General features: G+C 40.3%; 3 protein-coding genes across 3 annotated transcripts; all 3 read left to right on the top strand.

Annotated features, from left to right (window-relative positions):
- Nucleotides 1-28,262: 28,262 nt before the first annotated feature.
- On the top strand, nucleotides 28,263-35,189 carry slc25a33 (solute carrier family 25 member 33). Its single transcript, XM_048998535.1, has 7 exons — nucleotides 28,263-28,450; nucleotides 30,332-30,505; nucleotides 31,305-31,382; nucleotides 32,295-32,395; nucleotides 32,687-32,753; nucleotides 34,271-34,551; nucleotides 34,647-35,189. Exons 1-7 carry the CDS (start codon nucleotides 28,410-28,412, stop codon nucleotides 34,847-34,849), a joined length of 945 nt encoding a protein of 314 aa, XP_048854492.1. The 5' UTR covers nucleotides 28,263-28,409; the 3' UTR covers nucleotides 34,850-35,189.
- Nucleotides 35,190-40,524: 5,335 nt separating this feature from the next.
- On the top strand, nucleotides 40,525-66,241 carry tmem201 (transmembrane protein 201). The gene is made up of 11 exons (XM_048998524.1): nucleotides 40,525-40,699; nucleotides 43,753-43,873; nucleotides 45,130-45,324; nucleotides 46,785-46,964; nucleotides 51,615-51,979; nucleotides 53,414-53,617; nucleotides 57,618-57,850; nucleotides 61,209-61,271; nucleotides 61,457-61,735; nucleotides 63,662-63,799; nucleotides 64,867-66,241. The coding sequence occupies exons 1-11, from the start codon at nucleotides 40,593-40,595 to the stop codon at nucleotides 64,962-64,964; spliced, it is 1,983 nt and encodes a 660-aa protein (XP_048854481.1). The 5' UTR covers nucleotides 40,525-40,592; the 3' UTR covers nucleotides 64,965-66,241.
- A 3,057-nt stretch (nucleotides 66,242-69,298) lies between these two features.
- foxl2l (forkhead box L2-like) lies at nucleotides 69,299-71,249 on the top strand. Its single transcript, XM_048998536.1, has one exon. It carries the CDS (start codon nucleotides 69,569-69,571, stop codon nucleotides 70,463-70,465), a length of 897 nt encoding a protein of 298 aa, XP_048854493.1. The 5' UTR covers nucleotides 69,299-69,568; the 3' UTR covers nucleotides 70,466-71,249.
- Nucleotides 71,250-72,089: the final 840 nt, after the last annotated feature.

Genomic DNA, 72,089 nt, shown 5'->3' with positions numbered 1-72,089 from the left:
TAGGATGCCTCCTGGACGCCTCCCTGGTGAGGTGTTCCAGGCATGTCCCACTAGGAGGAGGCCCCGGGGAAGACCCAGGACACGCTGGAGGGACTATGTCCCTCGGCTGGCCTGAGAACGTCTCGGGATCCCCCCAGAGGAGCTGGATGAAGTGGCTGGGGAGAGGGAAGTCTGGGCCTCCCTGCTGAGACTACTGGCCCCGCGACCCGACCTCGGATTAAGCGGGAGACGATGGATAGATGGATGGATGGATGGATGGATGGATGGATGGATGGATGGATGAGCTTGTCCATGGTTCGGATATGGGAGCTAACTAGTTCCCTATCCTCACCTATGGTGTGGGGAATGCCTAAAAGAACAAGCTGAAATGAAGTGTCTCAAAGGGGCTGCCAGGTTCAGTCTCTGTGACAGAGTGAGGGGCTGTCAAAGATGTAGAGGGAACTTGAAACTGAGTTGCTTTTCCATTATAAAGTGGTGTTAGCTCACAAGGAGCTATTCCAACCATGTGCCACTGGCTGGACACCCTGCGGAAGACTCAGTCTTCAATATGCTGCTGGGATTCTACTTCCCAGCTGGCTTGGGAACATCTAGAGATGTCCCAGAAGGAGCTGGAGGCTGTAGACATGGAAAATGAAATCTGGTCTGACCTATTTCCCCACTGCCAGCACAGCCTTCACCTGGAGAAATGGTGTGAAGATGAAATGAAAAGATGAGCTACCTAAGTGGGGAAAGTCTGGCCCTTGGTGTGTAGCTCAGTAGGTCTGGTTGGCATGCATGTGATCAGAACATTGCTGGTTTGAATCCCAAGGCCAGCAGACTGATGCTGCTGCTAGACCTTTAAGCCAGGTATGCTTTGAACCCCAAGCTGTGTGTCTTGTGGCGCGTAAGACGGGTTAGACTCAAAGACCCCTGTAGTGATAGTGACTGAAGTACAGTATCATCATTTTATATATAAATTAATCAGTAGTGTAGATGTGTTTATCTGACCCACTATAAGACTGTGTTTGCGTTGATCCGTACAGTAGACCATGTTGTATTTGGTGCAAATCAAAAGCTTTCCAGAAAACTGAAATCAGCTGAAATGTTTTTGCTACGTACATTCCTACTGCTTTTTTTAAGGATGCAACACTAGATCAAAGGACACAAAAAGAACTTTGATAAACACAAATCAGCAGAAGTGCAGCTAAAATTCATAGGACAGAAATATGTAAACTAGTTTCCTGAAAGGCAATTGCCAGCACATTCCAATCGCAGCAGACACAAGGCTCAAAGTGCTGAAAACTGACTTGGCTCAGAAAGGCCATGTCCTCCTCAGGGTCAGCACAGAAAGTTCTGTTAAAGCCTGAAAGATTTTATTTATTTACTAAAAATATTCCAAAATCATATTATTCCAATAGCTAGAGGGTGAAATAACATGTTCTTTTTCCAAAAATGTTGTTGTGGTGACAATACACACATCTGTTTCCATGAATCTGAAATGTTTTCCTGTTCAAATCCCTAAGGCCAAACACCAACATGGCATCAACACAATGGATGAATAGCATCCCTGGTATATTTAGGTTTATAGATTGCATCCTCTTATCTGATTGTCTCCACTATGCAGTAGAAATTTAAGTTAAAAGATTTGCTGTGATTCAGATTAATACACAACCTGGCCAAAGGTATGTGCATACACTTTATAGTTATTGAGTTCAGCTGTTTCAACCACACCCATTGGTAAAAGTGCTTAAAGTCAAACACAGTCATGTAGTTCAAAAAGCTCAGTGACTTAGAATGCGGCACCGTCACAAGACGCCACCGTTGCAATAAATTATTTTGTCAGATTTCTGCCCTGTTAGAGCTGCCCAGGTCAACTATTAGTTATGTTATTGTAAGGTGGACGTGCCTATGAACAACCACAACTCAGCCACAAAGAGGTAGGTCACGCTACCTGACAGAGCAGGACACAGAATGCTGAAGCGTGTAATGCGTAAAAATCACCTTTTCTTGGTTGAGACACTGACTGCTCTGGGAAGCACTGACTGCATAAGAGATGTCTGGCGGGAGTGTTATGGGCTGAGTTTACAAGGCCAGGTTAATATACACGACACCATGTGTCAGCTCAGCTGTTGTAAAGCATGTCCCCAGTGGACTGTAGAGCAATGGAATCACATTCACTGGAGTGATGAATCATGCTTCACTATCTGGCAGTATCTCCACAAGTTTGATGAAGGGGGCATAATGAGTTTGGGGGTTTCTCATGGTTTCACTAGGCCTCGTAACGCCACTGAAAGGTAAATTTAACTCATCAGCATACAAAGATATTTCAGATGATTGCATACTTCCATCTTTGTGGGAACAGTTTGGGGAATGTGCCTCCGGATCCAGCATGACTGTGCCTTATTTCACAAAGCGAGATTCATAAATGCATGGTTTGGCAAAGCTGTTGTGGGAGAACTTGACTGGCCTCCACAGAGCCCTGACCTCAATCCTTCTGAACACCTTTTGGAGGAATCAGAATGCTGACTGCAAGCCAGACCTTCTTGACCAACCTCACAAAAAATTTTGGGAGTACATGGGCTCAGATTTTTACATCCACTCTCTAAAGTCTAGTGGAAAGCCTTGAAAAAAGAGTGGAGTGTGTTATAACAGCAAAAGGGGGATTAAACTCCATATTAGTGCTTATGGTTTTGGACCACGATGTTCAACAAGCACATACAATATAGGTGTTTTGGCTAGGGAGCATATATCCAGTCTTATGTTTTGTTCTTAATTACTGTGATGGCTGGCCCCCCGTCCTGGGTTGTTCCCTGCCTCGTGCCCATAGGATAGGTTCTGAACACCCCACGACCATGAAAGATAAGCGGTTTGGAAACTGGATGGATGGATGTTCTTAATTATTGTTGTATGGGCATAAACATCCATTCATCCATCTATCCACTTACTATCCAAAAGCTTATCTAGTCAATGCAAGTTTTATTTGTCACACGTACATTAGGTATTCCATGCAGTAAAATCATGGAATTCCACAAATTCATCATATAACAATTAAAAGTTAAGTTCACTTAGCATCTACAAAATCTGTATGTAAGCTGGTGATGTTGTGTTGGTGTGGTGGATGTTGGACCAGCAATGTACTTTGTGTCTGTGTCCTCAGCAGCCTTTACTAAGATGTTAGCAGGGTTTCTGTGTGAACGGCCTTTAGCAGGCTTGCTAATCACATTAAGCCAATGTCCCTTTGGCAGAGATTTCCTGCTTTGGCATATAGTCTGCCCATAACACAAAAGCTGTGGTGCTGAAACTAGTCATCAGCAGGAGTATGGCTATGGTTTTCACATCGACAATTACTGGAATTATAGTGATGCATGAAGGCCCAGCTTACCTAGTGTCTTGCATAAGCACTTCTCATTTTCTGATTGCTGCTGATTACTATGGGATGGTAAAATGAGCTCTAGTCAGAATTTTGCACAAGGCTTTATTCACCTCTGTCACTAGTGTTTGTCATGGAAATAAAAACGAAAAGAAAAGCACTCATTTGGGTTCAATAAATCATGTGTCTGTCTGTCAGAATTATAAATCCTGAAAGCACATTTCCTATTTGGAAATGTGTTTTGTTTGTATATCTGCTGTGATCTGTATTTCTGTGCATGTTGTAAGAGTGAAATTTCCATCCAGGCATTTTCTTATTGTTTATCCACTACAAGTCACAAGGCGGGGAGCAGTCCAGAACACACACACAGACCTGTACTCATATCTTGTAGTGCAAAACTAGGCATGTGGCTCACTGCAACTACAGTGCAAAACAAGTCATGTGGCTCACTGTGGCTGCAGTGTAAAACAAGAAATGTTTTCATGAATTCATGTTGCAATGACATCAGTGTGACCCAGGACATCACATAAATACTTTGCCATTGCTTAGTTGCTCTAGTGTAGTGGTACTAAAGAGGCGGCCTCCAAACCCAAATACAAGCTAATTCGGACCAACACGTCTGTAAAGAGCCACATTTTAATTGATTACCCACGCTACCTTTCTGAAGATCATTTATTTAGTTTTACCATCTACTTTCTCACTGCAATTGCACAGAGTACAGACATCTCATATGGGCCAATCACTGTGCAGCTCCCACTACTTTAGCACTAAAAATAATTGTTCATGTATCAATAGCTATAAGATGTTAGCAGGCTAACTGGTGGAAGATGTATGTATAATTGCATGTTCCTGAAAAGAAAGGTTGACACTGAAGACTAAAATATACATTAATTTCACCTGAGAAAAGCATAAAGCTGATGCGTTTTATTTGTAGTGAGACGGTGGGAAAAACTGAACAATTTTTTGGATGCCATGCAGAATGATGCATGCAGAAAAATGGAAGGCATTGCATTTTTGGCAGATATATCCTCCAATCTCAGTGACCTAAACAAGCCATATATAATACTGTGTGTGATCTATTCTCAGTGGTGTGTGCTTTCCAGAGGAAGCCAGATATATTCAGATGTGACAGCCTCCTCAAATTGTTTTGGTGACTGCAGTTTAGGAAAATAAAAAAGTCAAAGCAAAACCAGTTTCTAGTCAGAAATGTGAAAAGTTCGCAATGGATATTTCCCTGGATCAGTGTTGCTTCTTTGTAGACTGAATTGATTGAGATCCACAAAAACCTTGCTCTCTAGTAAGATAACCGTAAGTCAGGAAAATTCGGAATAAAAATGCAGCAAAAGATCTTTTACAGGAAATGGGGCAACACTTTATTTTAGGGGCTACAAAAAATGTACTTGTACACTCTAACCTAGTGTCTTAATTACCCAGAAGCTATGTGTTAGTTACATACCGATTCCATGTTCGTTTATCTTTAATCAATCATACTGCAAGTAGCTCACAGCAATGACATCACCCACTGCCTAAATGCACCCTTTTGCTGAGACCCCAAGATTCGTTGCACAAACTTTCAAAGAATACAGCCTTCAAAGGCTACATAGACTTCATCCTTCACAGCCCCCGAATTTGGACACAACCATTGTCTCACTACTACCAGAATCTGTAGCTGTACTGCTCATATGCCTAATAAACCTTGAATAAATCACCTGATTACACAGCTAATAAAGCGCTAACATTAGCTTTAGCTAGCTTTTTGACTGTTTTATCAGCAGAAAAATACCTTGACATTATGAATGATGCATTATAGGTGACATCTCTAATTGAAGTGTTACTATGATTTGTTTATGATCATTTCCCCTTTTAATCATTTACAAATGTTTTTTAAAGTTTTTCAAGTAATTAGCTAACCCTTAACTACATGATTATTGCTTATAAATGTCTAAGAATTTGTGAATGATTTGTTCATCATTAACTACATGCTTAGTTATCATTTAGTAATGATTTATGATCATTTATCCTTTTAATCATTTGTAAATGTTTGAGGTTTTGCAAATGATTAGTAAGAACTCACACCACAGTAGACTAACTAATGAACACTAACATCAGTGTCTTTGATTGCCTGTGACACCTTTGGCACCAGTGTGGAAGGAAAATTGGACATTGGTAACCCGGGAGGGGAAGTATATTGGGTCTGTTATGTCTTAGGCCTTAGGCAAGAAGAGATTGTTTTGAATACTGTGTGACCTCGCTCCGTAATAGCTGCCTGCGGTTCTTATAGTTCTGCAGACCCTGAAGAGAAATCGGACCTTGGAGAGAGACAGTGGAGCAAGGGGGGGGGGGATTCGTTGCTGCCCCAACTTGGTGCACAAATAGTTGTAGTTATAAAATAGCTGCAGTAGACAATATACAATATGTCATGTGGTAGGGCAAATGTATAAGTTATTGTTACATTAATCATACTAATCATATGTTAATCATGATTTTATTTATTCATTTCTTATGGAACTTTGAATGGAAAATTAAATGCTGTGTCCCATTTTAAATCAAGATAGCAACAGACACTGCTGTTTCTTTAATTTCTTTAGATAAAATTAAGTTTTTATCTCACTAGTTAAAAATACTGAACACCGAAACCTCAGCAGTTGTTAACTGTGTATCAGGTAAATGATGATGACCAAAAGAAACTATTACTTCCATATATTATCTCTATGCTTTTTGTTCACTTAAATGCATGATTTTATGTTGAAATTATGTAGATAACTTACATTTACATAATTGAAAGTTCCCAGCAGATATTGTGTATTCACACATAGCAATAACTTTCTTGCCAATCAATCCCAGCCCATCTGTCACTCTGGCACCTGAACTGCAGAGCAAGGTGCTGGAATCTGCAGCCATATTGCTGACTGTTGCTGAATGCTGATCTGAAGCATGATCTGAGCAGCATGTCCCGATTTTGCCGAGTTCAACATGTCCATGGGTCAACAAAAGAGGGGCATTTGTTTCACTTCATTATCATAGTCCTTATGACATCACCACATTAGTTAAAACCAGTGTTTTCTGTTAAGCGGCACTGTTAAGTGTGGAATGCCCATTTTATTGTGTATGCCTTTTATTAAGGGACATGTAATAAAGCCACACAGCAGCCCAAGACAAGTGACAGGTGAGTTTGAAAATGAGAAAAAAAACACCGAATGTGATGATGTCATATGATGAAGACTGTGATTGGTTAAAGAAGTGAAATGCAAGCAGCTTCCTTATTGACCTACTGTAGGCACACGTCAAACTTAGCAAAATCAGGATGTCCAATCAAGTCATTTTGCCTGAAGCAGAACATTCAGAATCCCACTGGTTCCCCTGATGCCCTCCTAAAATTCTGAATAACAATGCTTGTTGTACAGTTATGTGGGGGGGGGGGGGGGAATATTTTAAGGATGGTGGGGGTCCTCTGGTTACCTGCAAAGACAGGCAGATGGCTGTGCACATGCAGCATCCGCGCTTCCCATCATTATCCACGTGGTGAGCCTGCGCTACATGCTCTCAGCAGCGAATCCTGCAGGTGCCATCTGAGGAAAAAGTGCTTCAGCCCCATTTTTGGGTGGGTGTTGGGGTCTGTATGTGTGTGAACAGGTGTTTTCTTGTGCTTGCGGAGACACATTCGGTCAAAATATCCTCACAGACATGATGACTCTTGAAAAAAGATGTTCATGCAAAAGAAATTCAATTTCAGAAAACCTAGTAATTCAATTAGTCTATTTCCTGGTTAATTAACAGAACTCTTTTTGTGTATCATGTGGGTTAGAAATAACTATTTGAATTTTAAGTAACAACCACAATCCCTATTATTACTATAAACATTCTGTTTGCTAGCAAATATGTATGTGTAAAATTGTGTGTGTGTGTGTGTGTGTACATTGTTCTTTAAATAAGGCTGTTTAACTTTTTAGCCAATTTAACTGAAGTGAATTTACTGTGTGCAAATAAACTGTGTAGAAATAAATTTACTACAGAGAAAACTGTAAAAATGTGACATCTGTGGGAGGCGTTTTCTTGCCAGGTATCTTTCTGTGGAGACATATGTTGACAATAGAAATTTTCTCAATATAATACAAATTCCCATGTACTGTACCAAAAAGCTCTTGACACTGCAGTTTAAAATGAACTGTAATAGAAATCTGTTCATAGCACCATGGCTGAAAAAAAAAAAATATTCAGCCTATAATACTAGCTAGCTCGAGGTGTTGTTACTAAATCAGTAAGAAGCTGAAGCCAGAATAGTGCAAGTGTAAACCAGCTCAGACTGGAATGTCTGAAATAGAAATAAATTTAGACAGGAATGGTAAAACTTTGGCTGCATAGTGGCAGAGGAGGCTGCGCGGCTGGCTCATACCACTAGGAAGAGGCTTGAATTCTTTCCCCAATTTGTGTGTTGTTACTTGTTACCTCCATGCTGTGTGAGTTTCCTCCTGCTGTCCAAAAACATGCAGTTACAGTAGTTAAACTGGTATTTCTGCGATGGACCGGCATTGTGTGCAGGGTCGCCCTTGCCATGGCCCCTATCATACCTGGAGTAGGCTCCAGGCCTCCCCTGCTACCTGTCGGATATGTTGATAGAAGGCAGATACAGTAAAACTATGATTTAATTTAGAGAGGAATGGGTGAAGTAGAAAGCAGTTTAAACAGACATACAAAGAGAAAAGCGAGAGCAAGGGATGATAGATGAGAGGCTAAACACCTACTACCCACTGTATCCTGCTCAGCACCCTGCCCATGTTAGACACAACAGGAAGACACTAAACCACTGTACTTAGAAACTGTTTCAACACTTTATTAGATGATTTATAGATGTTTTCAAGCTAGAAACTGGAATAATTAATGTAGCAGCAGTAAAATCCTCGTGTATTCTTATTTGATTGTTTGTGGGTACCACTGCTCTCAAAATTTGTTATGTGGTGAAGTAATTCTGTATCTCTTTACAAGTGTGTCTATGTGTTCATGCTATATGGATATTCCCAAAACAATTAATATGACATGGAGTCTCACTCAAGGCTTACTTAGACATCAAAGTCTGTAATTCTGTCTGTGACTCATTTGCTCTGACTCTCTGTGTGAAAATGGTCGTGAGTATCTGTAACACTGACTGTTGCTGTATCATTGACTCTCTGTCTAACATTCAGTGATTATCTTTGTGAATATCTGTGTTTGTGACTCTCCTATAACTGAATTTCTATCACTGTCCTTACATCTTAGAATGTATAATACACGCTGTACTGTATATGCTATGTTTCTGTGTCTGAATTTCTGTCAGTTATTGGTTGTTTCAGGAGGCTTCTCGTTGATTCTGTCAGTGATCATGTCACGAGCTCAGAAGTCACTGGAATGAACACCTGTGTTTTTTCATATCTGTTTACTAAGAGGAGATAGAAGTATGAAAACACATTAGCTTCTGCAGCAGGCCTGTTCACCTCTGTGCACTTCATCAGATCTTCTGTGTCTCAGTTTGGTCCAGTCTTGATTTCTTTATAGGACTCCCACCAACACTGTATCCGAGCCCTGTGTCACTGGGATGTGTTCTAGCCCCCTTACAACACTAACCAGGACAACTGGTTAAAAGTTGAGCATTATTGTATTATTAACTCAAAGATGGCACTTTTTTTCCTTTCTGCTGTGACTATAGACAACAGACATATGTAACTACTAGATCTCTTTAATGGTTGACCCATGTCCCTTGAGCCAAAATTAATACAGACTCAGCAGGGAAATATCTTAAATTTACTGCAAAGCTCTGGGGTTGTGATCCTTGGTGCCTCCTTGGTCTTCCCACGAAATTTTCCACTCCAACAGAAACACTTGTCTTGCTGTACCAGACACTTATACCATATCTGCTATAAGTGTGGTCTCAGTAATGGACACTAGGAACTTTGAAGGTCCATTCCCTGGTCAGTTTTCAGCTGCCAGTCTTGAGTTACCATATCGCTACAGATGTGGATTTTCCCCTGCCTTGGCAAAATCAATGCCCTTTTTTTTGCTGAGTGGCAGTGCTTGTTGTCTTATATCCCCTTGCAGTTGCCCTTTACGTTTAGCACTTTGTCGTGACTTTGGCGTTAGCATCTCTCTCCCCAGGGCCAACAGTTAAGAATGTGCTCCAGGGACCCACTTCTCCAGTACAATGGGGTCTTGGCCTTAACCCTAGAAAAGCGGGTTAACTAATGTAGAATGGGTCACTTTTCCAGAGCTCTGGACATACTGTAAATATTTGCTCTCAGATGGTCTATGCACTCTGCTTTAACTTCCCCATAATGCTGCTGAAACACACACCTCTGCTCACAGCTGCTCCAGATCAATCAGCATCTAGATACTAAAGGGGAGGCATAGCTTATTGTTCTCCTTATACAAAACCGTTTTGCTCAGCTACTTACAAGGGAAGTTGATAGGTGCTATGTGGGTAGGTCTAAGCCGTGAACCTGCCTGACAATACTGTGGGGGTATGGGTGTCTGGGTGGTCCTGGGCACACCCAGATGGAGCTCAGGCCCATCCATTCAGCATTCACAGCGAGCAATAAAACGACAGTATCTGGCAGGCACGTGTGTGCCAGGTTACATCAATCGGATGAAAAGTGGTCTCTACAGGGAAAGAGATTTTTCTTTCTTTTCATTCATTTGGTCTTAGTAATGTCATGGATCACTATGATTTCTGGCTCTGCTATTGGCCTGACAGTCCAGATTTATCCAATGCTGTCAGCCATAACTCCACTTCCTTCCTGGTGACCTGTAGTGCTACCTGAGGGTGCTGTCACAATCTACACCCCTCCTATGCAGAAGTCAAATTTATCTGTCAACTTCTCCCTCTTCAAAACCTAGGACCTGACTTAACACGCATAGCAGCCAGATGACCAGCCCTTCATGTTCTTTCAGCAGTCACTGTCACCCTCAGAACGCTCTCTTGTGTGGCTTGGCATGCTAAGCCTTTGTGCCTGTGATCAAATGGTTGCTGGTTTAAGCCTGGCCTCGGTAGCAATGTCATGTTTGTGGGCCCTTGAGTAAGACCCTTAACCCCCCCCCAGCTCCATGGGTGCTGCTGCAAGTGGCTGCACTGTGCTGAGAAATACCTTGTCTTCAACACGGAGAAGTGGAATAATTTTGAACCGCTCAGTGGTATTACTCAAGCTGGGAAAGCAGACAGCCTCAGCTAATATCCTTTACTTCCTCCTTTTCCAGCTCACGTTAACAGTCTTCCACAACCAAAACAAGTCCTTGGGGCAACTTTAGTGTACCTTATAAAACTCTCCACTAGGGCCAGGGGCCAAGCTTGCTCTAGTACATTTGTCCTCAGTCCTGATCCTGGTGCCCCCCTCCCCCCCATGCCATAATGTTTTCATTCCAACCCTACCTTAATCAGACTTATTTGGCCCTTAATAGGCTAATAATGAATGTGGCAGTTTGAAGGCATTCTGGTAGGGGATATCTGGCTACCTCCTAAGCCTACTTTGGGAAGGGTTTTTCGTTGTTAAATTAAAAGGTTGGTGCTGGTGGCATCACAGGGGCAACAGGTCCCTAGATCTTGCGTCCATAACTATTCTGCCGAAGACAGGACTCAAATCGTCTGTCTTACAATTACTGGGTGGGGGATGGGAGGAAGACTGACACAGTGAGATGCACCTCAAATGTGATATAAAAAAACGAAGTTACAAACATGCAAATTGTTGTTCAATGATGCAGATTGAATAGTCTTCCTGATAACGTAGTGCAAGCTAAATCCTTAGGTTCCTTTAAATCAGAGCTAGATAAGATTTTAACAACTCTGAGCTATTAGTTAAGTTCTCCCCAAGCAAGCTTGATGGGCTGAATGGCCTCCTCTCGTTTGTATAGTTCTTATGTTCTTATGTTCTTATTAGTACATTGCAAATTGCATATGTGTCATGAATGCAGAAGTGAAACTGGGTTATAGCATCAAGTACTGAGCAATATTGGTATTACAGATACATGAATCACTAGACAGTTTTGATTTTCCATGCACCAGCAAATGGCAAAAGTTGATAAAGCATTTTGAAGAAGTGTTTGGAATCACCATGTCATATAGAAGAGGGGCAAATTCATTATGAGAAACTGTGAATGGGGGGAATGTGTTTGAATCCTTTATAACCCTCGTTAACTGAAGGGAAGTTTCTAGCTATTGAAAAGATCAAAGGTCAAGTTTATCTGGGGCTTGACTTCTTTGCTTGTTTGATGGAAGACTGCCATCGGGACTAAAATACTCAGGGCTATGCTTAAAATACTTGGGGCTATAGCCCCAAGTTATCACAGCTAATGACGCCCATGGTTCACACCCTAGCTGAAATTACCGGTTTGGCACATTTTGGGAGAAGGTTATTAGGGACAGAATTGGGCATACTTGATGGTGTAACATTCAAAGTCACTCCAGCTGTAAACCTACCTTAGACAAAGCCATCCAGGTGTGCACGGCATAGGAGGCTACCAAAAACCATCAGAACCTTTCATAAAATGTGATGAATAAACCACATACAATGAAAGCGGTGAAAGACTTTGGTAGATGTGGTGGAGGAAAACTGGACTGCTAGGCTAGGGAAGCAAAATACCAAAATGGTCATTTTACTGTAGCTTGCTGTACAGCAAAAGCACTCTATACACAACAACACATGAGTCAGTCACATGATATGTTCTTCTTTGGTGAAATGAAAAGGAATTCTGCGGCTGAATGGACTGACTCCGCATGCTTCAACAGTTAGTATGCTGAGTTTAAACTTGGGATCAAATGGTTAGAATGGCAGCATAACACATGCACTAAATGGACAAAAATATTTGGACACCTGGCCATTACACCTACAGGAACTTTTAGGAATCCCATTCTAAATTCATAGGTATTGGTCTCCCCGTAAAGAGTAAAGGATCTTGAATCTTTGTACCTATAACAGCTGCCACTCTTCTAGGAATGCTTTCCACAAGATTACCGAGTATGTCTGTGTAAATTTTTGCCCATTCATCCAGAAGAGCATTTGTGAGGTCAGGCACTGATGTTGGTTGTGAAAGCCTGGCTCTCGGCTCCTGTTCTATTTCATTATAAAGGTGTTCGATGGGGTTGAGATTAGGGCTCTGTGTGGGCCAATCAAGTTCTTCCACACCAAACTCACCCAAGCAATGTCTTTATTGACCTTTATGGCACAGTCATGCTGGGACAGAAAAGAACCTTCCCCAAAAAGTCTGAAGCATAGAATTGTCCAAAATGTCTTACATTAACCCTCCTCCATCGAACTTTACAGTTGGCACAATGTTGCCAGGCAGGTAATGTTCTCCTGGCTTCAGTCAAACTCAGATGCATCCATCAGACTGCCAGACAGAGAAGCGTGATTTATTACTCCACAGAACATGTTTCCACTGCTCCAGAGTCCATTGGTGGAATGCTTAACACTTCTCCATCTGACGCATGGCATTGTGCTTTGTGATGTGGGCTTGAATGCAGCTGCTTGGCCATGGAAGTCCATTCCATGAACCTCCCAGTGCACAGTTTTTGTGCTGGAGTTAATGCCAGAGGAAGTTTGGAACTCTGCAGTTACTGAGTCAGCAAAATTTTGGCAACTTTTACACGCTATGTGCCTCAATACTCAGCGACCCCACTCTGTTACTGTATTTGGTCCGTCACTCTGCTGTTCCTAAACACTTTCACTTTGAAATAATACCACTTACAACTGACCATGAAATATCTAGCAGGGAAGAAATTTTACAAACGGACATTGTATGGCTATCCTATGACGGCTTGAATTCACTGAGTTCTTCAGAATGACCTCTTCTTTCACAAATGTCTGTAAACCTGACTGCATGGCTACGTGCTTGATTTTTGATTTGTGGCAATGGGTCTGAATGCATCCATCCATTTTCCAAAAGCGCTTATCTTATTCATTGTCCGGAGCCTATCCTGGGGGCTACAGCCGCAAAGCAGGGAACAACCTAGTATGGGGCGCCAACTCATCACAGGGCACATTCATACACCATTCACACATACATGCATACGTATGTATGCTACCCAGATACTCGTCCAGTCCCTCGTCATCTCACGCCTTGACTACTGTAACTCGCTTCTAGCAGGTTTACCACTGAGCGCCATCCGTCCCCTCCAACTGATTCAGAATGCAGCTGCTCGTCTTGTTTTCAACCTTCCCAAGTTCTCCCACACCACTCCTTTGCTGCGCTCCCTCCACTGGCTTCCTGTAGCTGCACGCATCAGATTCAAAACACTGATGCTCGCATACAAAGCCAAAAATTCTCTGGCACCATCCTACCTAAAGGACCTCATCACACCCCGCTCTGCACCACGATCTCTCCGATCCTCCAGCACTGCTCGACTGGTCCCACCTCCCCTCAAGGCACAAGGAAGACACGCATCTCGGCTCTTCTCTGTCCTGGCACCTAATTGGTGGAATGAACTCCCCCTAGATGTCCGAACAGCTGAATCCTTGACTGTCTTCAAGCGACGACTCAAAACTTTTCTTTTTCAGAAATACCTGACGTAGAACTTCTATATTCTTACTCGACTCTTTTTCTGGTGTGTGTTTAAAAAAAATAATAATAAAAAAAATTCTGCACTACTCAATGGAGTTCTCAGAGATAGTATTCATAGCTTGGGTCCTTATTGAGCTAGCATCGGAAATTCATTGCAGAGTCTCAAAGCACTTATGTAAGTCGCTCTGGCTAAGGGCGTCTGCCAAATCCTGTAAATGTAAATGTAAATGTAAATGTATGTGCAATTTTGCAACTCCAGTTCATCTCAGCATATTTTAATGAGCATTTGTTTCTCACAGGCTAATGGTGAATTGAAATAATTTGTAGGGACAGTGAAAAGCCTGAGGAGTAAAGGAGGAGATCAAAATGAAGCAGTACTTGCTCACTGTACCACTCTCATTGGATCATGGTACTTTGCCCAGTTTCTGTACTACAGCTGTTAGTCACACTTCATCGAAAGCTTAGGAAGTGCAAGAAGGCAGAGAACTTGCATCAGGTAATGTACTATGATCACCTTCATCACGCCCATCCTTTGCCATTACTGTCACTCTGACTAAACTGTTGCTAAGCAGCACTAAACACAGCTCAATGCATGGTGTGTCATGAAACGTTACTCAAAGGATCATCAAAATTACCTGCCATTTATACCTTTCTGTTGGTCTGTACCATATGGGATAGCCTTCATTCACAATCCGTATTGATGAGTCTTGGCCGCCCACCATCCTGTCGGCAGGTCATGGTTTTTTCCTCCTCAGGTCACTCTCACCGTGAGCACCCCACAAGCTAACCATTCCGGAGATGCTCTGACCCAGTTGTCTGACCATCCTTGTCAAAGTCACACAGATCTTTACCCCAGGCCATTTCTTCCCCATTCAATATGTCAACTACAAGTACCAAATGTTAGCATCTAATATATCACAGACTTTGACACACCGTTTTTAGAGATAGTCAGCCTTATTTGCTTTACATGGGGATGGTCATGTTTTGGCTTGTCTGTGATTTTGTACACAGTATCTTTGGTTACCCTATCAAAATATTTGAATTGTTTCTTGAGAAAGAAAGCCCTTTATCAATCTGCCTTAGTAGTCTCTACACCAAAAGCACATAAAATCATCTTCTAATGTGAACTCTCACCTCCTTTCTCATGCCTTCAGCTCATGTACCATTTAACTTTTCCTACACGTTATTTTGAAAACACTGGCTTAAAAACTGAGGAAAGACATGCTGGGAGCAAGTAATTACCATAGAAAGCTGGTCTGCTCACTGCAGACCAAACAGCCAGTTCATTCCGCCACTTAATGTCCCGTCCATGTTTACTCAGCTGTCCAAATACATTGAGGCAGTTAGCGTACAATTAAAGGATACAGCTGCACAGATGCCCAGGACGCTGAGTAATCTGTGTTATTCAGTATGTATCACATCCTTTGGTGGCAGCCCTGAAGATGGAGGTAAGAAGCCCTGCAAGCCTATCAGACGCATCCCTGAATCAGTTTACAACTAACACATAGACATGTACATAGACATTTTTTTTATGTTTTTTTCCTTAAATTTTTGAGCAGAATTACATGAGTCATAGAATATTTCCACTGAGTACAGTACATCATTTTAATATGGTTACTTGACCTTAAACGTCCCCAGCTATTGTCTTTGGAAGGTTTTCAGTTCAGTTATATATAGCAGCTGGGTGTGAGCATAAAATACATGTAAGCAATGGAAAGTTTCACAGGTGACAGGCCGGGGAGGCTGGATTTATTAAAACACCAGAGCATGGGCAATGGAACAGGGAGGAAGCAGGGTTCACTGAGGGTGTCCTCGCTTTTTAGGGGATGCTCATCAATGATTGCAATGATGCTCATCATCTTAGCTGATATATCATTTTGGCACCCTCTTCCATGATTGGCCATTGGCTTTTTGTGTCTGTTGTTCATTTCCTGCTCAGTAGTCACTGGCTGCCAACAGGGGACATGTTTAGGTGGAGGGTGGGGCTGACTGTCCAAAACACTGGGTCTGAATTTTGACAGCTGACCACTATCCCTAGTGCTGCAACTTGTACAGGACCACCTGTCAGATGGCCGGAAAGGGCTACGATAGGGCGAGCTGTTGTCCACCAGACAAAGAGCCATTGGCAATTCAACTACCTGGGAGGTGCTATACCTGGAGTGAGGAACCATCAAAGTGTTGGTAATGAATCACTCAGGCATTGGTGTCCTTTGAGAGGAACACCTGAGTATTGGCGTCCTTCGTGACATACTGCCAGCCCAGGTATTAGTGTCCTTTGAGAGGAACCTCCGAGGCATTGGTGTCCTTCAAGAGTAACCGCCTGGGTGTTGGTGTCCTTAGAGACGAACTGCCTGGGCATTGGTGTCCATTGAGAAGAACCAACTGGGCCCTGGTGTCCTTCAAGAGTAACCACCCTCGCATTGGTGTTTTTCAAGAGTAACCACACAGTTGTTGGTGTTCTTCGAGAGTAACTGACCAGACATTGGTGTCCTTCGATAGTAACCACCCAGGTGTTGGTGTCCTTCAAGAGGAACTGCATGGGTGTTAGTGTCCTTTGAGAGGAACTACTAGGGTGTTGGTGTCCTTCGATAGTAACAGCCCAGGTGTTGGTGTCCTTTGAGAAGAACCACATACGTGTTGGTGTTCTTGAAGAGGAACCACCTTGGCTTTGATGTTCTTCAATAAGAATTGCCTGAGTGTTGGTTTCCTTTGAGAAGAACCGCTCAGGCGTTGGTGTCTTTCAAGAGGAACCGCCTTGCACTTTGGTGTTCTTTGAGAGTAACCGCCCGGGTGTTGATATCCTTTGAAAGGAACTGCTCCAGTGTCGATGTCCTTCGAGAAGAACCACCCAGGTGCTGGTGTCATTTGAGAGGAACCGCCCGGGTGTTGGTGTTCTTCAAAAGGAACTGCCCAAGTGTTGGTGTCCTTCAAGAAGAATCGCCCAGGTGTTGGTGTCTTTTGAGAAGAAGCGCCAGGGGCATTGGTGTCCTTTGCCACAGCCATCCACTGCAGAGGCATGTGCTCAGTGGCAAAACTCTATTACCGCTCACTTGATAGCCAGTGGCATACTTTGTTTCTGCAGGTAGCAGTTTGCAACTTAGGTACAGTATTGGAGCTGTTAGTGTGGAAGATAATAGAGTGGTCTATGTCTGATGCTTATTAACAGGACCGGTGCAGAGCTGAGGGAACCCTTCAGGAGTTGGAATGCTGTCTCTGCCATGGGGGTCCTTTTGACCATCTCTGACCCTTCTTTGTCAAAGGTTAAACTCACTGTCTAGCTAGGCAACAATGAACTAGGACCATGCAGTTTATAAGAACATAAGAACATAAGAACTATACAAACGAGAGGAGGCCATTCGGCCCATCAAGCTCGCTTGGGGAGAACTTAACTAATAGCTCAGAGTTGTTAAAATCTTATCTAGCTCTGATTTAAAGGAACCCAAGGATTCAGCTTGCACTACGTTATCTATTCCATACTCTGACTACGCGCTATGTAAAGAAGTGCTTCCTTAAATCCAGTTTGAAATGTTCTCCCGCTAATTTCCACCTATGGTCACGAGTTCGTGTATTTGAACTAATGCTGAAGTAACTATTTGGTTGAACAGCATCCAAACCTGTTAGAATCTTATATACCTGGATCATGTCCCCCCTCAGTCTCCTTTGCTTGAGACTGAACAGATTTAGCTCAAGTAACCGTTCCTCGTATGACATTCCTCTAAGACCAGGAATCATTTTTGTGGCCCTACGCTGCACCTTTTCTAAGGCCACAATGTCCTTTTTAAGATATGGTGACCAAACCTGCACACAATATTCTAGGTGAGGTCTCACCAAGGAATTGTATAATCTTAGCACTACCTCCCTTGACTTATACTCCACACACCTGGAGATATACCCCAACATCCTATTGGCCTTTTTTATTGCTTCCCCACACTGGCGAGAATGGGACATGGAAGCATCAACATACACACCAAGGTCTTTTTCATGATCAGCTACCTTTATTTCAGTGGGACCCATAAAATACCTGTACTTTATATTTCTGCTCCCTAGATGGAGTACCTTACATTTGTCTACGTTAAATTTCATCTGCCAGGTATCGGCCCAGTCACTAATTAAATCAAGATCCCGCTGTAGCTGCTGAGCCGCTAATCCACCCACCTTGGTGTCATCTGCAAATTTCACCAGTTTACTGTATATATTGGTATCTATATCATTTATGTAAATTAGAAACAATAGTGGTCCTAAAATCGAACCCTTTAGTACCCCACTAACGATGCAGGCCCACTGTGACATTGTGCCTCTTTACAAGTTAGACTGATTGGCCTATAGTTTGACAAATTACTTCTATCCCCTTTTTTGAAAATGGGCATTATGTTGGCATGCTTCCAATCAGAAGGTACCACACCTTCAGATAAGGATTTTTGAAACAGTAAAGTTAACGGTCAGCAAATAATATCCCTCATCTCTTTTAATACTATAGGTAAGATGCCATCAGGGCCCTGTGATTTATTTATTTTGAGCTTAGCTAGGCTTTGCAAAACATCAGCTTCAGTTATATATATATTAGTTATAGACGATGCTGGATCAGTAATAAGAACTGGTAAGTTACTAATGTCCTCAACAGTGAATACCCGTGCAAAACTATCATTGAACTCATTTACTATATCAATGTCGTTTACTATTATAAGACCCTTACTATCCTGCAGATTAGTAATTTCAGGTTTTAGAGCTCTTTTAGAGTTAAAATACTGGAAGAAACTTTTAACATCATCCTTAGCTTCCAATGCAATCATCCTTTCGACATTTCTTTTAGCTCGTCTAATATTTTTTAACTCAGCCTGTAGACTTAGATATTCCTGCTTTATAAAGAGGTTTAGCTAAAAAAAGTCTCTTTACTGCTTGTCCAATCTCCAAGTAATGCTTGCCCTCAGTATTAATCTGTCCATTTTTCCCCAGACAAAGAAACATCATGGTGCATGTACAAGAATGGGGGAGTGAGGACTAGGACTAGCATTTTTATATGAAAACACACATCCTACTTAACTTAGAATAATGAACAGCCAGCAATGGTCCAACTGAAATTTTGGCAGAGACCACATGTATAAGCTTGATTTCCACAGTATTGTAGTGATGTCGGGGAGGGTGTACAGCCAGTAGAATTATGAAATTATCAAAAACTCAACTGACACATTTTCTGTTTACACTCAATTTTTCTATTAATGCTCTCCATCTCTTTCCTGTACTTGTTTGTCCTATTGAGGGTTGCTAGGGAGTCCAAAATGTATCCCCGATGCTCCGGGCACAAGGCAGGGATCAAACCAGGATGGGGCATCAACCCATAACAGGGAACACTCACGCACACACACACTCACACGCACACAGACACGCATGCAGATACATACACACACAGGTTTGTAAGTATATCTCTCCATTCATTTCTATGGGGAAAACTCCAATCCCAACATGACGACCTTAACCCCTACCCAGCCCTAACCTTAACAATATGTAACCAAACAAAATACAAGTCTTTTGGGATTTTTTGCAGTCATAAATTGCAGTCACATATTTTGATAAAATTGAGTTTCCCCTTGTGGGGACTGAAAAAATGATCCCCACAACATTACAATAACAGGTTTTTATCAGCATTGTATATCTGGACCCCAGCCCACACACACACACCAGAAGAAACCCCACAATGATACAGGGAGAACATGGAAACTCCACACACATGGAGCCAGCGTGGAGATTTGAGCCCTGGTCCCAACAATACAGTAACAGTGTTAACCTCTGCGTCACTCTGACACCCATTTTTTCTATAATTGCTAATATTAATATAAATGGATATGATATAACTGAGACATATACAATCCTGTTGCTCCTTGAGAAGAGAGAACCCTTCTTCATCTTCAAACTATTTTCATTCCTGGTCTTTACAGGCCCGGCTGTGGTGGGTACAGGTTTTCTTGGAAAGAGCCAATCTGATTAAATCGGCATCATTCACTGCCTCATGGGAACAGTGATTATGTAAAAAAAATCTGGTGTCACCATGTCTTCTGTGCAGCCGCACAAGAACAGCAACAAAAGAAAACTTTTCTCAGCACTGGCAGGTGATGCAGTTTGTGGAGAGCGCTGTTCATTAGCTCCATCCTCTCGACAATTAGTTTGCTCCAAATCTCTATGAGGCAAAATAAACAGTTGCAAGTATTGTGCAGTGATTAACGGCAAAAGTGTGTGTCAAGGAATGGAGGTTTCGACACCATTTTAATTGGTGGGGAGGAGATTGACTTCACACTACTCCCTGTGCGCTGAATTAGCTACCACCTATTATGTAACATTGTCACATATGGCTTAAGTACAGAGAACACATTTCATTGATGTGCTGTGGTGTGTCAACAATGACAATTAATCGCTAAATTCTAATTCAAAAGCCGTATGGGAGGAGACACTAGTTATGATGCACTGGCACTGCAGAGCTATGCCAGGTGTCCTTCCTGTGAAAATCAAAATTTATTCTTTCACAAAAAGCTTTATACCATTTTTTCTCTCACCAAACATTCAAATTTTTTTGGTAATAGCACAGATGACATCACAGATGCTGGAAGATGTATATTGGAGTACAAAGAAAGTCTCCCCACATAACAGCACCACCTACTGGATTATTAAAATCCATGCAGGTGGCTTGGATCGCTAATGGCTGTATCCCTCATACCATGGAAGTACATAATAAGACTGTGAGTTATAAAATGTTTCAGGGCACAGCATTCTTTTAAAATAAACTCAGCATTTATTCTTTTTTTGAGTGCAGATCAGTGGACTTTTAAGAGCTCACTACATAATAATAATAATAATGATAATCCATTTTCCAAACCGCTTACCCTATTGGGTCGTGGGGAGCCTATCCCGGAAGCAATGGGCACGAGGCAGGGAACAACCCAGGATGGGGGGCCAGCCCATCGCAGGGCACACTCACACACCATTCACTCACACATGCACACCTATGGGCAATTTAGCGACTCCAATTAGCATCAGCATGTTTTTGGACTGTGGGGGGAAACCAGAGTACCCAGAGGAAACCCCACAACGACATGGGGAGAACATGCAAACTCCACACACATGTGACCCAGGCGGAGACTCGAACCCGGGTCCCAGAGGTGTGAGGCAACAGTGCTAACCACTGCACCACCATGCCATGTATAATAATAATACATTTTATGTGTGGGCGTCTTTTTAAAACACAAGGTCACCTTACATAGCCCATGAAATACAAACAATAAAAACAAATAATTAAAAAGAGTTATTTACATAATTAAACAACAAGTGGGGTAACCCAATTTAAACAGGTGGGTTTTGAGTTTTGACCTAAATAATGGAAAACAGCCAATATTTCCGATATCTGGTGGAAGTGAGTTCCAGAGTTGGGGAGCAGAGCGACTGGAAGCTCTGTTTCCCATGGTGACGAGGCGGGCAGGGGGAACAATAAGATGGGCGGCAGATGAAGATCTGAGAGAGCGGGAGGGAGTGGCGATGTGAAGCAGGGACAGGGAAGTATGACATTGTGAATGCATTTGAAAGTGAGAAGCAGAATGTTGAATGCTATTCTAGTTTCTATGGGAAACATGTGCTTTGAATTACACTGAGACCGCAGGCTTAGGTCGGGACCTGAAAAAGATTTTGTATTTTGGCATCACCTTAGATTTAAATGAAATAATTTCAAACAGCTTCTAATTAAACAATCAGCACTGTCCCTAACGCCAAACTAGTTGGTAAAACACTTTATACTCTTTTATTCTTTTAACATATTTTAAGGTTAAACATAGAACGATATGCAAGCAAGGGTATGAAGGCACATGTAAAACACAATAAATCTTTTAAAATAAATCTTTTTAAATCCTGTATAGCCATTTTCTTTACAGGTCATGCTAAGACAAAAAAAATAAAAGTCTGATTTTCATTACTAAGTGAACATATAAAATGATTTGGTTTGGATTCTGCACCAGTTTAAATTTAACCAGTAACTGTGTGTTAATTATAACCAGGATTATGCTACTGGCAAAGCCACAATTTCCAGTCTGCCATTGGTAGGGCTATATACTCTTGCTTCTTTATATTTAGCCTATTGCTAACTTCCTGTGTTACACTGTGATGTCATATGACCAGACAGTTTCTTTTTCTTTTACCATATAGTTTTAAAGTTTCAAGCTTTACTGTCACATGTGTTGCAAAGAACATGGTGAAAGTCTTGTCCTACAGTTACAGGGGAGGGGGCAGGTGCTTGGGGGACAATAGGATCAACAGCAGTGCAAATAAGGGTTTAAACATCAGTGGAATTTTCAAGACATTTTCCTCCTTTCATTTTGCCTGTCTGTGAAGTAATTTGTGTTGAGACACTGTGCTAAGTTATTCTGTGAAGGAGCGTATTCAATTTACCCTCAAAATCACAGAAGGCACAACACTTTTTTTCAGGTTAAGAGGAGAGGGGATGTTGGTAAGATAAAAAGGAAAGTGCCTTAGTGCCATCTTCTGGTTTTCTAGAGGATTTAATCTATTATCAAACTTGTCTGTAGTGAACTATGTTCTAGTCGTTGATCGCCACCTACTGTTTATACATTTGCAAATATGTCAGAAGATTTTTAAAGACATGCTTTTTTGAGGGTGGTATAATTGCTCATTAGAGCAATCAAATAAAAGCCCAATTTTTGTGTGTATGTACTTCAATGTTCTCCCTGTGTCAAATAGCACATGATTATGTGTGTGATCTGAGCTAAACTGGCATCCTACCCCAGGTTAACGTGACCCTGCCTCGCGTTTTGTGCCTCATGGGACAGGCGCCAGGTTCCCTGTCACCCAGGACTGAATAAGCGGGTGCAGGGCATATGGATGTTTGTTTGATCGTTTGTCTGTTTTTAAAACCACAATTAATTTATGAGTATAAGTTGAAAATAATACAGGATCTTAGTTAATTAACATATTAATTCAATTTTCAAGAATAATAAAATAGGCACATAACATGAATTAAAGCGGGAAAACTCACATTTTATTGCATTGTATTTTACCATTATGGAGACTGTTATTATCTGTGATATTTCATCATTGTCTTTATTTTACATATTTCACATCAGTACAAATATCAAACAATTACCACCTCCTCTCCATATCCGGCCCCTAAAAATATTTCTTGATAAGCACCCCCTTCCCTCTAAATCTGCCTTTCACTATCTCCATCCATCCATCCATTTTCCAAACCGCTTATCCTATTGGGTCGCAGGGGGTCTGGAGCCTATCCTGGAAGCAATGGGCACGAGGCGGGGAACAACCCAGGATGGGGGGGCCAGCCCATCGCAGGGCACACTCACACACCATTCACTTACACAGGCACACCTATGGGCAATTTAGCAACTTGATTCATGACAGTTTGCTTGTTTCCTTCTTGTGAGGAACTCACTTGTTTCATTCTTGTGAAATGTAATAAGCTTAACTGGAATCCAATAAATGCAACATGTTTACATTATATCATAGTTACATTTCTAGAATTTCTAGAAAAAACAACCCATCATTTTCTATATTTGTTTTATTTTGAACTGTCTAAATTTTGAGTCATATTCTTTACCTGTAAAGGGTAAAAGTAAGCCTAGATAAAATATAATGGATATGCTATTCACGTTAGTTATATTGGCCTACATATGTACACAGTATAAACACACAAGCTGTAAGTTGAAGTGTCTTTCCTGTCAGGATCGATGATGATTTTTTTCCTTGTAAGTAATGAAATTGTTCCTTGAAACAATGCTGTAATACTTCCATAATTTCCATAATCTGGCTTGCTTGAGGCTAATTAGGTCTCAGGATTTTTTGACTTTCTGCCCTCTGAAAAAGGCCACAGATTCCCCCTGTGACCCTATACTGGATACAAGATTGGAAGATAGATGGGTGTATTGCCAGGTTCAAATAAGAAACTGAAAGGTTGATGAATTCAAATTCACTGCATATACCAGCTATGAATCTGTACTATTGTTTGAGTCTTTCACAAATACATTAATCTGTTGCTAAAAATCATTACAGTATGTGTACCAAGCAAATTAATTGATAACAACCCAATTAACCATTCCTTATAAAGAGATTGATTAGGACACACACCAAAATAGAGGAGTCCCAACCTAACTTTAACATCTCCCAAGATAGAGATACTTTGGAAATGACTGACTAGAAGAATAAAGTATTAGACTGTCTTGCATCATACTGAGTGTTAGGCATAATTTGTATTGGTTGAAAAATGGTTCCGTGTAATCATCACTAGCATATTTTTCTTCGTTTACCTGTAGTGAAAACCACTACCAAGAAACCAATCATGCCACCATTGTTATTGTCACTGTTACCAATATTCATTATTTATCACTGTTTATCTCTGATAGGTTTGAGTCTCGATCATGGCTCTTTGTGTGTGGAGTTCCAGTGTTCTCCCCAATGTGTCAAGGGGTTTCCTCCAGGTACTCCAGTTCCATCCCTCCCCCATCCCAAAAACATGCTAAGGTAAATTATATTTGCCAAATTGTGCATGTGTATGAATTGTGTGTGTTACCTGCAATGAGTTGGCATTGACGTTCATAACCTGCTTTTTGAATTATCACAATCAAATTCCTGAGTAAAACAGAACATTATGCTGAGTCATTCTTCCCAGAGCTGCAGAATGGATGCAGGACAGAATCATAACATAAAAAAAAAATTTCATAAGAATATTGTACTGTAATTATCTTGGTATTCTTTTCTGTTTATAAATAGCCATTCTTTTAACTGATTGCTATAGGTTGTATATTTATGTTAGATACAGTTCAAAATAACTTGAAATAAATCAATGCCCATGACATATCTGGTATTAAATGGTAAATGGACTGCATTTATATAGCGCTTTTCTACTCCTACGAGTACTCAAAGCACTTTTACATTTCATGCCTCACATTCACCAATATATACAGTAAACTGGTGAAATATGCAGATGACACCAAGCTGGGTGGTGTAGCAGATACTGAATTAGCGGCTCAGCAGCTACAGCGGGATCTTGATTTAATTAGTGACTGGGTCGATACCTGGCAGATGAAATTTAATGTTGATAAATGTAAGGTACTCCATCTAGGGAGCAGAAATATAAAGTACAGGTATTTCATGGGTGTCACTGAAATAAAGGTAGCTGATCATGAGAAAGACCTTGGTGTGTATGTTGATGCTTCCATGTCCCATTCTCGCCAGTGTGGGGAAGCAATAAAAAAGGCCAGTAGGATGTTGGGGTATATCTCCAGGTGTGTGGAGTTTAAGTCAAGGGAGGTAATGCTAAGATTATACAATTCCTTGGTGAGACCTCACCTAGAATATTGTGTGCAGGTTTGGTCACCATATCTTAAGAAGGACATTGTGGCCTTAGAAAATGTGCAGCGAAGGGCCACAAAAATGATTCCTGGTCTTAGAGGAATGTCATAAGAGGAACGGTTACTTGAGCTAAATCTGTTCAGTCTCAAGCAAAGGAGACTGAGGGGGGACATGATCCAGGTATATAAGATTCTAACAGGTTTGGATGCTGTTCAACCAAATAGTTACTTCAGCATTAGTTTAAATACACGAACTCGTGGCCATAGGTGGAAATTAGCAGGAGAACATTTCAAGCTGGATTTAAGGAAGCACTTCTTTACACAGCGCGTAGTCAGAGTATGGAATAGCCTTCCTGATAATGTAGTGCAAGCTGAATCCTTGGGTTCCTTTAAATCAGAGCTAGATAAGATTTTAACAACTCTGAGCTATTAGTTTAGTTCTCCCCAAGCGAGCTTGATGGGCCGAATGGCCTCCTCTCGTTTGTATAGTTCTCATGTTCTTATGTTCACCCATCCACACACTCATTCACACACCGGTGGCGGAGGCTGCCATGCAAGGTGCCAACCTGCTCACCGGGAGCAATTTGGGGTTCAGTGACTTGCTCAAGGACACTTTTATGGGGTCAGGAGGAACTAGGGCTTGAACCTGCAACCCTCCAGTTGCCGAACGAAAGCACTACCTCCTGTGCCACCATCTTCCCCAAAGGTATTACACCCCTGCTTTCTAAGCTCACAGTTACCCTTGATTACTGTGTTGAAAATACGAAAATGTAAAGGGATATGAATAAATAAAAATAACTTCTACTTGTGATTTTAAATGCTACAGCATGATATACAGCTCTGGAAAACAATTAAGAGACCACTGTATATTTAAAAAAGTATATATTCATTTTTAAATGACATCAAGTAACCTTCAAAAGGAAAGATGCATGGCTCCTAGAAGCTGGCCTTTGGTCCATTAAGCAAGGAAGAAGCTCTTCATTAACGAGAAACAGAGAAGAACTAGGCTGCAGTTCACAAATAAAAACAAACAAACATATGACCCGCGTCCGGGCGAGGGAAACCGTGGATCCAATTAAAACAATTATCCTATACGATATTTTCTTGAAAATGTGTACAAGCCACTTATAGCATCAGCAGGCATGAGATCAGTTACGAACTATATATAGATATACTTGATCAACTGCAGTGGTGAACATGACTATCATGACTAGCAACTAAAGAACTAAATAACAGAGCATTACTAGTAAACAATTTGAATGATTTGATTTATATATGAAACATAATGTTTTAAAACAGCAAAACTTCATAAAGATCTTCATGTGCAAGACATGCTTTCTGCAAAAAGGAGACTACAGATCACAATATTGTGTGTATTTTGGTGTGTATTTCAGCAGTTTCCCCTGAATAAGTTAAATGAGAGGAACTATTCTATTGCAATATTGCGTCACATAGCTCCACCTCTCATCTCCAGCTTTCAAAACTTCACCACACATTGCCTAATTCTAAAACTCAAATGTTCCATTGTCATAATACAGAAAATGTTTTTTATCATCTGGGAAACATAAATTATAACAATCTATGTGTTTAGCTTTGTCACCTGCAATTCTGTCTGATTTCCCCATTAATTGTCAATTTTTGAGTTAAAATTCATGTTGTAAGTTCAGCAAAAACTTGTAGTGAGATGTTTGAGTTGCTACCAATGGCAGTGTTGTCTTAAAAAAAACTTCAGTGCTGGTAGGTAAATATTTCTTTACGTGACATCCTGAAAGTTTTTTTTTAATTTCTGTGTAAAGTAGTCTGGTTATTGAACCTAATTCTTCACATATTTTTTTTCCACTGGATCTGCCACATGTAGCAATCAATAGTGTTTCTAAGAAAAAGTCTGCATACCATAGTCAGAATTCACAAGATCACTGCATGCACAATTAACAGAGACCATTTAGGTATCTGTCAGCAATAGCAGTGACTAAATAGTATGGTTACTACTGTGTGGGGACAAAAATATTATTTTTATAATTCATTTTTCCTTCTTTCATTTGAAGTACATGGTGTTTTCCATTTGCTTCTTCTAGTGTTAATATCTCCTAAGCTTGAGGATACAGAGCTCATCTATGTTACTGCACGTTATTTTGCAGTGGTACAAGGTTGAACTCCCTGTCTGGCAGCTGTGCAGGGAAAAGGGCAGCAAAATATAACCCTTTTGCACGTGCCTTTGTCATGTCTGGGGCCCACTCTCTGCAGTGAAGTTTTTTCTGTTTTTGATTAGCAGCACTGCATATTCAAATGCTTTTATCTCACAATTCAGTGAATAAGAAGTTAGATGAATTTATTTTAAACACATATTTTCAGTATCTTCTATAAATGTTCAGTTTCACAAAAAATATATTTGTATTAATACTCCCTTTTCAGAGGTTTGTTGAACAAATGATTTACAAATGCTATTGACTGACTCAGGTGGCTTGGTGAATTAGTAACTGAACTTGTACAAGTTGAATCCAGAAAGAGCTCTTACTGTTAATCCTTTACACAATTAACTAAAAAAATGTATAAAAGCATGATAATTGACTGCATTACTTAAATAAACAAGTAACATTTCTCTATCCATTCATTCCCTGGGCTGCGTTAGCTCAGATGAAGGCGGTACAGCATACTTTTAAAAAGTAATTCTTACAAGGTTCATGAACGCGACCATGACAGGAAACCCCCACAAACACAGGGATGAATACCGGGATCAGAACCCCCGCCCTAAAGGCATGAAGGTGCAGTGCTCCCAGCCACGCGACCATTGCACAAATTCAAGTCAGCTTATTCACATGAAACCCTAAACATATGTAGAAGTTATGCATGAACTGCACCTTTAAACATAATGTCATCTTTTCATGAGGTGCTATTTTGATATATGTTCAGTATAGGACGTGGAAACTATTTTTATCGTCCGCAGTGGGTTTTCAGCCTCGTGAAACACCTTCCGCTTCCATATCGACGTCAGGGACAACACCCCCAACCGGCCCCCTGACGTCAGCGCGTGCCGGGGTTCACGAGGCTTCCTGACTAGAATAAACCGGGTTGGCAGCTGACGCATCGGCTGCTTCCTAGTGGCCGGTTAGGTGGCGTTGTGTGAAACGAGTTATTACCCAGTTTCCTTGCTTATTTATAAGATTATATGCTATGATGAGAGCTTGAAAATGATCCAGAAAGACACGTTTGTGCATCTTTTCGCCGGAGGGTAAGTTCTTAGTTTAAAAGTAGCCGAATGTGAGCATGATATCTCTTCGCTGCTTCTGCTTCTTGAGCCGGCCTGCTTGTTAATGCTCCTTTAATGTTAATGACATTCAAATTAAATGGTTGATTTAAGATGTGTTTTTCAAAGGCTTTATATTTTTGGATACTATATTTTTATGGATTCTTTTGATTAATGCGAGCTAGCCAGCTAGCTACAATATTATAAGGTTATGAGCCTTTCACAAGGACACGCTATGGCTGCATGTGACTTTGGAAACGAGTCCCGGTGTGTTTCATATAAGTAGCCAATTAACTGATCGCCATTGCTGTACGTTTCTAGACGCACTTCTTTGTGGTTTTGATCGCTGTAGAAATGACGGATACGCTGGGAATACAATTTTTAAAAACTCCACGTTCTTTATAGTTAGCCTGCCGGTGCTACCAAAGTAGCCACCACAGAACCGGCGACAAGAAAATCAAAACGTGGTCAAAGAATATCTCTGTTCGATTGTCAGGGGCTGGTTGTCAAATAGGACCCTTTGATATGAGTTTACTTTTCAAAAAGGGTGGGGATTAACTAGGTATATTTCGTTCAACGCACTATAGTGTGCACGGTATGTAGTATGTGGGGATATTGCAGCTGTTAAATATTTTTCGCTATGTGTTTATTAATAGTCGTGAAAATGTGTGATTAAATATTGTTTGTGGGCGTGATGAGGGGGGGAAAAATTGGCTTTTAAAGAGCCATTTTCTTAGACCTGCATAATTCATAGTTTAAATTATATAGGTATGGATTCTAATAATAGAGGGGGGTATTTTCTAATGTTGTTTGCATTTTCTACATCTGATTGATTTCTAACTACTTTTTTCTCTCAAGTCTGTTAGAACACCTTACCCAGTATGGTTCTACATATTATGTACTTGTGTTCTTATTCTCGACATGAGATACTCAATTATAAAATATTGTTTGACATTTGTAATATATTACTAAATAAAATGTATATTTGTTCAGATTATACATCTTCCATCCACTTATCAGAACATTCAAGTATGCTAACCCCATAACCTTGTTGGTAAATCCTGTAGTTGTTTTGTTCGCTTCTGGTATGTAATGAATTCTTGGTGAACTTTCAGGTTCATACTTTCTGTTTTGTGAGAAAATAAACTGCCCTCGACAAGCAAAATTAATGTGTGCATTTGAACACTGAGGATATGTTGGTTCACAGTTTAAGAAACTATGAAAAACCTGATGTAGATGGTTTTGTTTGACTGACTGGTGAGATTTTTAAAAAAATATATTATTATTAAGGGCTGATATGACTGCTCCCAGTGGTGGGATATTTATGGCTAGGTGCTCTATTAACTGGAGTGAACTTGTTCAGGTTTGTGTGTGTGTGTGTGTGTGTGGCAGGGGTTACGTAACAGCATGTCTGTACTGACCCGATCATGTTAATACGCAAGGGTGCTAGGAGAGACGTGAGGGGTGGGGTGGGGTGGGGGCAGCTTGGCACAATTCATTGGAACTGCTTGCTCAGTGTGGCTGCAAAACAAGCAAGACTGACATGTTCATCCTGAAAACAGGATGCTTACAAGATGCTGCACCAGAATCTGACCTGAACTGTTTCAGTAAAATGTCCAGCTAAATAGAGGAATTATTGTTACAGATAGGCCAGTTGCACAATTATATTATTAATAATACAGTAATGTGCAGTTTTATTATCATTGGAGAATTCAGCCCCAGATCATTTTTAATCTGTCATTTATATTATTTGATATCTCAAACGTTAATATCTAAGCATACTTCAAATTCAGCCATAAATTTTCCCTCTCTTCAGTCTTGTGAAGCAGATGTGTCCTCTTATTTGGATGTCCTTACCTCCTGAAGGTGCGGTGGAACAGTTGGTGCCATCGTGACCTGTCCCCTGGAGGTGCTGAAGACCCGGTTGCAGTCATCTGGGATCAGTCTCCGGCCTGTGTTTCAGGTTCAGCTAGGCACTCTGAGTGGAGCGGGTGTCCTTCGACCTGGTCCTGTTGCACCAAGTCTTCTCCAGGTGTTGCGGTAAGCCATTCTGAGTTTTGTTTCACAATTTCTTGAAACATTACTTACAGGGTGATCTTTAAAATTAAATTTATTTTGTAGTGAATTGGCCATACAAATCAGTTGCATCCAGGGGTAGACTTAAGGGACACTGTAATGGCTGGGTCAAGGAGCTTCTGCAACCATTAATTTGTGTAAGAAGGGATTAGAACTTTCTGTTCAAAGTCACTGTGGTAAGTGGTCAAGTCTGGGCAGATGGCTGTGGCATACAAATTACAAATGTGAATGACAGCGTAATATGTCTGCCCCTGTAGCACCAAAGGGGTTGTGATCGCAGAGCAGGATAACGTTGAGGGATTAAGAGTCTCCTGGCCACCACTTTTTAAAACTAAGGAGAACAACAGTGGGGTTGTCTGTATCTGCTGAGCCTGGCCCCACATCATTAACCTGATGTCAGTCAAACCTCAGCTTTAGTTTCTTAAGGTTTATGGTCATTTGCTTTCCTGTAGGCATCTTAATGAAGCTTCCTCAGACGTGGTTTTTATTTGATAGTGTTTGATGTTTTTCATGTAACATAATATTCTAAAATTTCTTTCAAAATAAAGCATAGTAATGGATTAGTCTTAGGTAAGCTTTCTGAACATTCAGAAATGAAAATGTTAGTTTAAGGATATCACCAAATCTAGAGAAGGGCTTTGATTCACAGATTTGTGGACTTCAGTTTGATGTGCTGTCTTCATACTCACTAAGAGAGCTGCAGTATTGATTAGGGGATGGATTTGCTTCTTTTCTTGAGGTTTTTTTCTTTTCCCCTCCCCAGATCTATTCTGGAGAAAGAAGGACCCAGGTCTTTATTCAGAGGACTTGGGCCGAATTTGGTTGGTGTAGCCCCCTCAAGGTAACTTAATTTTTGTCGCTGCATTTAAAAAAAAATAAAAAATAAAAAAAAATTATATATATATATATAACACACACAAACTGTATTGAAAATATCACTAAAACCTTGTCACAAGATATAATTCATTGCTATCCAATGGAATGTGACTAGACAAGATGGTGATACACAGCAAAGTGGCATTCATTGTATAACACCATAATTAGAAGGTTTTCATACGGTGGGTAAATAAAGCCACATAGTCAGGGATTGACACATCTGGTATGGCAGTATACGTTCACCTTTTAAAAACAATACGTGCGGCAATTAATTTTTGTGACAGCGCAAATACATTCATATTTTATTTGCATTTGCGCTGATAAATTCTTGTGCATTTTAACTTTTATATGCTAATTCGTACTTCATTTGCGGTATAGAGGTTAAAATGCACAGGAGTTTCATGTCATGCACATAAAATATGTACGTATTTTCGCTGTTGCATTAAACGACTGCCGCACATATCGCTTTTAAAGGTGAATGCGAACTTGGGTAGCAATTATGTCAGTCCATGCACATAGTCCTACAGCACTTAAAAAAAATATAATATTTGCCTGTAAGGGATGGGACAGGACGGTAACTTGCCTGTTGTGTCTGGGGGTGCTGTTTTTTGGTGTGCTGTCCCGCTGCAGAGCTCTTGTTCAGAAGTGGGCCTCTCTCTGGCTCTGATCTCACCCTGCTTACTGAAGCCTTTCAGCAGGCTGGCACAGGCTGTTCCAGAGACATATCTGAACAGTGGACCTATCTGGAACAGACTAGTTGGGGGATGGGGGCACAGTTGTAGGCTTTAATTCTGCATAGAGGGGCGAAGGGTAGCGTGGGTGTAATTCTGAATGAATTCCCAAAATGGTGACAGTAATTGTCTCATTCTTTTTACAGAGCCATTTATTTTGCTGCCTACTCCAACTCAAGAGAGAAGTTCAACAGCATCTTTGTGCCCAACAGCTGGGTGGTGCACATGTCATCCGCTGGTGTTGCAGGTGAGGAATGGCAGGTGACCCATCCCCCACCAGAAAAGCTGTATCTAAGCATTTGTCTTCAGATCCTGCCCTTTGCTGGCCTATGTATCCTATTTTTGCAGTTAGTGGAATTGTTGCTAATTATGTATAAGGAGGGGCCCATTTAATGCTGAGCTGGATGGTGTTTTGCTGAGTTTAGCTTTTCTCCAGGAAGCAGCTTTTGACATGCCTTGCTTGTAGGATAAATGTTTTAGCTGGACGTTTTTGTATCTGCATATGTTTAGTCTAATGGTTTTAACCCCTTCCCTTCAGCCTTTGTTACCAATTCCCTGATGAACCCTGTTTGGATGGTCAAAACCCGAATGCAGTTGGAAATGAAGTATGTAAACATTTTCTCTCTTCGATGTTTATATTCCTCTGCAACCTAAAAGTCCAGTGTTTTAGACTGCATAAATTGACACATATCATAAATAACCTAGGGCTGGGCGATATGGACAAAAAAAATCATAACTTGATATATTTTGGTTGAATGGTGATGGACAATAGCTCTGTTTTTATGAAGTGGGGGGGAAAAGTTCATTTCTAACTCAAAGCACAAAAAGTCACAAAAACTAACAAAATAAAGGTTAAAGTCCACGTCAAATGAATTTATAATTAACTAACAGGGCTATAGTATCAAAGTGCTTTCGATAACAGTGCAATTAGGCTACAAGTTAAGAACACAATGCAAATGTAAACTAAATATTTAAATATAAAACAAAAACTGGCAGGTCTAAGTGTTCTGTACATATATTTGAAATTGCATGAACGTGTAGCCTACAGCACAGATATAAAAATGCTATAAAATATGCAAATAATGACCTGTCACTTGCATGCTCTCCATTGTTTTAACAAACAAGTTAATCACCTGTGTCCTATAATGGGTGCATACAGCTTTTCTTAAAGTATTGTACACAACTATGCAAACAGAAGCTTGTAAATGCAACCTATCTCGCAAAGTAGCTCTTGCTGAGGTGGTATTACCTATGCATTTTATCCTGGGTTTCACTACCATTTATTTATTTTAAGCTAAAATTGATTTAGCATGATAACTTGCAATACTTGCACTGCATTTTAAAAAGAATGTCATGCTTTGTGAGCAGGCTACTTAAATACAATCACTAATTACAGTTTTTCCTTTCATACACTGGTTCAGTGACACAGACCACAATAAATCCAACCTGTTGTTAATAGCCAGCTATAATGTATATAATTTATTAATTTTTTTAGACACACAACTATCACACTGTACAATGTTGGGACGCTAACCCAGTCAGGGCATGTGTCAAAGTAAGTGGGGTAGGGTTGCTAGAGTATTGGAATCTTCAGCAGACTGTGAAGGAGAACGAAAAAAAAGTTATCCACAAAATGGAAACGGAACTTAAAAACTTAAATTAACTCGAAACAAACAATACCACCTTAATCCATATTGTGCTCATTTATATCCCTGTATGTTTTCAAATCAGATATATTTCCCAGCCCTAGTGTAACCCTACCTGTGACCAGAGGCACAACCCAGACTATAAGTGACCTTGGGCTTCTCCCTGCCAGAGTGATCATAAACATGTGACTGGAGTTATAAATGGGCTGACCTGACGCACGCACGCAGGCAGTTTGCCTAGGGGCCTAAATATAATACCCCAGGCCAGACGTTTCTCGGGTTAGTGCTGGAGAAGAATTTGTAGATAGGCCGCAGGCAGAACGTACCTTGCCAACGGTGTTGCATGGTAGACTCATGGTATTTCCGCCAGTATGAATGTATTTTTGTAAAACTTGTAGGACTCTCTTAGGACTGTAAGAGCTGTGGTAGAGTCCTTCTGCCACCCTTATCTCACTGTCCCCCGGCCCGTCTTCCAGGGCTCGAGGAGAGAAGAAGATGAATGCCCTGCAGTGTGCACGTTATGTGTACAAGACCGAGGGCATCCGTGGCTTCTACCGCGGACTGACTGCATCTTATGCAGGCATCTCGGAGACTATGATCTGCTTCCTCATCTACGAGACTCTGAAGAAGCATATAGTGAATAGGCGCTTCACAGCCCCAAACAGCAGCACTGACAGGCCTAGTTCTGACTTTCTGGCACTCATGGGGGCAGCTGCTTTCGCCAAGGGGTGTGCCTCTTGTATAGCATATCCACATGGTGAGTACGTGCGCACATTATGCACATAAGAGGATAAGCTGAAGGACAGAGCTTACCCTTTAGAATTGTATGACACTCTGCTTCTCGCCCAACAGAGGTCATCCGAACAAGACTCCGGGAAGAAGGTAGCAAATACAAGTACTTCTTCCAGACTGCTCGGCTGGTGGCCAGGGAAGAGGGATACACGGCATTCTATCGTGGGCTTGTCCCACAGCTTATCAGACAGATCCCCAACACGGCTATTGTTCTTTCCACCTATGAGGTAATCATTTACCTGCTAGGCCAGCCTCCCCAATAAGGGGGCCCTGATCCAGCTGCCACAGAGATCTGTACACTGGATGGGCAGGGCAGGACGATCCTTGTGCTTCTGAGAGATATAAACTCCTGTGCTGGAAGAGAGGCTCCTGAGTTCCATGTTGAAGAAAGATGGACAGTTGCAGTGACGAGGTGTGGACATGAGCAGACCTGTGTCCTGTTGCATTTTCTGTCTAAATCTGGAGGGGAAAATATGGTACTTTAAAAAAATACGCATATGAATAGCAATAATAAAAAAAAAAAAACGGACCTGATAAGTTGTACTGTGAAGTTATAAATTATTTATTATCATTTTATAAATAAATTTTTAAACATCCAAAGAAGATTGTGTGAGCAGCAGTTTGATTCTTCAGAACATGTGATTGAATGCTTCTCATGAACGTGAAGATGGAGTCTGCTACGAACTTCTGGTCCACAGTTCAAAGTGTACATTTTTGTTTCTTATAAGCCTGTGGAGAACAGCTAAAATTTGTCATCTGTGCATTCAGTCCCCCCCCTATAGTTTGTTTTAATTTCATGTATGTAATGGAAAATTCCTTTTACATATTGAGGACCGAAATGTGTATATTTAGTCAGGTATAATGCAGTGCATTAATAAACATTCTTGTGATTCATTTGCATAATTTCTTATTCTAAGATTTAAAATGACTTGCAAGAATTAAATTATTTAAACAAAAAATTGTGATAGCCTTTGTGTTTGTACCCTATTTATAAATTGCACTTAGAAGGATTCTCTGCTTGACTATAGCATGGTTAAGTACTGATGCGGGGTGGCATGGTGGTGCAGTGGTTAGCACTGTTGCCTCACACCTCTGGGACCCAGGTTTGAGTCTCCGCCTGGGTCACACGTGTGTGGAGTTTGCATGTTCTCCCCATGTCCTCGTGGGGTTTCCTCCGGGTACTCCGGTTTCTCCCCACAGTCCAAAAACATGCTGAGGCTAATTGGAGTTGCTAAATTGCCCATAGGAGTGCATGTGTGAGTGAATGGTGTGCGAGTGTGCCCTGCGATGGGCTGGCCCCCCATCCTGGGTTGTTCCCTGCCTCGTGCCCATTGCTTCCGGGATAGGCTCCGGACCCCCCGCGACCCAGTAGGATAAGCGGTTTGGAAAATGGATGGATGGAAGTACTGATGCACTACTACTACAGCAGTATTAGATCTACCGTGGAATTCTCACATTTTAATGCTGATATTGGACTAGAAAAATGTTATGGAAGAAAATCGAAGGTAAGCACCTTTAGCCATGTGTACAGTGGCTCTGGGGGGGGATGAGATTTATGGGGTGCCATGTGGTTCACCATGTTAGAAGTATGTGATTGGAAGACTGGCCCAGATTTCATCGTCAAGTAAGTAAGGTTAACTCTGTAACTGGGTCCCGGACTTCCTGCCTGACAGACCTGTCTGATTCTGTAGGAAACCTCCAGGGTCCTCAGACTGAGCACAGGTGTCCCCCAGGGCTGTCATTGTTCTTTAGTGGCTCATCAGCAGCAACAATAACTTTGCATTCAGAGTGTAAGTCAAACATGTGGACTGGTGTCAAGGCCAACCTGTCTCTAAACGTTGAGAATACGAAAGAGATGGTTGTTGACTTCAGGAAAAACCTGGTTGCTCACTCTCTGTTGAACATAATTGGCTGCAGGACCTCCCAGACTCATACTTAATTGGCTTTGAATAAGGCAGAGCGTCCCAGACTCATATCTGATTGGCTTTAATAAGGCAGGGGCTCCTAGACTTACATGTGATTGGCTTTAACCATAGAGTTTTGCATACTTCTTCCAAAAACAAATTAGTAACACTGATCGATTTTCCTCAATAAAGGAAGAAATATGGTTTTGTATGATTTGTTTAATTTGGCTGTCTATCTAATGTTAGGCTAATGTTCATAAATATCTGTTTATGTTTCAGGTGGTATGCAGAAACAGAAAAGTCTAATGGGTGTATTGTAGGTGCAGCTTATAACAATGGAGCTTAGTATTTCAATATGAATTACACATAAGTTAACACACATGGTATATACAGTCAGCAGTGTACATACACTCATCAGGGGCATGAATGTCATTAATTTTGGGCTTTTAATGATTTTTTTGCACTGATCATTTTCCAGGGTGTAATGATTATATAATATACAACTTCAATGATCTTCGAAAGCAAGAACTGGGTGCACAAGTTTGAATACATTTTGGATTTTCTGCAATTCACACAGGGTCAAAATTAAACATACAGGCTCAAATTTATACATACATCCCCTCTAATATTTGTTTAAATGTCCCTTAGCCAGTTGTACCTTCACCAGATGCTTCTTGTAGCCATCAACAAGTTTCTGGCATAATTGTAGCTGGATATTTGACCACTCTTCTTGGCAGAATTGGCACAGACCCGGCTTTAGCATAGTCCACAAATTTTCAATAGGGTTGAGGTCGGGGTTTTGGGAAGGCCATGCCAGAAGCTTAATGTTAGCCTACTTTATCCATTTCCAAAACCAGTTTTGATGTGTGTTTGGGATCATTGCCCTGTTGGAACACCCAATTGGGTCCAAGTGTCAACCATCAAGCTGTTGATTTGAGGTGAAGTTGGAGGTAGTCCCCCATTTTCATTATTCCATTCCCTTTGTGTAATGCACCAGTACCACTGGCAGTGAAACAGCTTCAGAGCATGATGCAACCACCACCATGCTTGACAGTTGGTACAGTGTTCTTCAGTTTGAAAGTCTCACCTTCACTCCTCCAAACATACCTCCTGTCCTTGTGGCCAAATAGCTCATTCTTTGTCTCGTCTAACCATAAAACTCTTCTCCATAAGTCATTTGGCTTATCCATGTGGGCAGCTGTAAATTTCAATCGAACGTGAAAGTGTTGATTTTGGAGCAGGGGCTTCTTTCTTGGTCAGCACCCTCTCAGTCCATGATGATATAAAACTTGTGTTCCAGTAGTTTCCAGTTCATGGCAGGCTTCAGCCTTTGGTGCTTTCTGGGTTGTTCCTGAACATTCTAACCAATTTCCTTTTATCTGAGGGAGACAGTTTGGGTTTTCTTCCAGACCTTGGCAAAGTGATGACACATCCGAATAACTTACATAAAATTGTTGGAACTGATAATCTTAGAATCTGCAGTTGTTTAGAAATGGCTCCAAAAGACTTTCCCAACTTGTATAAATCTACAAATTTCCTTCTTAGATCTTCACTGAGTTCCTTGGACTTTCCCATCGTTCTGAGTATTGGTCAATCCAATGAGTGCCGTCAAACAAATCCTTTTTATGCTGGCAAAGAAAAACTACCAGCTGCAGTCAATCATGATCACCAAAGAGAAGTTAATAGGCCTTGGCCTTGTCAAGATAAGACATTCTACAACCTTCAGCACCACTTCTTAAAAGATTTAGGTGAATGTATGTATATATTTGAGCCTGTATGTAAAATTGTGTGGATTGTAGAAAATTAGAAGTAAATTCAAAGTTCTGCACCCAATTCTTGTTTTTTAAAATCAATTAAGATATATGTTGTATAATCATTCCACAGTATTGTATCTTATGAGCAGTACAAAGATGCAAGTTGACTGCATACTTATCCTTTAAGGTGATTATTGCCAAGACATTATAAGGATCCTCATTCAGTCAGTTGAATGAAAAAGAAATAATTAAATAAAATAATAAATAAATAATTAAAAGCCCAAAATGAATAACATTCATGCTGCTGATGAGTGTATGTAAACTTCTGACCACAACTGTACATGGGGTTAGCAGGGCTGCAGCACAGGGGCCTCCACAAAAAGGGGCCTCAAAAAGTCCCCCTCCAAGTCATCAACTTCATCGATGACCACCCTCCCTCCCTCTGCAAACATGAACAGCTTGCACTAGAAGGCCCAACTGTATTTCCACAGGAGGCTCAAGTCTTTTGTGATATCTGGCATGCTGCTATTCAGTTTCTATGACTGAGTGGTGGCAGCAGCCATTCTGTATGCTATTCTCTCTTCTCTAACCAGGAGAAACCCAGAGACAGAATAAGATCTTCAGATAAAGGTTTGACCCCCTGAATGAGCTCATAGATGGAGAATGCTGATCAAGCTCACGGTCATCATAAGTGGCCCTTCCCATTTGCTCCATGATACTGTTTGGGCACAGAGTAATACCCTTAGGTAGCCCTGCTCTAGCCCTGAACTTCTTGGTAATAATTTGCAGGCAGCCATCTATCAGTAGCTTTAGAAGGAAAAATCCCTGAAACCTTTATAAAAGCTTGTGTAAACATTTTGTATAACTTAGGTCTATAAACAAAATTTGTGCTCAGTATATAACATGGCATTCAGCAGGTCGCTTTCATATTTCACATATTAAACATTTTGTTCACCCTACAGTATGTAGAAATTATTTGATGACGGCCTAGAATAATGCAAAAAGGGAAAGTCATAATGAAGACAATCATGTATAGGAGGGAGCAGCGTGTCATTCATTTGTTTATTCCCTTTTATTGCTGGGGGCGCGAGGAACTCTTGTTATGTTTGTGGATGCAAAACAGAACAGTAATCGAGAAGCGTTGATTTTTGAAGGCGTTCTCGAGTGACCTCTACTGGTTAATAAAGTGGACCTAATATGTTCGTTACGGATTTAATTGAGTACCGCATCACTGATATTGGGTCTAGCCTTCAATCAGCCGTAATAGATTTGTGAATGGACTATTGCCACACGCAAATAAAATGTTATAAAACGTCAGACACCTCATACATGTAAAACCGCGGTTTTGTTAAGATTTGGTAATATATTGCGATCGCATCCATTATAACAACGAATAAACAAAGGGACGTTTTATCTCCGTCCTTACGTTATCCTGATTTCACTCTAGGAAAATAAAGCCCACATAATAACACTGTCACCTTATACATTCAGGGCTGGGAGTCCCACCCCAGCTCTTTGTATGTGGAGTTTACACGTTCTCTGTGTGTTTGTATGGTTTACACGTTCTCTGTATGTTCCTCTTGTAGTCCAAACACATCTGATGAAAAGATACATCTAAAGATGTGAGATTTTAATGGAAAATGTTTCACTTCAGTTACTTTTATACAGTCACATCCCCGAGATTTTATTTTCAATTTTATATGGCTCATTACAAATTCCTTTGCAGTATGTATTCTTATTTGGAAAGAAAATTGGGACACAAACTGGACATATTCAGTCACTCAAACCAGTGCAATGTTTAGGTGAAGATGAATATTCCGAACTCCAGTGCAATTTTGAGCGGTATTGATTCTTATTTCTCATCTTTCACAAGTTTCAAAAACCTTTTGTAAAATCAGATCAGAAATGAATTTATAAATAATACAAGGTTTATAAACTAATCTGTTGTCGTAAAAGTTTTTTTTGTTTTACAGGAAAACTAACATTTCTCCCAGGAATGTCAGGTTTTAGAAGACCCCCTCTGAATAACTAAACTTCCGGTCCTACAAAACACTCGCATACACGCATATTTTACGCATTCCATGTGAAAATTCCGCGACCATGTACAAACCAGGTACAAATGAATGGATCCTGAAACACTGCCAGCAGATTTATGTAAGGAAACAACAGCTGAAAGCACCCTAAATGCTGTCTCGTAAAACAGTCGTCGTACTGTGCAGCGTTAATCCCCCCCGAACCGACTGCCTTGGCGTAAGGGGCGGGCTTTATGCCGAGGTCAAAGCGCTGCTCCGGCGCCTCGTTTCCGTCGCAGAAACCTCTTCACGGTCAGATATCCCGCTCTTTGAGAAATGGATGCTTTTAATCAGATGTTATCACACTACCCTCATGCCTTGTATGGAGGAGCTGGAGCAACAGCATGCGCTACTGGAGTCTTAATATACCGAATTGTAACAAGGTAGGATAAACGAAAGAGAACATGAAGCCGGGCCTAGCAAGGAGAACATGAGTCCACTCGCTTTGCATTGGGCAGTCGCGGTGCTACTTAATCTAGCCCGCAGTTGTTGTTTCTGGTCGGTCACGAATGGCATATGGCTAGCGGATAGTTATTCGTTGTGTGGTTAAATATAACGATTATTAAATATAAATCGCCGTCTTCTGAACGGTGTTTTTCGAGCAATTCTGACAGGATTTTTTGCGTCGAGCATACCATCTGATTATTCTTGGTCTGTGGTGTTTCTGAAGTATAAAAATAAGACTGATTATTTACCACAATTAATGGTCACACCATTAATATTAAAATATTTTTAAGACCTCTTTTTAAAGTTTGCAAGCATGTGTATGTCGCCCAAAAATTCTGTTTGGTGAAATTAACTGGTTAAATCTGATGTTTTGCTTTATGTAATCGCTTTATGCGATTATAATATTTGTAATAACTTTCCTGTTAATTTGCGTTCCTTTTACCTCATTTTTCCCAGCCTTATTAATAATGGTTTTAGCCCTGTGCTTCTTGGTTATAAATTGTAGGCAGCCATCTATCAGTAGTGATCATAAGTTTTAGTGGTATTTAAATTTAAATGGTAATCATAATTAGGGTTCCGTGAAAGGTAGAAATAAAAGTAAGACCTTAATTATATTTATTTTGACTTTCACATTAATGCGAAGAGAATTAATTCCTCCGCATAACATGTTTGTGGGAAGTTGTCACATCATGATAATTATTATGGTTTTACACCTTGCCCCCTTCGTCCACAATCAAAATGATAGTCTGCATCAAATCACATTAACTTTTATGCATTTACCAGTTTTATTACTCTACTATTGGGGGCAAGACAATATGCAGTATTGTATCTTATTATGACCAGTACAAAAATGCAAGTTGACTGCATGCTTCTCCTTTAAGGTGAATATTGCCCAGATATTATAAGGATTCTCATCCAGTCAGTTGAATGAAAACATATAACCATTGGGGCAGCTGCAAGATAAAACATATATGTTTGAAATGTATTTTGTGATTGTATACATTTCAACAGAGAGACAGGCTTTTTGGCATTAGTGTGAAATTAGCCAGTCGGATCAGTCTAAGGTTTTATATTCTTTTTTTGATGAGGTCTTTTATTTTTCAGTATATCTTTCTGTTGCTCATTTATTAGGTTTGTTATATTTTTTATTATTTTCATTATGGTGGAGCTGATCACTTATTTCACTGCAGGTTATAGGCTGACTGTATACCTTGCATGTTACACATAAATATCACTAGACACATGTTTGGTGAAATGTATACAATCCCTGCACAAATTTTTCATACCTTTTTAAAAATGAAAAAATCTAAATTGGAGAACAGTGTGCCTTTTTGATGGTTGTAATTTTTAAATGGAAGAAAAAGGGAGAACAACAAAATATTGAACAACTTCTCAAATTTCAGGAATTTTCCAATGGGATCCATAAAGTTTCTTATTTAAAAACAAAAAAAAAAATCCAACCAAAAACTGTCAGCTCTCAAGTGTCCTCATTGTGATACTCAAAATCTCTAAACCAACCAATACACCCTGCAGTCCAAAAATATAGGACAAATCGCGTTTTTTAAATATCTTATTTATAAGGCCTACAGCATGCTTTTAATTTATTACTACATCTGGTCAGCCAGTTGATCTATCACTTTCTACGGAATAAAAAACATTGGTGCCGCTGCTTGTGGTCAACAAATTAGCAGAGTTAATTGCATTAAGCCTCACCCAGTGGTTTTTGGTCAAGAGAAAAGTACCTACTGTGGTGTAGGGACTAGAGAAGTTCTGGAACTGCCTCAGAGGATCTACAGTCTGGATGAAGTCCTGCAGTGGGAACACAACAGAAGTTCTGAAAAAGGCAGAAATACAGAAAGAATCCCTGTTGTATAATTGAAAGAGTCATATGACCAAGCCCTTCATGTTCAGTACATGCATCGGGCCCTTGCTTTCAAACGTAACATGCAAGGAGTGGTGGGAGGCATATTTAAGCACTTACAGGGTTGAGAACAGCCATTTATTAGCAAGGTAATCCTACCCATTGTCAAACCATACTCCCATCCCTAGATGTGTGTCGTTTCTAAAATAGGTTGTATTTATTTTGGTCATTTAAATGATGGTGGTCATTTAAAAAAGTGGTGGTATTTAAAAACGACTGAACCAGTTAAAATGAATAATCGTTTTAATCTTATTCCACAGTATACAGATTTTTTTTATTTAAAAAATAGCAATTTTTAGTATAAGACAATGTGCCAATAACCTGACTGAAGGTAAATAAAGTATGTTGAGTATTAAGTTCCTGGGATTACTGAATTTGAGAAACAATTACATATTAAACTTTGTTACATTACATTACATCACTGTCTGTTAGGGCAAGCATAATCAGAAAGAAAGAAGATCGGACTTGGAAAACTGAAAATGTGTGTGAAGTATACAAATAAGTTTCAAATGGAATAATGCATATGCCCATTGCTTAGTATCTTGGGTTTGCATAACTTCATGCAGTGTTTGTTGTGTACTCTGGTATCCTCCTAACCTGGTAAGGTAAATTGGTGTCACTAAATTGCCTTGCTGGTATGACTGTGTGCCTCGTGACTTGCATCATGTCCATCCCTTATGCCCTGGGATAGGCGTACTCATCAACCTGTATCTGATAAGTTGATATGGATCAGTAGATTTATAAATAGCTCCGAGTGAAAGACTAGCTATCTGACTCCTGTTCTACCTGTCACAGAATGCAAGGTGAAAGTGAACCAGTTAAAAGTGGAATCTGACCCCCAGTGTTTCCAGTAGTGAATTGGTCTCTAACCCACTAATTGTCACTCTCAAGTGGAAGAATAAACCTGGTGCAGAAAAGCTTTTGTTGGTAGTGGAAATGCTATTTGTACTTTAATTTTAGAGAAAGCTTGCTGCTGTTAAATCCAGGATATTTTTTATTTCTTAACATTTGGCCTTCTAGCCGGTAACCACGTGCATGCTTACACAACTTCTGCATCTGATTTGGCAGGAAGAAGCCGACGCATGTTAATGTGAACTGTTGGTTCTGCAATCAAGACACAGTGGTTCCATATGGAAACAGAAACTGCTGGGACTGTCCCAACTGTGAGCAGTACAACGGCTTCCAAGAGGTAAGCCTCACCTAGCCCATCGAAGGAAGATGTACGAGGAATGGTGTGTTGTCCATTTTTATAAGTTAATGATAATATGTTATAATACTGTAATAAGTGTGCGTGTGTATTTATATATTTGAGTTGCTTGGTTAATGATTAGAGTTTTGGGTTTTTTAATTCCCAGATTACAGGAGCAGCACAATGTCTGCACATGTTGCAGGCTCTGAAGTTAGGTTAGTTGGTGTAGTATATGGCGTATGATTTTGTATGCATGAGTGTACATTCCTCGCAACAGACTAACTACATGTGTGCCAATTGCTGGTATCTGTACCAGCCCTCCACTAGATTAAGGCTAAATAACTCACTAATACTAAGGAATACAGTCAAACCTCGGAGTGCAAGTAACTTGCTTCGTGAGTGTTTTGCAAAATGAGCAAAATTTTAAAATAAATTTTAACTTGTATTGCAAGACCTCGCTCGTTTATCGAGTATTATGTATACGCTTTGTCTGCCTAGCGTCACGCAGCTGAGCCGATGGTTCTTCTCTCTCTCTCTTGCTGTTGGATTGTGGGTAATCGTCTTCCATGCTCGGTCTCAGTCGGCGTGCCTCACTCCTATAGTCAAAATTTAATAGAAAACCATCACCCAAATAAGGGCGTAGCAGTGCGAGCAATGAATCTGTTCAACGACAATGCAATGTCCACATTTCCGCGAAATCGAAAAGGAGGCAAAAGCGGCTGTCATTGGATAGGTTCCTTGTTAATGCACAAAAAGAAAGATTCCAGTGAGCCAACAGATGATGAAGTGATTCCGTTAGATATAGTGAGTCGTAATACAAAATAACCCTCCTCTTCTCCTCTCACTTGTCTCCCTCACACCATCCACGATTCTTTTCAAAGGTAAAGTGCAGGATAATTTGTTTTATGTATTTTTGCTTTATATTTTGTATTAATCATTTTTATATGAATATTTTTGGGTTGTGGAATGAATCTGAGTTTCCATTATTTATAATGGGAAAATTTGTTTTAATATACGAGTGCTTTGGATTACGAGCACATTTCCAGAACAAATTATGCTCGCAGTCCGAGGTTTTACTATACTACCCTGGATCTTGTGATCCATCTCCCATGAATAGGGGAAAAAAAATAATCTAATGTATTTGCCAAGAATTTCAGAAACACCTTTCTATGGTGGCATACAGCTAGTTTTTTTTCTCATAAGTAAATCTCATCTAAGTGCTGATTCATGTACCTCATTTCATTTTTCCCTTCCAGAATGGTGACTACAACAAGCCCATCCCAGCACAGTACATGGAACACCTGAACCATGGTGTATCAGCGGGTCTCACCCAGGCAGAGGTGGCTCGGCCGCTGCAGTGGGTCAACTGCCAGATGCTTCTGTGCAAGAAGTGTAACCACAACCAGACCTTGAAAATCAAGCAGCTGGCGTCTTTCCTGCCTCGTGATGAGGTCTGTTCAGCTGACTGGAGGATTTGTCTGTCTGTGAATGCTGTGTAGTTTGTATGCGACATTGTTTTTGGAGTTTGCTTGTTTGTTTATTCTCTAGGTAAAAACCCACATTTTCTGTGACTTGTTGGAGTGAACAGCATCTTGTGATACAGGTAGTCCTCAGGTTAGAAACTTGTACTTACAGACGGTTCGTACTTAACAGACTGCCTCATAGCCTATTATATTAAAAATTCGTAATTTGTAAGTGGCTTGTAATAACGACCGCACGCACTACTTTGTGATGCTTGTGAAACTGCTTCATCGCCCTGAGGTAAAGTACAGTACCTTACGTAGTCACTTATTGTACTGTATTGTTCTTCTTACTTGCCTACAAATAAATAATTTTTTATATGTATAATTTTTTTTAATGTTTAAGGCTTTGAAGCTGAGTCGGGCATATGCAAGGCACTTATAGAATTTTGAAACATAATCAATAAAGCCAGTGTCTTTAGAGGAAATAAGGCCATGGAGAACACCCAGTTTATCCTTATTGGCTGGATGTCAGTTGTTTGTTCATTAAATGATTTAATATAAACAGCTTGCTTATTACTGAGGTCATTGTGCTAAACTTTGTTCTTGTAACAAAACATCAATAATGGTTAAATAATAGGCAAAAGTATTCTGAATAAATCTAGTGCCTTTCTAGAATAAGTGAATAGCACAACAAGATTTTAATTGTAAAAACACAAAAATATAGAGCAGAGTTTGACTTGTGCACACAAGTGCTAGTGACAAGAATATTGTTTTTTTTTTTTTCTTTCCATATTGGGCACCGAACCTGTAATGGAATGAGGTGAGGACCAGCATTATACCTAGGAATGCTGCAGACTGGCTGCTGAATTAAATGTTCAGAAATTCTTTGTATGTTGTAAATTAATGTAACCCAATAAAATGTAAATGGAGCTCTGCCCAAATGAAAAACGACATTTGCAGTGTGTTCCATTTCAGGTCACCAACAAAGCACCTGCTAATGGGACATGAAGGCCGAGGCTGTGTTTCAGGCTCCTTAAGTTTGTCTTTCAGTCCACAGGGCTGCCCTGCTTGCACACTAAAGTGGTTTTTCCACATACAGTCTTTCTTCTGTGCAAGTAGAGCATGACATAAGAACTAAGATGGGAATGATTGAAATGTAGGCGCAGGGAACCCTGGGTGTTTCCAGATGAATGTTCTTCATTTTGTTCTGATTTCCTCCCTTGAGAAACGTCATTGTACAGAAGCCTTGTCTGAGTACTTTGTGATCAGTTCTTCACTTTTCAGAGTCATGTATTTACTGTTGAAGCCCTTTGAGTTGGAATAGTTGCAGTTATCCATTTAATTGGGAAGGTCATTGTCATACTACTATGAAATCTTATTATGGGTGACTGTCAGCGCCAGCAGACATTACTGGTATTTTAATGCATTTTCTTCATTGGCTGGTCCAGGAGAAGTACGACGAGGAGATCGAGGTGTACCGGCACCACCTGGAGCAGACTTACAAGCTTTGTCGGCCCTGTCAGACTGCTGTGGAGTACTACATCAAGCACCAGAACCGGCAGCTACGCGCACTGCTCTTCAGCCACCAGCTGCGGCGTGGTCGTGATGCTCAGTTGGGCTGTGTGCAGGTAAGGTTGTCCAGCAGGGCGGCCTCCTAAAGGCTCCACCACCCAAAGCTTCCGCCCTCCATCAGCGCTTTTGCGTGCATGTGCATCTCATAGGAGATCAAGACAGGATGTGCAAGGGTTGCTGACTGCAGGGACAGGCTTTCTGTTCTGTGGGAAACCAAATTTTACTTTGGTATAGTTTACATTGTCAGATTTATTTACGTCAGTTTTACAAATTTCACGTTAAAAACAACTGGAATGTCACTGGAAGAAATTAGCAGTATCGCAGGATAGAACACCAGTTGCCTAATAGAGGTGTACATGTATATATGTGTAAGTGGACTGTGAAACACATATGTAGTTGAATTATTGATAGATATTGGTTCTTTGGCATCTCATACTGAGATATTCAATGCTGTTTGTATGTGCTTCTGGTTAACTTGGTATCAACAGGCACCCCATTATGCATAGGCAGGAGAATGAATTTGGAGCTGCAGCGATTGTTTTGGGATTGTTTTTGGAGTGTTTTGAACGTATATTTTGAGTGTTTGTGTGCTTTAATTGTTTACGTGGGTGGCTGTTTTATTTCTATTTATTGTTCTTATTTCGGTCGGCGTGAGTGCTTGTCTGTCCTGTCTGTTAATTAACAGCGCGATTGTTACGAACAGTGAGCAGCATTTTCTGTTCGCGTTTAACTCCGTAACAAACACCGGCGGGGCGATAACAGCTAATAATATCTAGCGTCGGTAACGTTACCCAGCGCCGGAAAAAGACAGTTGCTCCTGAGCTTTGCTCGGTCGCCAGTCGGGGCCGGGAGGACATTTTCCACTTTTTTCCCCGCTCCGGCAGTAGCCTGCTGTGAGGGGGTTTTTGTAGTTTTTCGACCTCCCAAGAGCAACTTCGATTTCGCTTTGTTTTTAGTTCATACTTGGTTCAGGCAGAAGTTCTTTTGGTAAGTAGTAGTAAATTTATCGGATTTAAAATTTTAATCCCTAATTAAGTTCCGTTTCAACACAAGTAACTTATTTTAATGTACTTGGCACTTTATTGCATTTAACGTTAAGCTAATTAATCTTTAAAGTTAAATACACTATATAAATTTACTGGGCTGGGAGTACAGGGTCATAGTGGTCAACCGGCTCAGTGTTGCGTTTTCAACATGTTTGCCCTTCTGGACGTTAGTGTCCTGTCGGACTTCATCTGCGAGCGATGTGAGCTAGTGGACTCGCTCATGGTCAAGGTTCGCGGCCTTGAGGAGCAACTGGCTCTCATCCAATGCAACTGTGAGTTAGAGGAGCAAGTTAATACTCCTTTTAGGGAGAAGGTGTGTACGCCACTAACGGGGAGGGGGGAGAATGAAGAGCAGAGAGGTCGAGAGAGCTGGGTGACCATAGGTCATAGACGCAGGAAGGGGCGTACACGCGTTGCAGAGGCGGCATCACCTGAGGTGACTGTGTCGAACAGGTTTCAGGTTCTTCCAGCTTTAGAGCCGGAAGGGACTGGAGAGGCAGGTGGGCCCTTGGGCACTGAGGAGCCCCCTCCCCCCAGGAAGAGGGAGGTTGTGGTAGTGGGGGATTCCATTATTAGGGGAGTAGACAGTTATGTGTACACGCGTGATAGAGGGTCCCGTACGGTGTCTTGCCTGCCTGGTGCCCAGGTAGGAGACCTTCCAGATCGTGTGGACAAGCTTTTGGCCCCAGCTGGGGTGGATCCAGTTGTCGTGGTGCATGTTGGCACCAACGACATAGGCAAGTGTAGAAGGGCTGTTCTGCAGGATAAATTTATAGAAGTCGCCAATAAGCTTAGAAGCAGAACGTCCACGGTGGTATCCTCTGAAATACTCCCCGTGCCACGTGCAAGTCAGGCTAAGTTAGCTGAGATAAGGAGATTAAATGCGTGGCTAAAAGGATGGTGTAGGAAAGAGGGGTTTAGGTTTATGGGACATTGGAGGACCTTCTGGAACAGGTGAGACCTGTACAAGCCGGATGGGTTGCACCTGAACCAGAGGGGAACCAGTGTATTGGGGAGGTGTATGTGTAGAGTAGTTGAGGAATGTTTAAACTAGGGACTGGGGGGGCAGGGAGGTTAGTTAAGTATGTAAGTGGGGGGAAACGGAACGCCCCAAATAATCATATTATAAGTGGGCACCGTAATAGGCCTACCCTTTGTCTGTATTTAAACGCTAGGAGTATTAGGAATAAAATTCATGATTTAGAGGCTTTTATCTCATCGGACTCTTATGATATTATAGGAATAACTGAAACGTGGTTGAGAGAAAAGGATGGACAAGAATATAATATGGATGGTTACACGTTGTTCCGTAAAGATCGTATAGGTAAAAAGGGAGGTGGTGTTGCAGTATATGTAAAGGAAAACTTGCAGGCAAGGGAACTTACTGATATAAATAAAATTACAGAAACAATATGGGTAAAATTAGATGCTAAAAACTCAAATAGCCTAATGGTCGGTGTTTGTTACAGAACACCTAATGTAGCTCCTAAGGAAAGCAGGTTATTATACAGTGATATTAGGATTATGAGCAGTAAAAATGATGTGGTAGTTATGGGAGATTTTAATCTACCAGGGATGCAGTGGGACATTGTCACTGGCTCTTCTGAAAATGAACTGGAGATGGTGGAATTAGTACAGGATTGTTTTTTTACTCAGTTTAACACCCCTACCAGGGGAGATGCCATTCTTGATCTTGTTCTCTCTAATAACCAGGACAGGATTGGTAAATTAGACGTTTTAGAACCACTTGACAGTAGCGATCATAACATGGTCAAATTTGAGGTTAAGTTTAGTGTTCGAAGAGCTAAGTCCAAATCAAAAATATATAATGTTAGGAAGGCTGACTTTAAGTGTATGAGACTAAAACTAGAAACTGTGAACTGAATGGAGTTAAATAACAAAACTGTTGAAGAGGCCTGGGAATTTTTTAAAAGCACATTATTGCAAGTGCAAGAGGACTTCATCCCTGTTTCCAGCAAGAATAAATCTAGGAAATTGCAACCTAGGTGGTTTACTAGGGAAATAAAGTATAAAGTAAGGAGGAAAAGTGCTTTTTTCCAGCAATGGAAAATAACTGATGATGACAGAATAAAGCAGGAATATCTAAGTCTACAGGCTGAGTTAAAAAATATTAGACGAGCTAAAAGAAATGTCGAAAGGATGGTTGCATTGGAAGCTAAGGATGACGTTAAAAGTTTCTTCCAGTATTTTAACTCTAAAAGAGCTCTAAAACCTGAAATTACTAATCTGCAGGATAGTAAGGGTCTTATAATAGTAAACGACATTGATATAGTAAATGAGTTCAATGATAGTTTTGCACGGGTATTCACTGTTGAGGACCTTAGTAATTTACCAGTTATTACCTATCCAGCATTGTCTATAGCTAATATATATATAACTGAAGCTGATGTTTTGCAAAGCCTAGCTAAGCTCAAAATAAATAAATCGCAGGGCCCTGATGGCATCTTACCTATGGTGTTAAAAGAGATGAGGGATATTATTTGCCGACCCTTAACTTTACTGTTTCAAAAATCCTTATCTGAAGGTGTGGTACCTTCTGATTGGAAGCATGCCAACATAATGCCCATTTTCAAAAAAGGGGATAGAAGTAATTTGTCAAACTATAGGCCAATCAGTCTAACTTGTAAAGAGGCACAATGTCACAGTGGGCCTGCATCGTTAGTGGGGTACTAAAGGGTTCGATTTTAGGACCACTATTGTTTCTAATTTACATAAATGATATAGATACCAATATATACAGTAAACTGGTGAAATTTGCAGATGACACCAAGGTGGGTGGATTAGCGGCTCAGCAGCTACAGCGGGATCTTGATTTAATTAGTGACTGGGCCGATACCTGGCAGATGAAATTTAACATAGACAAATGTAAGGTACTCCATCTAGGGAGCAGAAATATAAAGTACAGGTATTTTATGGGTCCCACTGAAATAAAGGTAGCTGATCATGAAAAAGACCTTGGTGTGTATGTTGATGCTTCCATGTCCCATTCTCCCCAGTGTGGGGAAGCAATAAAAAAGGCCAGTAGGATGTTGGGGTATATCTCCAGGTGTGTGGAGTATAAGTCAAGGGAGGTAATGCTAAGATTATACAATTCCTTGGTGAGACCTCACCTAGAATATTGTGTGCAGGTTTGGTCACCATATCTTAAAAAGGACATTGTGGCCTTAGAAAAGGTGCAGCGTAGGGCCACAAAAATGATTCCTGGTCTTAGAGGAATGTCATACGAGGAACGGTTACTTGAGCTAAATCTGTTCAGTCTCAAGCAAAGGAGACTGAGGGGGGACATGATCCAGGTATATAAGATTCTAACAGGTTTGGATGCAGTTCAACCAAATAGTTACTTCAGCATTAGTTCAAATACAAACTCGTGGCCATGGGTGGAAATTAGCGGGAGAACATTTCAAACTGGATTTAAGGAAGCACTTCTTTACATAGCACGTAGTCAGAGTATGGAATAGTCTTCCTGATAACGTAGTGTAAGCTGAATCCTTGGGTTCCTTTAAATCAGAGCTAGATAAGATTTTAACAACTCTGAGCTATTAGTTTAGTTCTCCCCAAGCGAGCTTGATGGGCCGAATGGCCTCCTCTCGTTTGTATAGTTCTTATGTTCTTATGGTCTCCTGTCTTTCTCCTGTGCAGGCCTCCCACTCCATCTCGCCGCCAGCATGGGTGATCCTCCTTCGCTTCCTGGCCTTCCTTACCTGTGTGTTCCTGGTGCTGATTGCACTGTATGGGCGACGCCCGTTTCTAGCCACTGCAAGCCCCTTGCAGACGCAGAGTGGGGGTGTGAACTCACCTGGATCCAGCCCTCCCCGCGAGAATGTGTCGGACCACAGTGGCAGCGAGTTGGGGGGGGTGTGGCGTGAGCTGCTGGGCCTGGTGCCAGGTGATGCCCTGGAGAAGGCCCAGGTAGCCTGGGATTATGGCAACGACCATCAGATGGTGCTGGTCTTCCTGGGCCTGCTGACCTGTGTCAGTAGCATTTTCCTCGCCGGCCTCATCAGGTGACACATTTCTACCTATACGAATATAGATCCATAAGTAATATGTAAGATTCTACTATGCAGATAAAGGTACATGAGAACTTGATCTTGATGATACAAGGGAAATTGATCAGGAAAAGGCCACTGATGTGATCTTAAATTTCCAGAAGGCCTTTGTTGTTCCCCACAAATCCTCCTGCTTAAGCTCAAAGCAACAAGGATTTCAGGAACTATATCAAATTGGAATGAAAACTGTGTAACACATAGGAAGCAGCAGGTAGTTGTTAGAGGCACAATGTTTTTTGGGGGGGTCTGCATTCATAGTGGGGTACAGCAGGGTTCCATTTTAGGACCACTATTATTCCTAATTAACATAAATGATATTGACACCAATATATGCAGTAAATTGGTTACATTTGCAGACCACAACAAGGTGGGTGGTGTAGCAGATACTGATCTAGCAGCAGAGAGGCTACAATGGGATCTGTATTTAATTAGTGACTGGGCTGATACCTGGCAGATGAAATTTAATGTAGACATAAGGAAATCCAAGCAAGGAGCAGAAATATAATATAAAATATAAATATATAAAGAGATATTTTGTGGGTACCTCTGAAGTAAAGGAAGCTGATTGTGAGAAAGACCTTGATGTGTATGTTGATGCTTCCATGTTCCACTCTCGCCAGTGTGGTGAAGCAATTAAAAAGGCCAATAGGATGTTGGGTTACATCTCTAGGTGTCTGGAGTTTAAGTCAAGGGAGGTGATGCTAATATTATACAATTCTTTGCCAAGACCACACCTGGAATATTGTGTGCAGGTTTGGTCACCTTACCTTAAAAAGAACATTAGAAAGGGCTCAATGTAGAGAGACAAAGATGATTCCTGGTCTTAGAGGAATGTCTTATGAGGAGAGGTTAGCTGAGCTGAATCTGTTTAGCCTTGAGCAAAGGAGACTAAGGGGGGGACATGATCCAGGTATATAAGATTCTAACAGGTCTGGGTGCTGTTCAGTCAAATGGCTACTTCAAAATTAGCTTAAATACTAGGACTTGTGGCTGTAGGTGAAAAATAGCAGGAAAACATTTTAAACTGAATTTGAGAAAATACTTCTTTACACAGCGTATAGATAGAGTATGGAGTAATATTCCTGTTCATGTATTGCAAGCTAAAACCCTGGCTTCCTTTAAAGCAAAGCTAGATAAGTTTTTAACATCTTAATGCTATTAGTTGAGTTCTCCCAAAATGTGCTTCATGGGCTGAATGGCCTCCTCTCGTTTGTATGTTTGTATTCTTATGTAAAGTTTCCACTGTAAATGCTTAGACTTATAGTTCTGATCATGCTGTTGCTAATACCAAAACGTTAAGCCTGAGATTCCTACCTTTGCTCTGCATATAATTTTGTTTTTATGTTCTGTTTCGATATAATTACATATAATTTGTTTTCGCTGCTGAAGGCTGCGGCGTATTGACGCTATGGCCTCACTGCTGTGGTTCCTGGTCCTGAGCCTATACCTGCTGGAGAGCTACCTGCAGCCAGACACCCCGGGTTGGCTTGACACGGTCAAGCTGAGCACCACAGCCCTCTGCTGCCTGGTGGGCTTTGCAGCCGCCGTGGCCACGCGCAAGGCTGCCAGCCAGAGGAGAGCCAGGGCTCGAAGGTCAGAATTCGAACAGTGACACTTAAACACCATGCAGAAGGGAAGGAGACTGTGTGGCCTAGGATTTTGTGTGTTTTTGTGTGTGTGTGTGTGTGTGTGTGTGGTTTTTTTTCTTCTCAATGACATGTCAGAGTGTTTCTCTGCATCCCCCAAGAGTGGTTTGCCCAATCTCCCCCTTTGCTTGCATTAACAAAATAATCCCTGCATATATTTTTTTAATCAGTTATAAGTTATAATCATTAGTTTAAATGTTTGTAGTGCCATATAACACTTCCTGTTACTGAATACATTTTTAACACTGGATTATGTATCTTTAGGAAATGTTTCTACATGATCTGGCTGTATTAGCAGTAATCAGTAGTATGTTGAAGTGACATGCAATTAGTAAAAAAACAAAAAAAAAAGTTAATTATATCATTGCCGTAATACGGAATGAGCATTTGTCTGTATACCACTTCAATGACCAGCTGAAATGCTGCACAAACCTAATTCTTTGTACTACCTGTTTAGTATTTTTAGACTTAAAGCACATTTCAGTTCTTTTAATATCTGATACTTCTTGACTTGTTAGTTGTGAATTTTTTAAAATGCTGCCTTTCACTGTAATCTACAGATATAGTCCAGTCAAATTAGAGGAATGTGTTGGAATGAAAAGTTTATACTTTGAAACGAGTTTGAAAGACCTGTTTAAATGGTCCATCAGTGCTGTTGGTTGGTTGTTTCTTGCTGAAGTATGTCCAGTGATCTTTTACTTTAAGTTCATTGTCTTGGTAGTATTGGTGGTGCAGAGTGTAGTGACTCTTCTGGTTCTTACGACGTGACTCACTCCAAGTAGCTTGGAACATTTACTGAAGTCAGCTTTTTTCTGTTGCATTATAGACATTACTGTTTCAAATTCTGTGCTTTTGTAGGTTCTGTTTAGCTCAGTCAGTTATGAAGATTTTATATGGTTATGTATCCTTCAGTATTATGGATTCACTTGTCCATAATTAAGCAAATAATTGTTCAGTTTGTACTGAAAACTGAGCAGTATAATGCAAATGCATACCATGCATAGTTATTGGTCTGCTATGACTCTGAAGTTTATCTGTGATGCCTGTGACTGTATTTCAAAAGAAAACTGAAAGAATGTTGTTTAATTACAGTGATAGCATTTTGATGAGAAACCGTATTTGGTTACTACAGCCAAAGTGGCAGCTATAATGCATTTATGGTAAAATGTGTACAAGATTTACTGAAAGGTTACTCAAATTTGACTGTGAATTTAACGACACTACGTGATCTAGAAACAAACCTTTTTAACACACCAGTGTTTTAACCCTGCTGTTTTTTGTTTTACATACCTAGAGAGAGAATTTTTTTGTGGTCTTTATTAGCAAAAAGAAATAACCACTAATGCTTAATGCTAAATAACACTAATTGTTATTCTTTTTAGCCGTGAATAATTGGATTGATTTAATTCTGGATTGACACTACAGTAACACAGAAACATGATGGCACAAACCCTTCCTTTATTTCCATTTGGGGAAAAAAGACTGTTTTGTGTGACGACACATTGTTATATACTGCATTATGTTAGCACAACAATTGAGCCTGGTTGTGAGGCTCAGCATTCCTGAAGAACGTTCTTTTTACAGAAACCCTCTGTGAAGCCATAATAGAAAAACTGTTAACTTTTGGGGAAAAATTACCAAAATCACACTACTTTGTAGTTCTGTCACTGTATAGTGACCTAAATTGTTATACATCATGACCTATTCTTATATTTTTATAAGTAGGTTTTGTAGGATTACTTCTTTTTGTGTTGTGGCATGTCTGCATGTGAGTATTATAATTTGCAACTGCATGTGCCATTTAAACAGGTTCTGAAACATAGCTGTAGTCTTCTGGGAATTATGTGAATGAGAAAGCTAATGGTACTTTCCTGGCAAATTCTTAGCCCTATGACATTACTGACATCCTGTCCTAATATTTTTCTAAACACTATTTTATTTCCGAACAAACTTGCAAGGAGGGAATGTTTCATTTAATCTGTCAGGTTAAAATTGTGTGTTCTAGGAATGTATTCTTAGAGAGTCATGTAGTAAAATATTGTAACACTATGATAAATGTGAATTTACATAAACAGTTGACTGTATTGTCTCCTCTGTGTCTTGAATGAAACTTTGTATTTTGCCAGCGAGGAACCTGACAGTCAACATTAGGTAGTGACTGCAATTTCCATATAGTACTTAGAGAAAGATTCCTAAAATCTGAGTGTTGTCTGTAATTCTGTTCTGTAGCTTAGTCATTTATCTGGTTTCCATTCATTGGGATATTCCTACTGTAAAATTCAGCACCCAAAGTTAGAAGAGGTTAGGAAGCTTCACTTACTACTTCTCTCCTATCCAGAAGAGGGCAGCACAGAGTTCTTGTACTATGTCATTTTCAAAGCCCCTGTGAGCTTTGCCTTCATCTCAACTTCAGCTGTATGCCATCTGCCTTTACATGACTTTGTGTGCACTTACGCCATCTTGCTAATACAGCACAGTCATTGGTTCTTAGGAGTGTACCAACTGTACATATAATACCAAAAAATGAACTGTTAAACTCTTCAGGTACGTAGGTGTGTTCTGCATAAATATGGATTCATCTGAGACAGATTAAGGAAAATCATAGGCAATGCCACAGGCTAAAGTTGTTATTCTTAAAGCTTTATGATATTCTCCAATGTGCCATTAACATGTATGATTTTACTGTCATTTCTTGTTTAACCATTGGAATATTTAGCGTTTTTGTATTTCTACAATTTATTTAACTTAAACACCAAGATCCAGTACCCTCACACTTGTGTATTCTTTTTTTTTTTTTTTGTTCGGCTAAATGATTGTTCTCATTTTGGAATAAAAAATTTCCTGAAATTTTTAAAATGTATGTTTCAGAAAGATTTGGACTACTGTTGGAACAGTCTTTTCAGTAAATGTATGAATTGCTGGCTAATGTGGGTACTGTATCTTAAAATGTCCTCTTGGACTTTATGTGATGTAATTATGTAAACAATATATTGTTTCATAAATGTCATTTGAATCAGTTAAATAAACTGTGCAATATTCAAATGTGTGTATGTATGCTATTCTTAAATGGCAGTCAATCCTTGTTACATCACCAGTGCTTTCATCCTGAATTCCTAAAAAACTTTAGTAAAGCTAGACTTTACATGCCCTTCAATTCCCATAATTTTGTGATTCAGTTCAGTTGTGTAGAAAGAATTTTAGAGCATCAGTTTTAATTCAAGTGATACATAAGCAGCAGTTCGCTTGTTGATACAAATCTGCAGATTGAAGCAAGGTGCTTTTGAATCGATGCAAAGTTTTTCTTTTTGAAAGTGTACTGGCCACAATAAGGGTTATGCAGTTGCAACTTGATTCACATGTATTTGTAATGCTTTTCAAACAAAAACACAAAGGTGAGAATATCCCATAATTGCCCACACATTACTTTTTCTGGCCCACAGTGAAGGTCCATAAGAATGTATTTGTTGGATGGTGTGTATATGTAATATATATGTGTGTTATTTCAGCTTATGTTAAGGTTTCAGTGAATTTGCTCTTATCTTGAATATATTTTTTTCCTTCTTGGTTTGGTTTTATCATCAGCTTTAACTTGCTTTCCAAATTCCTGAAATGTTGGTATGTCAGTTAGCCAACTTGAACAGCTGTAAATGAATATGTACTTCTACAGAAACCTTACTGGGAAGTTACGAGGGGTGTAGTACATTTTTATCAGTGACATTAACTCGATACTCCTGGAAATTAGTGTAAAAATGGACTAATGTGATATGTAGCAATAAGCAGCCTTGTATTAGTGGTACGTATTGGTAGTGATGATGTTCTCCTGTTAAGCTCCTTGCAGCTGGCCTGGGCGTCCGAACTCTCCCCCTGCCTCCCTGCTGCGTAACATGTAACAGCACAGTGTGCACACTGGGCTTCAGTCCAGTAACCACTCTGCTCTTCTGTTCTAGGTATCTGTCTGGCAGCTCTTTGGGCTCCTACTACGACGGGCACATCCCAGTGATGGCATCGGCCCTGTCAGGACCCTCCCCCTCCTTTGCACCCACACCACCTCCCAATCTGTTGCACTTTCTCAGCCGCCAGCTTTGCCAGCAGCGAGGTCGCCGGGCCTCCCCCTCCTCTCTGCCGGGCCGCCTGAGTAGAGCCCTGTCCCTGGGCACTATACCCTCCCTTGCCTGCACGGGTGAGTCTCCATGCTGGATCCGCCGTCCCTGCTTCACTCAAGTATTTATCCATGCCAGTCAACCCATTAAGCCAGTGATTCTCAACCCATGGGTCATGACCCAGATTTGGGTCGCAGCAAGTTCTGAAATGGCTGCGAGGCAGAGTTGGAAATGTAATCATTTTAAAACCAGCAAGCTCCTATACGGTCACCTAAAGTGCCATCTTCTGAGGGGGTGTTGACCTAGCAAACCGCCGGTATGTACCGAGACTGATGGTTAAATAAAAGCTGTCCTCACAAAGCTTAGCCACCCTCTATCAAAACCTTAACATTCTTTGGAATGTAGTGCTGAAATGACAGAAGTCCTAGTTAGCATGTTCTGAGGCAAGATGCGGGTCTGGTACCAACCTAGGCTAACGGGGACATGTCCTAACCTGAAAAGTTCTGATCTGTGTCAGTGTTAACAAAATGTGCTGTGATTGGTGTCTTCTGAAAGTTTGTATCCAGCATTGTGAAAGTGATGTTTGCTGTTGTGCAAAAGAGAATTTGCATGAATGATATAAGAGCTTATCGGCCATTTTTGCACAAGAACCTGCTGCTTTGCTCTAAAGGCATGTGTCACTTCTCCATTAGGGCTGCAGGCCATGAGCCAAGTTTCTTGAGGTGAGGTGAGGTTGGGCTGCCTCTCATGTGGAACCATTGCTGAAATGCATTGTGGGAGCTGTGCATGGGCCAGTGGCTTTGCATCTATGGAGAAATGAACTGGCCTGTCAACACTGGCAGTGCCGCACCCAGAAGTGGAATTTAGCCTGTTCAAGTGGTGGGACAGGACATAGACTCCCTTACCGCTGTCAGGTCACTGTTTCCTGGTGGCAGATTTTCCTCGTAGCCAGGACCCAGTTCAGGATGATTATTCATGGTGAGAGAATCAATCTTGTATGTTGACTTTCGTTTCTGAATTCAGAAGACGTACAGCCCTGCTCTTTGTTTTGTAAGTTCAGAATTCTGTCTGAAAATTCACTTAGTTTTGAGTGCTGAGTGCTGTTAAAGAATAGCAAACTAATTGTGAATTCAGATTTAATTCAAGCCTTTAAATAGGCACTTTCGATAAAGCTCAAAATGTAGTCTTTAAAGGGTGGATATTGAGACAGAGAGACAGACAGAGAGACAGACAGAGAGACAGACAGAGAGACAGACAGAGAGACAGACAGAGAGACAGACAGAGAGACAGACAGAGAGACAGACAGAGAGACAGACAGAGACAGAGAGACTATTTAAAAAAAAAAAAAAAATGTCCTTGTTTAGCCTCAGAGAAGGTCCTGCATCCATGTCCACAAAGTCTGGGTTTGAATCCCTTAGCTGGCAGAGCGATCATATCCCCATCAGGCACTTGAGCAAGGTCCTTGACCTCAGCTGCTCCAGGAACCCTGGCTGACCTTGCTTTCAGATGCTCACTTTGTGTCACTTTCCATAAAATCTGCTAAGGTACATTAACTTTAAAGAAAATGTCTTTTTATTGAAATGTCAGGTGTCCGGTGTCCAATCATAGGTCCCATTTTAACATGGGAGGTGCTGGTTTGAATTGGCTTTATTAAAGAAAAATAGCATAGGGCGTGAAAAATGTAAGTAGTCATAATCTGCTTTTGGTGAGCTGGGTCAGATAATTGGTCAGATAATTAGCAGTAACTAAAAATTGCTCTCCCGAGAGCTGTGCCACCATTTGCTCATCACTGCTCATTGCTGCAGTGAACTGCTGGGGAAAAATCTGGAAACAGGGACATTCACTTACTCAGCCTTTTTGTACTCAATGATACAGTCATGAAAAATGTAGATGTGTGATGAAAAAAATCCAAATGTGTAGGTGTTCAAAATTTTCCAAAATATCTTCTGACTATTTTGCAGTTCAGACCATTAAAAGCTTAATGCAGTTTTGGGCTTGGCCCTTTTTTGCCCAGTAGTGTACACTAGTATATAGAAATTAGTAATATTGTTTGACAAAATGCAATCAGCAAGGCATGTGGTGAGTATTGACAAAAAGAATAGTCTTCAGTTTACCATTGTGCATTCCTTTTTTGTTGCATTCCATGACACATCTAGCTGATGAAGCTGAAGATGTTGTGATTAGGCTTGATGCTGGCCTGTATTTCCTGCCCATTCCCTATGGCACGCTGTCAGACCAGCTCAGTCGGCACCTGCTCTGCATGTCTTTGCAGCCTGAGGCATGCTGGGATAGCAGAAGCCACTTTGCAGCCTATTGGGGGTGGGGTGAGGCTTTACCCAGAATGGAGGGTCACTGTTGTAGGGTGTTCAAACCCTGGGATTATGGAGTGGGATTTGTGAGGGGTGTGGGGTGTCTGGGAAGTGGTGTCTTGCTGGATAAATAATTGTTGTGCACCGACTGCCGCTTCACAAGTAGTGCATGCACCTGTTTTATGGTTTAGACCCCAGCTGCTGTTCGTCCGGCCAGCTGGGCAGATGTTTCGGTAACACCAGTCTGCTTCTGTGATATTAAGAATGACTGAAGCTCCCATAAGCTAGGCTATATTTGTTGCAGACCTATTAGTTTTTGTCACGTTTTAAATATTTACCTTGATTTTTATATAATTTTTGTAGAAGTGTAGTTTAGATGCTCTGACAAACATGCAGCAGGGGATTTGGCTGTTTGGGCATTTCAGTTTATGGGAATAAAGTGAATGGACAGCATTACACACACCTGACCATTGCATATGTTGAAACTGTGGCATTAGAATTTTTCTTCATAAAGTGCCCATCTCCCCTCCCCCTCACCGTCATGTTTTGGAATAAATTTTGATCATGGTATTAGAAACTGAAGTTAACCAGCTTCTTTTTAATGATAGTAAAAGCTACCTTGGAGACATATTGATGTGGTACATTGTTAGTTCATAGTTTATTTGCTTGCTGGGATAAATATTATATACCAGTGCGTGATGGATTCTAGTTTAAGTTATAAAAAAAGGCACATAACCTGCTGGGCACATTACTTGCTTCATTTGCAGACATGTGTATCACCTTAAAACCACACAAAAAATGTAAACTACATCGCACTGTAAGTTAAAACCATGAGCGTTTTCAGTGACCCAGGAAAGATCTACTTTTCTATTACCACTCTATATTTTAGCCTTTTCAAATAGTCTGTCCGTTTTCTGCTGTAACCTAAGTGTTGTCTTTTTTTTACTCTCTTTTTTCTGTCTATTTATTGCCATGCAAGTCTAATGGATTTTGCCATTTAGAACTGGATATTTACACCAGAGCCAATAATTCTAATACACTGTTAATTGCTGTGCTACTAGGTACAAGAAGCTGACTGCTGGTTTTTAAGATCTGTGAAATGGACAAAATAGTCTGTTTTTTTTTTCAGATTCAGGTCAGCTGTTCAGTGGTAGTCGGCAGCCTTCACTATGTAAAGATTCTCTGGCATCAGGTAACTGAAAACAACTGCTCTTGTATCAGTTGGGTATTAATATAAAAGAGAAATTCTGAAGATTGAAAAAAACTAAACAATCTGAAATGGCTACTGTGTCATGTCAAAAATGAAGCCTGTAATCTTAGTAATTGTTGAAGTTCAGTGGTGTTTCACGGGCAGGTTTGTCTGTCTCCTCTGTCCAGATTACTTCTCATTAAAGTCCGGAAGCCGACCTTCATCCCCAGGGCCTTCGCCGGCTCCCTCAGTCGCGGGGTCTGTGACATCCACGTCCAGCTCGGCCCGCCACCGTCGGCCCATCATCAGCCCAGCTAGACTGCACCTGGGCGGCAAGAAGCTACGGCTCTTCTCCAGTCCCACGGAGCCTGGCTCACTGTCTACGTCTCGCTGCTCGCCGGAGCCCGGCCTCTACCCCAGCTCCATATTTGGCCCAGAATCCTTGGCCTTCCCTTCCAGCAACCGTGGTATGCAGGAGTGACTACATGAGCCTGTAACGGCTGTTTGTGTTTCGTTAGGTGCTAGCTGGCTTTCTCAGGAAATATTTGGTTGGCATCATTTTTTCATTTGGGGGCCAACTTTTTATTTATTTATTTATTTATTTATTTATGAGCCCCTGTCATGCTGTGTTTCTGTGTAACCCCCAACCTCACAGGCACATCTTTCATCTCAGATTTAGTGTCATATCTCGCATGATTTGAAATGGACTCGGCCGTGTTCCAATTTCTTTAGGTAAGCTGCGGAGCCTGTAGTCTATAGCACTTTGTAGCACTGTGTCATATGACTCATCATTCCCAGTTTCAGTGCTTATTTCAATGGCCCTTGCTGCATTTTCAGAAAGAGTTAATGTGTGAGCTAATCACGCAGTGGGTACAGAAATGGACATGGAGTCTGAGTATCGGAAGCATGGCTTTATTGATCTGTCTAGAATTTTTCAGATTACATGCTTGTTTTTTTGTGACTGGTTCCACTGAGACAACAAACACACTCAGATTGCTTTTATGCACAGTGAAAGAACCACTTGTCTTTCTGTATGACCACTATACTTAACGTGATTTAGCTCAGGTGGCCAATAAGCTATAACTATCCCCGCCCTGCACCTTTGGTGATCAGATAATCTGAGCCCTAGATGTGAACTTGGAAGCAGTTAAGCATCAAAGACAGTCTGTCTGCTGAGAGCAGTGTCTCTTGTGTTTTCAGTAACACGGGGCTAAACAAGACAGCCACATCTAATGAGGGAGAGAGAGAGAGAGAGAGAGAGAGAGAGTTATTAATTCCTTAAAGGGAAATTATCATTACAGCAACATTAGCATATATAACACATACATCACAAACAGGCATGTATATAAAACAAACAAAACTAACCAATGTACAATGAGTATCCTGATATGTAAATAATTGCTAGTATGTAGGTAATGTGCAAGAACGAAGCTCCCCTTTCCTGACAATGACGCAACCTGTTGTACAGTGCAGTGGTGGTTGGTAGGGATGATTTTCTGAAGCAGCCTTTGTCAAGGTGGACCTGGATGAGCCTGCTATACTGAAGGTGCTCTGCATTTAAGAAACGTATTGTGCAGGGGATGTTTGACTCTCTCTTTTCATTGCGATTCTCACCAAACTTTGGGAACATCAGCTCTACTCGTTGTCCTTTATAAGCAAGCCTCCGTATGTATGATCAATTGATTCAGCTCTTCTTGTACATTTTTTAAGATCCTATCTCAGGCTACATTCAGTACTTTTTAAAATTTTTCTATGTGAATTTTACAATGAAATATTACAGCTATTAAATATATACCTCCACAAGTGAAAATGAGGAATGATGTTCTGTATAATTGCTATAATAACTGAAAAATAAGTGTGTGTTGTCTTCCTACAAAGTGTTCTGAAGTTAAGGACTGCTGTGGTTGTTTTCTAACTGTGTAAATGTCTGAAAGGGATCTGAATTTCTGAAGGCTTTGAAAGTAAAATTATTGTAAAATTGTAAGTTAACATTTTCCCTTCCTCGCACCCACATATTTTTCAGTAGTCATTTCTTTACATGTTGTTTTTCCATAGATATTCATAGTGTTGTAACAAGTTCGGTTCAATGTGTCTAATTTTACCCCAAACAGGCACTCTTCATGTTACCTATGGGAAGAGGTCAAAAAATGGATTTAAACCATTTTGCTTTTGGTGAGGAAGTAACAGTCTGTTAGGAAATTTTGGACCATGTGTGGGAGGTTGAATGTGTATAAGCATGGGGGTTGGAGCGGAGAACAGGAGGATAATTGACAGCTTAGTTGTGGACAGAGTCTTCAAAACAACTAACATTTAAATGGATGATTAAATACTGAATTTGTGTCTGTATTTACGTCTGTATCTACCTGTGTATAACAAGTGAATGTCTCATCCAGACCTAGGTTCCCTTCTAGAAGATAGCAGTGTGTATGAAGATGTAGAAGAGAAGAAGAAGAGTGGCTCCTCAAACTCTTCTACCTGCCTGGTGGACACTACCACCGGAAGAGGCGTGGAAAGCAGAAGCGCACTGAAGGGTGAGTGAGGGAGTCAGCAGAAGCATTTGTTGGGTTCAGTTCCCAAGGACCGCAGCCATGTTGTTACTGAAGAGTAAAGCAACAAACCTGAATTGCATTAGGTTGCGTTGTACAAAACATTGTGAAATATAAAATCAAATTCCCTGCCAAGCAACTTAAACTGCTAATGCTAATTTAAGTTACTATAACTTGTGAAATCACATGTTTAGTTTCCTGGAAAGAAAAAAAATTATCGGAGAATTTTATTTTCTCGAAGTTTATGTCAAAAGGATGCATCTGTTTCAGTGCCAAATTTCACTGGATTTACTGTGAACGTTCTTAGGTTCTGTCACTAAATGGCTAAATAATCCTGTGTGTACTTGTGTGTGTGCATATAAAATATATAAAAATATGTAATACAGATGTAATATATAATACATACACATTCCATTGACATTAACTGCACCTTCATAGTGCATTTTTAATGCATTTACTGAACTTTCATAAGCAGCATGTAAGTATTCATTAACATCTTAACATTTCTTAACGGCTTTATTATACATCAATAACAAAATTATATAATTATACGGTTATAATGTTTATCCTCATGTTATTCATGTATAATAAAGCTGTTAATGTGAAGCATTACCAGTTGGTCTTATGGTTTACTGCAGTCACCTGCGGAGTTTTGCATTCTTCGCAGTGCGCTATGCTATCTATGTATTTTTTTTCCAATTTTTTTCAATAAGTTTAAAATTTTGTGACTTTCAAAGCTCCTTAATATGCTGTTCACAAATCGATATAACATTGAATTTTACAGTGAACTGACCCTTGGCATTGCAAACCAAATAAGATTCTATCTTTGCAAATGAATTAGACATTCATGTCATTTGTGTAATACAGGGGAAGAATATTGCCTTTGACTGATGAAGATTGCTTGAATCTATTTTGATCATTGTGGTATAAACTTGATGTACCAAATAGACTCGTGGCTGCAGATTTATGGTGTTAAGACTGAAGCTGATTGTGCATGACATTAATGTCCTGTGGATATTCGTGGCTGAAGCTGTGTGTCCTGTTTGTTCCAGGTATTCTGCGCTGCTCTCTCTGGTTGGGTCTCCTGGGCGTTAGCTTAACAGCCAACCTGGTATTTGCCTCCCTGTACTGCTACCACACCTGGAGATGAGCACAAAGGCTCCAACCCCTCCTCACTTGACCCCTGATCCTCACCATGGCACTAAGCTTCAAGGTGTCTCTTATAACGTGTAAGCTGGGACCCCCCTGCCCAACCCCCCCACAGATGCACATTTTCATTTTTCAGTTTAGCAAGATCTATAGAGCTCCTGGATTACAGCAATTCAGAGAAGTTGGAGAACAAGCTCTTTTGGAAAATACTCGGAGGGTGTAAATTACTTCATGCTCAGATGTGATGGTGCATCTTTGTCTAGTGCATTACTTCCAGTCATTCTTATTTCTTATTTTTATTACTTTTTTAATTACTTGGCACACTTTATGTTGCAAGTTTTATGGACCTGTCTGTGGAAGTATTGGCTGTCCTTGCTTGACAAGATGGTCTGAGCTGTGCTGAAGTGCTCGGTGTGTGCTGCATTCGTCGTGCTTGTACACGTGTCCTCATCATTTCAAAATGTAAAACAAGCTTTTGTGCTTGAGTCCTTTTTGTATTTGGCAGCAATTGTTCCATTAGCAGGAGCAATTAGATAAGAAGAAATACTTGAATATCAGCTGTGCTGGCAGTGCACCCCTGGAATGTGTACGTTTCGCATGGCCCACCCCCAAGCTGCTTGGTCACACTGGCATCCTGTCTGTGGGGGCTGCTGGTCTGTCAGGCTGCTGTCTTGCAGGGAGACTGGTTTGTTAATGCCAAACATGGTGTGTCCCAGAGTACAGGGTAGTCGCTCCTGCTCTGTATTTTGTTTTAAATCTATGCTAAAGATCCCTGTTTTCCTTGGATAATCCATGTGGAATATTTTGGCAAGGAAAATGTACAACACTGTTACTTTTGTCTGGGGAAAGATGGCATATTTCTACTTTTTGTTGTATTTGAAATGTAACTGCTATGTCAGCTTGCATAATTTGTCGTGAAACATGACTCCTTGGTTTATGTGTTTACATGTTCTGTGAATAAGCATTTCTCCAACCTTAACCACATCTTTTTATTTATCTTTAACACAATCCTGAAGTGAAACCTGTCACTTCTGTGTTTTATGTTAGTTTACTCAGATCAGTTCAAACACTATTTTGGCACAAGGACTCTTGAGTTTGAAAGCAAATTGAAACCTAGTTTGAAAGCTGGAAATCAGTGTTATTTGATCAGATGTTGCATATACAGTGACTATATGATTGAAGTTCTCTACGTTTCATGATTTCAGATGCCAAGATTCAGATTACTGTAGCCCCTTGAGATTTTTACATGGTAAGAATAAACCATGTTTTACACCTTTATACAGTATTCGTTTATTGTTTTACTGAAATCGTCCAGGTGTAATAATTTCACATCTCCCAGGTTTTACTTATAGTTGTAGATTATATAGACCTGCTTTAGTGACAGGCTCATGAAAACACCTTTCAAATATGCTGTAAGGGAAATTCTTGTATTTTTTTGCCCAGAAAAGGTAGAAAAAAAAGCATTTGAACTGATGCTGAAACAGTGGCAAAATGGGGCTTTTCTTTCTGGTGCTAATTTAATGGGTGAAAGTTTACATCATGTTCATAATGCATATAAATGATTGTTTTTTCAATGCGCTTTCCCTTATCTGTACTCGAGTAATGCAATTTGAGAACAACTAATCCCAAGAATTTCCATATACACTATTTTTCGAAGAACAAGACAAATACAAAACCTTTTCAAAAAGTTTGTGATAGTTTGTGTGACAGTATAATTATTTGTCTATAATAATCAAGTTGGATACTTCGATGACAAATTTCTGATTTTAACTTTGCTGTTGCCTTGAGAGTTTTTGAGTCTCCTTTTTTCCTCCAAATAAAGTTAAAAGCATGAAATCATCATAATATAGGTTTTGTTGAAAATAATGATAGATTGATGATGGTATTACAAGACAAAATCATGTGTGTGTCCCATTTTGTAAGGAAGCCTTTCTCATTTTCATTCATGTCACTGATGGACTTGATATAGTGTATTCACTTCTGTGACACAATCATCACCAAAATTGATATACAAGTGTATAGCAACAAGACATTAGCTTCTGAAAAATAGATTTAAATTCAACTGTGAAAGAATACATTTTAGTTTTTTTCACTGTTTAAAAACCTGTGGTGAATTAAGACGCCAAGATATGAAATCTATGTTGTATTGCAACAGTGTATCCTAACATCATTCCCCGTGTCTTTTGTGTAGACATATTTACAGGTTCTGTAATTGTTTAAATTATTGCAAAAAAATCTTACCCAAAAATACTAAAATAATTTAACACATTCATACAGAAAGTGTCCTGTCCATTGATTTAAAGAAAAAAATAAAACTTCCCCTCTCCATGAGAGGTTAATTTATTAAGAAATCCAACAAGCTGTATAGTTAGCAACTGGCTAAATAGAAATGCCCTTATTTCTTTCTGTAATTGTTGGTGTTTTGACTTGGATGGCATGTCAGTTGAATAAATGTTTGTTTCAACCAAGTATAATTATAACCTTGAAGATGATGACCAAATGCAAACCCAGAAGGAGGCATCAAAACATTGAGAGTTTGCATTTATAGAAATTTGTGAAATACCTATTGAGTACTATGTACAATACACAACTCTGAATGCAATCAGGAAGTAAATCATGTGTATAATGTTTAAAATTGATGCTCTTCATAAGTCATTTTGAAGCTAAATTGTCATTCATTTTTTTATATTTACAATTTTTACTGTGCATTTAATTATAAAAGTGTGGCCATTATTTAAACAAAATCCAAATGATAAATGCACATACGCAGACATGGAAATAGTGACCTGTATTCATGTGATGCCAAACATTATCTTTTTATTTAAGTGCTGAGTAAAAAAAGATCAAAACAAATGAAAAGGAAAATACTATCTACAAAGCTCTTTGTCCCCTTTGTATGAACTGCTCCAACAGAATAATTAGTACAGGGATAAAAGTGTGTCTAGCAGGGTGTCTGTGATTATTTCATTTTAACCCATGTTGCTTGCTTAATTGCCCCCATTGTCCTGTTTATTGTCCTTTGTTCCCTAAAATACAGGATATAATTTTATTGGGACTAAAAATACTACATTTAACTAATACGTTGAAGTAAAAACTGTGTTCACATCCCACAAGAATGAGCTAAATTACTTGTTGAATTTTTTTTATCACATTCTCAGACTGAGGGTGTTAACCAAGGCAACAATTAAAACACACCTTAAAATGTCATCGTGGGCTTTTTCCAAAAAATCGCTGAGAGCAAACTAACGAAATCGTAGCCGTATGGTTCAATTTAAACCATGCGGACATGCGGCTATAGAAGCAGTAAATGGCTATTGCGCGTCATTGTCAATCATGGTTATGTAATTGCTTCATTTAATTCGATTTGGGTAGGATAGGAAGCTCAATGCAGAATTTCAAGTGAACATGCAATAGTTGAAATACTGAAGCTCAGGAAAAAAAAGTTTATACAGATATACATTGTTTATTCGTATTGTTGCTTTAAAAACATTATAGAAGTTTTACATTTTTAGCTGCCAGTGAAGCACTAGGGCAGAAAATAAGGCAACAAAGGACTATAAGATCTCTTTCTTTTCCGTCGCTTCTTCAAAAGAGGCGGCCTGTCTGAAACCAAGCGATTACTATCTCTTACCTTTTGCAGTCACACGATATACATAAATCTATATGTGGGCGATGGCTTCGGATGCCGCAGTGCTCCGATTCGCTGAGGTATTGCTTCCAGTGTATAGGTTGTATGTACTCCGGTTACAGATAATATCCAGGTGTACATGGCAATAGGAAAGTTATCTAAATAAACTGATTGTGGCAAAAACTAAACCTGGCTAACAGAAAACGTTTGTGATCTCATTCTACGTATGCTATAACGGCGTTTAATGAGTTGGTTCTACATCTCTTGAACTCATGAAACATAAAAGCTGTATCTGTAAAAAGTATCTGTAAAAACCTTAACTTTTAAATCAAAATATGTAGTAGATAAAGCATCTTTTGTTTTTTTAAAAGAATGCATAATTTTTGTTTTTAAGATTCAGACTGCTTCAGGGTTGCCTCACGCATCTGGTATCGTACGCTTTCAGATTCTCACTCGCGCAAGAAATCTTACGGCAAATCTATACCTCAACTTAAGAGAAAGACAGTATGATTTAGAAATGCCTGACACGTACATGTATTACTTTAATATTAACTGCCTAATATTTGATCATATTAACATATTGATAATATGAATATTAAACTTTAACATGTAATATTCGACGAAGACTTTAACAAAATAACAGTGGCTTTTACTTATAATTGTTTCAGATAAATCTGTGTAAAGGTTTATGAAAGGTTTTAGTAGCCTTTTAATCTTAATTTGTGTCAGGTCAAAACACGTCTGTGACCTTCGCGTGAACTTATACTGATTTGTTAAAACTTTTTGATCCTTTGAGACTTGAAAGCAAAAAGAAATACAGTTAAATGCGCCAGTACCTTTGGTCTTTTCTGTGGGAGGAGTTATCAAGGTAGCTACCTGAACAGACTTTTTGAGTGGCAGTTTAGGGAGCGGCTGTGAATCTGCCGAGCTTTGCCAGCTTCCCGGGAACTGAAATAATTAAAGAGTGCGAAGCAAAAATGGACAATGTTCAAGTCACAGATGACATCAGTGTCCAGGCCCGTCAGGGCCACATGGATTATGGCCGAGATCCGGTAACGTCGGTAAGGATCATGACTGAGAGCACTACGGGCAAGACCGATGAAGGCACGGAGGATAGCGCCGAAAAGGACAGAGGTGACCCTTCTCAGAAGCCCCCTTATTCATACGTGGCTCTTATCGCTATGGCCATCAAAGAAAGTCACGAAAAGAAATTGACGTTGAATGGAATTTATCAGTTTATTATCAGCAAATTCCCCTACTATGAGAAAAACAAGAAAGGCTGGCAGAACAGCATCAGGCATAACCTGAGTCTGAACGAATGTTTCGTAAAAGTTCCTCGGGAAGGCATTGGAGAGAGGAAGGGGAATTTCTGGACTTTAGATCCTGCATTTGAGGACATGTTCGATAAAGGGAATTACAGACGACGCCGACGGATAAAACGACCATACACGCAACAGTCCGTTCCTTACTTGCCAGGGAAACCATGCTTGAATTATTCTGACGGCTGCTGTTCGCATCAGAATGCAAAGTATTTGCAGAGCCCATTCGTAAATAATGCATGGTCCCTCTCCCATTCAAGTCCATTGGAGTCAAGAGCGTCAATCAACTACCAGCAGATGCAAACCTGCCACGGAATTACTAACCCTGCATCCCTGAGTGGACCCTACAATTCCGCTATGAACTGCTACCACCGCTTCCAGCCCAGCTACGGCGCGTATCATCGACACACAAACGTCCTTGTGCCCCACGGCGGCCCTTACACCGGTATGACCCAACCAATTAGTCCTGGAGGTGGTTCACTGTCAGGCGGCCTGTATCACCAGCCGAACTACGGAAAACGGCCTGAACTGTCCCGCGCAGCTTATTACGATTAGCGCGGGGCGCTGGCGAGTCCGGCTGCGCTGTCTGCGCGTTTGCCGTCTCAAGAGAAAAAATTATAGGTATTTTGCAAATGTAGCCGCAGTACGGGCTTAAAGTAGAAGGAATGTTGGGCACATGACTGATAAACACCACGTATTAGGCGGTATTAAGTTTAAAACGTGTCGTTAAATTTTTTAAAATAGAAAACTCATTATTTAAAAAGCGTTTTTTTTATTTCCCGGTAAAGTATTTTGATAGGTATGTTTTGTGTTTGTTCTTAAAATTTTTGAGACATGCACGGGATGAATTGGTTAAATTGGTTAAAACTGAGTTTCTCACTGTTAAATTACTGTTAAAAACGGTACCAACAGCTCCTGTAACGAATATTTACCAGGTTAAAAGTTTCCTTATTGCCTTCGTTGTAACTTGTCTGTTGTTCTAAAAATCTTATAGGCTAATTATCATTACATAGCCCACTACCCAAATGCTTATGTTGGCAGTTTTAGCTCATATTCGGAAATCTTGCCTTTCATTATTAACAAGTCATCTGTTCAAAATTATTTTATATTTTTGAGGTATTGATTTCATTTGTGAGTTGGGATGAAAACAGAAAAATGTTACCGTGTTCTATTGACAATGGAACTGTTTGTGTTTATTGCTTTTCATTAGTTCGTAGCTCAATAAATCGTATTTTTGCATAAAATTGGCAAAAGTGGAATGTGTTGTTTTATTAGGCAATAAAGAGAAAATGGTAGCCTATATTTTAAATGTGAATCGGTGATATCTTACAGTTTTAAATAATTGGTGTTTTTACGTATTGTTGAGTCATTTAATTTTTTTCGGCAATGTTTTTTACAGCTAAACAATAAAAAATTACGTTGTAATTCATTGGTAATATAGATAAATTTACCTCTGGCGCTCTTCTATTAATTGGTAATTGATATTTCCAGGTTCATTATTTTGTTTTGCCATGCAAAGTAATGTTTAACATAAAAAATGTAATATTATGAACTACAATAATTTAAAAGACATTGGCATTTCTACTCCGTAATTGCCCTGCTTATATTATTTTGAAACTGAATATGCTATGGGACTGGTGTTTACCGCAACAGTTTTGAAAATAGTTTATCAAATTACCGAATTAACTAAAGAAACAAAAGTAGAAAAAAAAAATTAAATATAATTACAATATAAAAATATAATAATCCATCCATCCACACACCAGCTGACAATTCACAGACGCAAATTAGCCTCTCATGTCAACAGTGGGGGTGTTGGTGGTGGTGCAGTGGTTAGCACTGTTGCCTCACACCTCTGGGACCCAGGTTCGAGTTTCTGCCTGGATCACATGTGTGTGGAGTTTGCATGTTCTCCCCATGTCGTTGTGGCGTTTCCTCCGGGTACTCCGGTGTACCCCCACAATCAAAAACATGCTGAGGCTAATTGGAGTTGCTAAATTGCCTGTAGGAGTGCATGTGTGAGTGAATGGTGTGTGAGTGTGCCTTGCGATGGGCTGGCCCCCCATCCTGGGTTGTTCCCTGCCTCGTGCCCATTGCTTATGGGATAGGCTCCGGACCCCCCGCGACCTAGTAGGATAAGCGGTTTGGAAAATGGATGGATGGATGTAAGCAGTGTCAT

This window comes from Brienomyrus brachyistius, unplaced genomic scaffold, assembly GCF_023856365.1.
Source record: "Brienomyrus brachyistius isolate T26 unplaced genomic scaffold, BBRACH_0.4 scaffold38, whole genome shotgun sequence".
Taxonomy (NCBI): Eukaryota; Metazoa; Chordata; class Actinopteri; order Osteoglossiformes; family Mormyridae; genus Brienomyrus; species Brienomyrus brachyistius.
Note: the sequence above shows the minus strand (reverse complement) of the source record. Positions and strands in the feature narration are given on the sequence as shown.

Coding starts and splice junctions, on each gene's coding strand:
- foxl2l (XM_048998536.1), top strand. CDS start 69,569: ATGGACAATGTTCAAGTCACAGATGACATCAGTGTCCAGGCCCGTCAG.
- slc25a33 (XM_048998535.1), top strand. CDS start 28,410: ATGATCCAGAAAGACACGTTTGTGCATCTTTTCGCCGGAGG. Junction 28,451..30,331: donor GTGCATCTTTTCGCCGGAGG/GTAAGTTCTTAG, acceptor TACCTCCTGAAG/GTGCGGTGGAACAGTTGGTG. Junction 31,383..32,294: donor GTTGGTGTAGCCCCCTCAAG/GTAACTTAATTT, acceptor TTCTTTTTACAG/AGCCATTTATTTTGCTGCCT.
- tmem201 (XM_048998524.1), top strand. CDS start 40,593: ATGGATGCTTTTAATCAGATGTTATCACACTACCCTCATGCCTTGTAT. Junction 45,325..46,784: donor CTTTCCTGCCTCGTGATGAG/GTCTGTTCAGCT, acceptor TGGCTGGTCCAG/GAGAAGTACGACGAGGAGAT. Junction 53,618..57,617: donor AGGAGAGCCAGGGCTCGAAG/GTCAGAATTCGA, acceptor CTTCTGTTCTAG/GTATCTGTCTGGCAGCTCTT.